Raw genomic sequence first — 72,089 nt, 5'->3', positions numbered from 1 at the left:
ACCGGATGATGCTGGTGCGTTATCGACTTCCTCCATGCTGAGGCAGCATCCTATTCCACTTCTTCTTAGTCATTTTAAACTGCCTTTACACACTCTTCACTTTAGGTTAGATCACAAAACCATTGCCGTTGCTTTCTATCAGCCAAACCTAACTTTGCTCTTGCCTTGTAACTTTCACTAGCTTCTTGCCTGTAGCCACTGCCATTTCACCCTCTTCTTTTTCTTGATGCTTGATTTTCAGGAGACGGTGGCACAGCAGAATTCTGTCCGTTTTAATGTGCGGGTTTGCTTTGAAGCAATTCTCTTTAATATTTTGCTCTCAGTTCCCGTCTTTCTTTTCCTCTTCCCATTTTTGCCTGACACGCTTTTGGTAACATGCTGGTGCGTTTTCTTGCAGTTTTCACCACATCTCTTTCCTCCTTTACCACTCTGGCAAGCACGTGACTCGGTCAAGTCATCAGTGCTTCGTTCTCAAGCTGTGCACACTTCAGTGAAAAAAAGATGCATTTCCTGTGTGACTGGGTTTGCAGGATGTAGATCTAATTTTACAACAGCGGGTCATTTAGTTTTTATTTGCAGGCATTGGTGTGAGAGGGCAGCAGTGACTGATGGTAATGTTTACTTGTGCAGGTCCAGAATGCCTCCGACCTTCTCATCAAACCACTGGAGAAGTTCAGAAAGGAACAAATTGGAGTAACAAAAGTAAGTAATTTGTGTTTGCACTGGAAACACCATTGAGTGGCTTCACACACTGGTTTCTCACAGTGCAGAAAGCTTCAAATCAGCAAACAACTTAATTCATGTGGGTGGATGTTAAGAGCCCGTACACACAGGAAGAATAAAACCACTGACAGGTGACCCAGGTTGTCAGCCACAGAACAACCGTGGTAAAAAAAAATTCTGGGTCATGGGGTTTATGGTGATGGAGTTTGACACTGAGAGTCAAACTTCAGAGAGCATTTTGTCAAAATGCTCTTTGGAACCTGATGCCCGTCTTTACGTCTCTTGAGCTTTTAGTAGAAAATATTTGGATTGTGGTTGATGCCCTACTGTGACCAGTCAGGGTTGATCTGTTTCACTGGTTTTTGTTCCTGTTTACATTGACATGACACAGTTTCTAAGCATTGTTGTTAGGGTTACTCCTTTCAGCTACCTCGTTTTTACTGACTTCTCTCTACGTTTGTGTGTGTAATAGAAATTTAGCTGTACTGCAATGCAAACCTCTGGTCAGCCTAAATATTTTCAGCAGGCATTCTCTTGCGACCCGAGGCAGGTTGTAGCATAGATTGACTCCTGGTTTTTCATTGCGCTCTAAAAGTCACCAGGAAATCTTCGGTGGAAGAACCTCATGACATTTGACTTTATGTTGCGCTCTAGTGAAGATAGGTGGTGTTTTTCCCTCTTTCAGTGTATTTGCTGACCAGGAGCTGTCTTGTACAAGAGGATAAAAAGGCATAATTTACAAAGGGCTTTCTTGTCAAATCAGTGAGGTGACTTTGTAAAAAAGCAAGCAAGCAAGTAAGTTCACTATAATGTAGTCAGAATGCTTTTTGAGCAGTGATATGGTTTTCTGGCACACAGTAACACAATTTACTACAATTTCATTGACACATTTTACTAATTTACAATATTTAAAAGGTTACTTTCAAGACCCTTCTTTTCAAACTTCATGAACATTTTCATCTTACAGAAAAAAGCAGCACCTCTGCTGCTGCCTGTTGTTCTGCTCTTGTTGTTTAAGGGTTCCTTTGGCTTAAAAAAAGATAAAATTCACTCTTACACTTCCTCACTTTGTCTTGCAGGAAAAGAGAAAGAAGTTTGAGAAAGACAGCGAGAAGTATTACTCCCAGGTGGACAAGCACCTGAATCTCTCGGCCAAGAAGAAGGAGAGTCAGCTTCAAGAGGTGAGAGGATCGTCTTGCACCTTCTTCGGTTGCAAAGCCGCGCAGGTGGGCGACTGAAGACTGTTTCCCTCTGCTCCGACTCCAGGCTGATGAGAGTCTGGACAGAGAGCGGGTCAACTTCTACGAGTCGTCAGTGGAGTATGTCTACCAGATCCACCAGGTGCAGGACAGGAAGAAGTTTGACGTGGTGGAACCTGTAAGTGCGACTGGTAGAAGTCAGAGCTCCTCTGCTCGCAAGTCTTCTCTGGGCTAATTCCAAACCTTCTCTTGGCGCTCAGGTGCTGGCGTTCCTCCACAGCGTCCTGACGCTCAACAACCTGACGGTGGAGATGACTCAAGACTTCATGCCTTACAAGCAGGAGCTGCAGCTCAGCTTGCAGAACGTCAGTGGCAACGCGTGTGATGTAATGCCACGCTGGCCGTCCGTTAGCTGCTAATGGGCACCCTGGTTTCTGTCTGCAGACAAGAAACCACTATGAGAGCACTCGGGAGGAGATGGAGGAGCTTAAGAAGAGGATGATGAATCCATCGCAGATCTGTAAGATGCAGAGTCAGCTGCCCATGGCGGGTTATCTGTACTGCCAGGAGAAGTGTAAGTGAACTAAAAATAATCATTACACATTTAATTTCCACATTTGTGGCGAGAGCCCGAAGTTTCATAAACTTTATGAGCTTTACTTTTGCTCTCTTTGTCTCCCTTATTTTTTCATCCCGCGAACAGGGGCTCTGGGGGTGTCATGGGTGAAATATTACTGCAGGTATCACAAGGAGGGCCGGGTGCTCGCCATGGTGCCCTGTGAGCAGAAGCCTGCAACCAAACAGGTACTGAAACGAAGGCGCGAAGCAGCAGGAAGGACAGCTAGCTACGACTTTCAAGATGTAGTTTCAGCAGCACACACCTCCAGCATAAGCACCGGCATGCTGATCGTCGACATTCCTCTCAGAGCCGCTTTATGAGCAGAAACTGAAAGTCAACAAAGTCAAAGTGTGTTTATTCATCATGACCGGAAAAACTTGCAGGAGCTCGTCACCCAACTTCATAAAAACACAACAGTGGAAAAGAACTTGCAGTAATGGCATCAGTAACCATTTTAGCTTTAAACGTTAACATCCACAGTTGCAGGGTGCACTATGCGCTTGGCGCTACTAAAAACCTGTGTCAAAGAACAGCCTAGTTAGCCCTATGTTTACAGCTTCCTTTTTTAGCAAACTGCTACAGCTGATGCTAGAGCATTACAAAGGCCATTACCAGCAGGTGCTCTCTGGGCAGCATTAACACCAGGCGGTGGGACTTATCAGTGCCCACCGTGACATCACAGTGAGCTCCAGCACTGTTTGTTTTAGCACACTTCACTGACAGGCGAGAGACACTTACTATTGTTTGACAATGTTGAGAAAGTGACTTTGTATCATAGAGGACATAATAATAATCATCCCGTATTCTGCAAAACAATATCTGTTGCCATACCTTTAAATACTGCTGCTTATTGGTTTTACGTTTGTGTTTGAATTATGTTTCACTAATTTTGCATTTTATTCTTGTTTTATAATTGTGCATTTGCAGTAATATTGTGTTTTAACTATGCTTTCTTAGCATTGCTTTTATTATGTTTTACTCTGGAAAGCACGTTGTGCACCGTTTGGCTGTTATAAGGTGCTATATAAATAAAATTTGATTGATTGATTTATTAAAATCAAATCAAACCAGTGTGGTGTTTCCTCTGCTGCTGCCACAGTATCACATCCAATGCACCAACTTGTTTCCAACTCTGCTTCCCCGCAGGGCCTCACGCATCTGACGCTCAAGTCCTGCATCCGCCGCAAGACTGAGTCCATAGACAAGCGCTTCTGCTTCGACGTGGAAACTAACGAGAGGTTAGTGTGAAGAAGAAGAGTGGAAAAAAAAACAAAACACATGTGCGAGAGAGGAAACATATGAGCCTCGTGTGTGGGGGAGGGGAGGCGGGTAAACAGGTGAACAGGTGGCTTCCAAGGACAGAGTGTGAGGGCTAAATGGACTGTAGCCCAAACAATCCCTGAGCAACGGGCGCACGGCATCAGCAGATGGCGAAGTGTGTGATTTCATGGGAGGGAGCACAGCAGGCTCATCTTTATATAAACAGGCGGCGCGGTTCCCAACAAGACGTACTTGGAGACGAAGCGTGAGCCAATGAGGCAGCTCACGCTCTCTCTTGAGATCTGTCGCCTGAGCGCTGCTCTTGACGGTTTGAAAGTTTTAACAGCTGCCTGAAAAATGCATCGGGCACTTGTAATTGCCTCTGAATGCATGATGACCACTCAGAAATGAATATGTGCGAACCCAACAACAACAAGCCACTGGAGAGGGGGAAAAGATGAAGGTTGCATTGCTGTTTTAAGCCGACCGCCAACGTGACCATCCCTGAAATGCTCAAGGTGGTGGTGCCTGACCCTGACCTTTGACCTTACATAAAGCCAGCAGACTTCAGCGGATCGTCTTTTGGGACTTTAGAACATCAACAACCTTCATTTTACGCAGTTTGAAGCATTTAATTGGCTTCAAAGCAACTGCAGAGTAGTACTAGTGCTGGCCGTGATTTATTTCAACACTATTGTACATGCACTTGGGAAAAGTTCAATTAAATTTTTTTGTGTTTACAATACCAGGAATAATTATAAAATCATTGTGAAAAATCTAAATGAATAGACATCTAAATGTATTGAAAGCACCAGTGGCAGCATCAACTGGAAACAACATTCACAAGACTTTTTTTTTTTAAACTTCCCACATTTCTCATTGTACTTTGATATATTCCCAACCTCGTGGCAAAGCATGAAAGGACCACGTCACGACGGCTCATTGGGATTCCTTCATGCCAAAGCTGATCAAAGAGTCATTTGACAGGAGTCTCTGAAAGGTTTTTTGAGCTAATTGGCGCCATCTCTCAACTCCTGACGCTTGTTGCCTTTGTTAAATATTGAACCAGCAGCCCCACAAGCTGCAGGATTCGGCACCAGGCTTTGTTGCACGAAGATTGCAACAATCCCATGTCATCATCTCTTCTCGCTTCTCTTATTTATCTCCTTTTGTACCTCCAATCATCATCACCTGGGGTTTAATCTGTTCCTTCCAAGTCCTTCCCGTGATCGATGCTTTGGTTCAAAATACGGCCCGCCCACTGGTTGATTGCTGTGACGTTAATACCTCCCTAAAAGTTTAATGCTTGCCTTTTTCTTTTGTTGAGATGGAATCCTTCTCTGTTTCCACAGAGCTGCTCCCGTCACATTCCAGGCTCTCACGGAGGCGGACAGGAAGTTGTGGATGGAGGCCATGGATGGAAAAGAGCCTGTGAGTTCAGCTCTCGTCTCTGCTTATGACGGAACATTCTGCGCCTGGATCAGACTTTGGTCACAATTTCCTGCACCAGTCTGGTTTGTCTCAGTCTTGCCATTCGCAAATGACGAGTCCTCGTAGCCTTTATCTCTGCCATGAATCACCACAGAGCTTTTTTGGAAAAATTTGCAGGTGTTTCAGAGCGAAGAAGCTAAACTTTGACTCTGAAATTAGAGGTCTGGCACACTGTTTGCAGCTACTCCAGCGTTAGAGTTGACATAAGCAGCAGGATGAGACACCACAGTAATCAATGTAACACTCACAGTCGCCGTCAACAAGGCCACACCTGTCTGGGCTTCGATTCACTACGTTCCCCATTCTTGTATTTCTACAGGAGGAAAAACAAAGTTGAGCCTAATTGGGCATTTCGCACATTGCTTTATGCCGCAGCGCATGGTGCAAGGTATTGCTTCTTCCGCTCGGGTCCTTCACCACAGGATGTGAAAATAACAGCAGGGCCAGCCGCGCTCCCATGCAACTTCCCTTAACGACTCTCTGCATATCGCAGTCTCTTTTTTCCACCTACTTCTCACAGAAATTTCCTCGAGCAAAGAGAGGCTGCACTCGCGCCAGGTCCTGCGGAGCGTCTTGTATGTGGACCAGCTCTGTGATGGTTTTCCATTCTAGTCCGCCCTGCCAAGCCCGCTCTGTTCACTTCATTACACCCTATCGGTTTTCTGAGTATGATAATTAGTCAAAAATGATTAGTACTGCATCCTTCCTTGCCATACATATGACATGTCTGGAAACTTCCTGCACTGTCTTACCATTTTACAAAACTCTTGGCTTGCAAGTATGTTTTACATTGAAAAAAAAGGAAGAAAGAAATTCTCACACATGTTGATGCAGAGCTGAGACACACGTTGAGAAAAGCAATCCCTCTTCTGATTCTCTTTTTGCTTTTTCTTGCTTGACAATAATTTCAGAGGCCTCGCGTCTCTAAAGAAATCAATTCCGCGAGCTCAGCAGGGAGAGCCAGACTGATGATTATGAGGGACTCTGCATGTACTCAGCTGGTCTGTCGCTGTCAATCACCTTATCTCGAGTCACCGTGAATTTCTTATAGTTGTTGTTTTCGTGGTTGTTTTGGCTCAGACAGGATGCGCTATCCACTTAAGCCAACGCCGCAAACACATGAATAGATGTGCAGATAGCGGAATACTGGCACTTCTGCAGCGGAGCGGCGCAGTGGTTCGATGTGCTGTTTGGAAATTTTGGCTTCATCCACTCAAGTAACATCAGATATTTCATCAGCGTGGAGTGCAAAATGCTTTTTATCATCTCTTAAGGTGAACTTGCTGTCGTCGGCGTTGAGTCGAAGAACCTTCCAACAAAGCCGAATGGAGATGTTTGAAACAAATGCAGCCAGTTGCGTCGGCCGAAGAAAGTTTTATGAGCTGGTTGTCTTGGTGTGACTGGTCCGAGTGGTGACTGTAATGACTCACTGGTTTATGCACCTGGTCAATCTGTTGCAGCCATCAACGGAACAAATTGGCCTTGTGTAGTTGAGTCCCTCTGGTTCAACGGCACACATCTTATTCGCCTATTAATTGCAGGGGGACATGATGCTAACTGTCTCACAAAACACAACTGTCAGCACATCCACAGCTTTGGCCCGAGTGCACTTTTAGTGGATGAGGAAAGCTGCGTTCTGGCAAGAGAGATGCATCTGGATGAGGATTTTGTTTTGTTTGACATCCTTCATTTTCCTTTTGCGTTCCAGATTTATCATTCCCCAATCCACAAGCAGGCCGAAAGTAAGTGCCTTCATCACTGCCCACACACGACATCACACCTGCACTTTGTTTGTCAACTTGTCTGTTGTTGTGTTTGTTTGCTCTTAGACCTGCTAATTTTTCCATTCATTTATTTGTATATATATTTTTTTTTTACCTCCACAGTGGAACTGAACGAAATCGGGTTCAAGTTTGTGCGAAAGTGCATCAACTACATTGAAACAAACGGTAAAAAAGACTGACTAGAAACCTCTGTCCACTTCTCTTGGTTTTCCTGTGGGGGGCGTAGTTGAGTCACTGATTGTGCTTTTGATGCCACATCTGCAAAGTAGTGCTCAGGGAGAAAAAGAGAGAGAGAAAGAAACACCGGTCTGTTTCGGATGGAGGGAAGTGCTAACCATCAATCTGGCTTTTCACAAAACTCCAAGTCGGAGCCAGCCAGATTCTTTTCAGTCTGACATCTCTATAAAACATTGTCTCTGTCGTCGCCCATGCCAGAGAAATAAAGGGCGGTATATTAGAGTCGATTACGACCGCCATGAATTCTACCGCTGGGACACGTTTCTCCAATTCCATGACTCACGCTTACTGCCCATAAAATTGCTGTTTGACTCATGACCGCTCCAATCCAAAGGGGCAAGATGAGGCAGGATGGTTTGCATCTTCGGCCCCATTCTGGCAGGCGCCGCGTGGTACATTTCCACACCTCTCTCTTTGTCCAGCTTGTGCTCCCCTTAATCTCCTCTTACTGCCCCCCCACCCCCCCACACACCCCCATTTTCATTTTAGGAGCCACACAAGAAGGAGTGTACCGAACAGTTGGCAGCAACATCCAAGTGCAAAAGCTGTTAAACGCCTTCTTTGGTAAGAAAATAAGCCCATCAATATGTTCTACATCTGTGCAACGGCGCTGTGCAGCTCAGCAGGTTGTGCAACCTCAGCGCAAACACGCTGCCGCCGCTCCGTAAAGCTTCTGCATTCTGCATTCAAGCTCTGCTTCCTTTTTTGCGGCCATGTTTAAAGGTGTGTGGAATTGCATTTATTGTATTGCAGTTTTAACAAATTTGTAAGTGATGCCAGAGGCCGTATAAAGAGTGCCCCGTCCTGGTCACACACCGTGTGGTGGAAGACTGTGGGGCGCCAAGCTGCAGCTCTTAACTGTCATCATTATTGTCCACTTTGCACTGCTAGCAGGCCAGCAGTTTCCCCACCCAGCCATCTGTTTAACTACGTTAGAGAAAAAGCAGTGTTGCAATAATATACAAACATTCCGTATTATACAGCAACAACGTTTTACATATGAAACCTCCAAAATCCAAAAGAATTCTCTGCACTCCCAAAAAGAGAGGTGCGTCGGAGTTGGGCGCCACTCAACATATGAAACCTGGAAATCACAAAAACAACAGTGTGCATTTCAATTTTACAATAAAAAAACAAACAAAGATGTTAATGACGCTCTGTTTATCATTCCACTATATATATATTTTTTGAAATATTTTTTGCTAATTTCCTGTGAGACGCAGACGTCACGCTTTGAATTTCTGATGTACTTTGTTGGATGCTCGCAAGATGCTACAATGTCACAACAACGTGCCTGGTGCAATTAAAGCTAAATGAACAGATTGCAAATGCATTGGGTTGCCGTGCTAAATTTCCGGGACCTGAAACGGAATGGGCAAAGTGGAAGGAATGCGTTTGACCACATTCGTCATTAATCCTCCACGGCGCCTTGTTTGTCATCAGGAAAAGGCCTCCGGTCTTGTTCTTCATGCCTATCTAAAAGCTGTAGAACCCTGCGGAACCGATCGTACTTTGGTTCAAATCAGCAGATAACAGAGTAGAGTTATTCTATTTCCCGTCTTTCCTTGCCTATGCCCTTGGGCCCTTCGCAGATCCGGCGAACCCTGGAGACGTGGACTTCCACAGCAGCGACTGGGACGTTAAAACCATCACGAGTGCCCTGAAGTTTTATCTGAGGTGCGTTTACATGTCTCAAAGCTCTGTCCTGTTCATATCAATTCATATTGTTGCTCTCCTGCGATAACGTTCATATTTGACACGTTTACTCTAATTGCTCGTGCACTGTCTTTGTTTTTTATGACAATGAAAGTCTGCATAGATTGGCGTGCGTTTGCAAAGTATGTGTTTGCGTGTAACATCTACTCGTTCCCGCTTGTAAACCACCAGTGTGATTATCTCTCAAGGAGGCCCCTGACAGCAGGTGGCGCTCCTTGAGTGATTTACACTCTAATCCTGTTTACTGCCATGTATTGCGCCCAGTGATCTCACACCTGCTTTCCTTTTTCCACACGCAGGAGCTTGTCAGAGCCGCTGATGACGTACAATTTACACAGGGAGCTCATGTGTGCTGCAAGTAAGACGTATTTCTCTGGAAATTGAAAGTTTTGAGATGTGATTGTGAGGTGTCATGATGATTCAAACTGTTGCTCGTCTGCATTTGAAGCATCTGTTTTCATTTTTTTTCCCCGACCACACATTTCAAGATAAATGGGCTGTTGACATGCGAAACGACTACTTACACTAACCCTCTTGTCATAATGCGAACCTTTATTACTCAACCACCCCTGGTTGTCTTTACACTTTCTGAACACGGAATCCTGCTCGGGCCATCACGAGGAGACACAAAGCAGGGTGCAGTTTAACTTTGCCCTGCTGATTGAGTGGTACAACTAGCCACGCAACGGCGGTCCTGGGTGGCAGCAGAAATCTCAGCACTCTGTTTATTCACACGCGTCACACAGTATCGCAGAGGAAACAGTGTTGACTCTGAGCTGAGTGTCATAGCGTCAGCCTCATTCTATTTGGACGTGACAACAATACCGTTGGTGGCTGTTTGAACTTTTCCCAGAAGTGTCACCACGCAGCGGGTTGAGCGGGAGTCACGTTCAAGACTCACGCTGTGTGTCGTTTAGGCTTCACGTTCGCTTAAACAAGCATTTCAAGCTTTTTTGAGCACATTTTTTACATAAAGAAAATCCCATGGAACACCACCAACCAGAAATATTAGTAAATGACACTTTTTACCCTGAAAATGATAATATAGTCTCTTCATTAATTTAGACTCACTCAGTGTGAAACCTGGGCCTGCTCAGATGCACACAAAGCTGATATGCTGGAAGGAATTGAGGGAGGAAAATAACCTCACATTCCTTTTAAAGCCACTCATTCAACTCAATCAACAAGGGAATGTTATAATCTTTTAGACCAATTCAATTAAAATGGATACGTTTTCACAGTACACCTGACATTATTTCACGGTGCACTAGTGTGCTGAGGCACAATGGTTGGGAAACACCGTCTTAAACACTCTACATCGACTGAATTGTTGTTATTCAACATGAGTTATTGACTGAATGTCACCCTCTGCCCTCTCTGTGTTGATGATTTGGATGCAAACGTCTCTTCTCCTTTGTGTGCTGCAGAGTCGGACAGCCTGGACTTCCGGCTGAGTGAAATCCACTCCCTCGTTTACAAGCTTTCAGACAAGAACCGGGAGATGCTGGAGACGCTCATCAAACACTTGTTCAAGTACTCGTTACAATTATTAATTTAAAAAAAATGCATTCTTGAATTAAATGACAGCACATGCATGATTCTAATACCAATTAGCATACGTTAAATTTGGAGAGGAAATTTGTTCAAACTGAACAAATGAGTTGAAGTGCTCTCCATGTGGACAGCTTTGATGATTTGATTTGATGACATTGTTCAATCCATTCATAAATATTCTATACCTGCTTCCTCCTGCTCAATTTAGACTTTCCAATTCACCTCACATGCATGTTTTTGGAGTTTATGGAGGAAGCAGAGGAACACGGAGAAAAGCCGTGCAGACAGGCTTTTCTCAGGTTGGGGATTGAACCCACAACCTTCTTGCTGCGAGTGAGTGTTCACACTCGCAGTCAGGTCACTATCTCTCTGGCACACAACAAAGCGTCAGTTAGCAGGACATCCACCCATCCATCCATCCATCCATCCATCCATTATCAATACCTGCTTCCTCCTGCAGTCAGGGTTACGGGGGTCTGCTGGAGCCTCTCCCAGCTGCCACAGGTCAAAGGCAGGATGACACCCTGGACAAGTCGCCAGTTCATCGCAGGGCCACGTATAGACAAACAACCATTTGCACTCACCCTAGCAGGACATTAAAGAGAGGGGTTTTTTTCTGGGTGGGGGGCCGTTGGTAATTCATCACGCAAGGCAGTTCTGGTGAATTCTGAAAACTGTCCCAGTAGAACCTTTGACCAACACGGCAGCTGTCACTGATTCTTTAAAGCCACCTGCCTGGCGTTCTGTGTCTTTTTGCAGCGTGTGCAGCCGCTGCGACGAGAACCGGATGACGGCCTCCAACATGGCGGTGGTGTTCGGGCCCACGCTGATGAGAGCCAAGGAGGAGACGGTGGCGGCGATGTTGGACATCAAGTTCCAAAACATTGTGGTGGAGATTCTCATTGAGGAGAACAAAAAGGTGCGTCCTGCCCCCCCACCAGCCCCTCCCTCCCAAACCTGGCAGCCGCTGAAGCAACAGTCATGATAATTTCTCTCTTTGCGTGTGTTTTTTTTTTTTTATGTGTGTGTGTGTGCGGCGGCAGATCTTCAGTTTTCCCCCGGAGGACAGCGCCGCGCCGCCTGCCCCTCCCCCGCGCGTCACCCCGAGGAAGCGGCAGCCCATCACCATCTCCAAGCGGCCGGCTCGCGTTTATCCACCTCTGAGTCACGACCACTTTCAGCACGCAGAGAGTAATTATCACCCTCCTGTGGCCTGGCTGTCATCTTCATCCTCACAATTATCCCGTCCTGTCTGCGCTGAATGAGCAGGAGATTATTAGTGTTATCATTACTTTTGAGAGAGCGTGCAAGGGAGTTCTTTCGTTGTTGTTTTTGTTGTTGCTGTTTTAAACGTATTGGAAAAAGATTGAGTTAATGGACGCATGGCAGCGGTCTTCCTTTATTATTTACATATTTCAGAACAGTGGAGTCATCACTGCCTCATACGTGAGTCCGTGGGTGCATTTTTTTCATTTGAAGAGCAACTCATCCAATCACCCTTTTTTTTTCTTAATTTCACATTTTTCTTTCCTGTCGATTGCCTCTGGCTAAATCATGTAATTTTCTGTCTGTGGGAACCTGTCATTAAATGGGCGTTTCTCCATCCTCTCCCGCTCGGTGGCGGAGGGACACGGGCCACTTGCTGCATTTCCCTCCCGTCATTGTTGTTGTGTGAGGCTTTAATGAATCAGGGTTTTCTTACTCCATGCCTGGCGACCAGCACCAGGGCTCCAGATCGCTTGGCGGCGTGCTCTGCCGTGAAACGACCGGCTGCGACCGCAGCCGATGGCATCAAAACTATTTTTCGCTGCTCTCAAACAGACGGGGAGGATGAGAGCCCTTTGCCGGACGGAGGAGGAGTGTCGGCCAGCCCCGTCCCGCTGCAGAGGACCAGGCCTGCGCTGCAACCTCCCAGGGAGCCTCCTCCCAGGCAGCCGCTGTCGCACCGGGCGGCCTTCCGACAGCAGGAGGCCGAGGCCGCCAAAGTGGACGACTCCAGGCCGAGGCCGGACCCCCCAGCCGCTGCCAACGGTGACCCCGGGGTCTACGTGAGCAGAGTGCCCTCCTTCCAGAATCGGAGACCGGCTGCCAAAACGGCGGCGGCCAACAGAGAAGGCACGGCCGTCCCTGCTCACCGAGCTGTGAATTTGCCATTTGTGAAGCATTTCCACTTCATTGTTGTTTTTTTTGCCTCATTAATCAGCCTTTCTCTCCTGCAACACGCTCGTCAGACGTTGCGCAGATGTGAAAAAGCAGTTTACCCCCCTCAAAAGTAGGAAAATGTCAGTTGGCTCTTAAGAACTTCATCTGCTTGTTTTCCCCCCTTTTGTTAACGCAGATGCAATAATGGAGCCAGTTGAGTTGCTCTTTGGCCGTCCACCTTCTCAGTTCTTGCTTTTAGCTAGCTATTAGTCATCTGTAATGGGTTTTCCGCCATTTCATTTATTTCTAAACAAATTAAACATTGGAGTGTTGTTCGCAGGATTCAAAAAAAGAAAAAGAAAAAAAAAAAGACTTTTGCGATTGCCAGAAAACTTATGAGAGCGTTTTCTGTGAACGTTGGAGCGGCGGAGCCTCGGCCTTCCTGCCGCCGCCGCCGCCGCCGCCAATCCTCCCGTTTACAGCTGAGGATTCAAACTTTTTTTTATGCCGTTGTCATGAATCTGTTTCTCTGCTTGCAGGGGATTCTGACGGTGCGCCCAAAATGAGGTCAGCAGAGAAAAATCCCATTTGCAGACCCCCAGTCAGGCCCCCGGAACCCCCTTCTAGAATGGCTGCTGCACAAAAGACCCCGAGCGGTGCCAACAGCAGTGAGGCCGAGGCCACGTCCTAGTGAGTGCTTCTCTCTCTCTCTCTCTCTCTCTCACACACACTCACACACACACACACACACAAATGAATGCCAACGCACCTTTTCATCCACACCCTCAGGGATGCAAATACCTTCCAGCGCAATCAAAAAGTGTCAGTTAAAAATCCAACAACTTCTCCTGTTTTTGATCAGAGCAGTAGCTGATACAAATTCAAACAAGGCTGAAATGACGGCGCTGTTGTTTCGGGCTGGGCCGGGCCGGCCCGGCATTTAAAATTCCTCGAGTTTCAACAGTTCTGGCGGGACTTTTCCCTGGCGGGAAAAGTCCGTGAAAATGGCGCAGCTGCAGTTACAGCCGAGGAGGCAAATTTTCAGGAGGCTTCACGTCCTCTCAGCTCAGCACTTTGTGCCCAAATTCAAACCAAATCCTGCTGTGCATTGCAACAGCTGAGCGCTGCATCATGATTGCAGTGTCCGTTTATCGAATTGCGTGACGTGAAGTTGTGCTAACGCTAACCACCTGGAAGACAAAATTGGAACCGAGAGGAAATCGCCAACACATCTGCCTCGTAAGAAATGAACCAAAAACCTGCGCTTTCCACCGCTAACCTTGCGGAGGATTCCATAAACCAATCAGCATCCTGTGAAGAGGAAGACATTTACAGTGATTAAAAACAGGAAGTGGCTGCAGTGAGGAAGATGTTAAAGATTTAGAGGAAACTGCCATTAAGATGCTGCAGTGCTCCGTTGCAGTCTCAGTTTGACCACAAGGGGATTTTATTTTATTGTTTTGCATTTAAACAAGAACAAACAATGGCGCTGATGTTTTTTTGTGTTTGAGAGGGAATTCTTTAAACAGATTTTGGCCAGAGTTCATCCTGTGGTTTTTTGGTGTTGCAATCAGCCACAGGATGCTGAGATGCATCCGATGTCACACTTGTCAGCGGTGCATAAATGACTGGTCTCGGTGCTCTGACTTGCTGAACTCGCCAACTTGTTTCTTCTCTCTTGTTGTCTCTGCAGCGTTGCTTCGAAAACAAAGTTTTTTGAGAACGCATCCAGGCATGTCGGGAGGTACGTGAAATATTTAACTTCTCCTGTTTGACTTTTTCAGCTGTTAACAAACATAACAAAGGGTTAAAAACATTCAAACATAAATGAATGATAAAAACCAATGCAAGAACTGCGACCTATGAACAGAAGAACACAAACAGAGCAGTAACTTTATTAATTAGAGCAAATATTTGCCTATTCATTGCAAGGCCGTGCGCTACGATCAGACACTAGATTTAAGAAGCCGTGACGGCGGCTAGACTTTATCCCTCGGTTCCTCTGTCTTTCAGTTTTGACATTGCTGCCTGCAACCCGAGGCCTCAAGGCAACAGCGACGACCCAACACCCACGCACAGTAGATTTCCGTCGTGAAAAATCTACTGACTGGCTCTTGAAAGGCATCCTTGGTCTTCCATAGGCCTGTTCTGGTTTTGGCTTCTCCTTAAAACTGAGGATGGTTTATGTGTTGGTGGATACACATCTGTTCTTTTATGATCCAGGAGATCTAAGCTCGTGTCCCCATGGCTCTGCCCTCCTCGCTCAGCCAGCAACAAAGGCTGTAAAGTGAAGAATGCCAATGTGTGGAGCATTTGTAGGAATATTTTTTAAGAGTCTCTCTCTTCCTCCCTCTCTCTCTTTCTCTCACTCTTCCTGTCTCTCTCTTCCTCCCTCTCTCTCTCTCTCTCTCTCTCTCTCTCCCACTCTTCCTCCCTCTCTCTCTCGCTCTCTCTCTCTTGATTTTAATTAACTTATATCATTGTCACGCTCAGGCTACAGTAACGCCTCCGATAGGGAGTGCAGGCTAAGTTGAAGGTCTCCTCTGCCGTTTGATTTTGATGCGGTGACTGGAGGAGGTTCAGAGGCCACTGTCAGCAAACAGGTTTTTGGGAGTGAGCGGCGATATAATATTGGCTCGTCACCCGTGTGAAGTTGATTAGAGGTGGTGGCACAGTGTCGCTGATCACAAGGAATAATGGTATTATCCTGCTGTTGATCGCACTGCCTTCGGCCAGGCATTTATTGTACATTTGAACCAGATTGTTGGAGGAGGATTTCTATGAAACAGCCACAGTTTTTTGTTTTTTTACCCTTATTGTATTTTTCAGTCAAAGGATGTCAAAGTGATAAAGTGCTGTAAAAGGTACTGTAATGTTATCGCCTAGTTGGCGGCTAGTTGGCCCCCAGCTCGGCCAACATGCTGTGATCTGGCATTGACTTTTGGGCTTTTTAGTTGTTTACATGTAAGATTTTCAGCTTTTTTAAATAAGTCATAAAAAATAGAGAAGGAGGGGGATTAAAAAAGACACTCAGTTCCTGTCTACTCCAGACAATGCAACCCATTTGGAATGAAACAGATTGTATTATAATGGTAATGGTGAATAGTGAATAGTAAATAAAGAAAGAAAGTCGACCCTTTAAGGCCGACCATGTACGGTTTTAGGCTTGTTGAGTCGTTAACTCTGTTTTTTTCTTTTGATTTAGCCCACCGACATCTCCCCCACCAGTACCAACTGTAAAAAAAGAGGTGAGGCCTTCTATAAATCACTTTCTCTTTAATTTGCATACTTCAAGCTGCCAGATTGTTGTAAATTCAATCGATGGTGACAGTCTCTTATTTGCCTCTGACACTATCCTCTCATTTCTTTTTGTGTTTATCATCTCCGCAGAATTAACATTTTACGTGGCCCAGGCCGAATCATGTGACTGCCACATGTGCAGCTTGGCATGCACATCAAGCCAGAGGGAGTCTGTGGAGCTTATCAGAGAGACTGAAGTCAAGGCTCTACCATCTGAACTGGGGGGTGGATTTGTTTACATTAGGGTTTTATTAGCGAAACTGTGTTGGAGGATGATCTGTAGCAAACTGACTTTTATCCAAGCAAAACTAAAGAGAACAAAATCGCTGTCCAAAGTTGCAACAAAGTAAAAGGTACAGTCTTTTTAGACTTACTGTACTTAAACTTACATGTTGTAAATTGTTGAGTGTTTAAAACGCACACAGACACACAACTAGAATGTTGAATTTAATTGGAGAACTAAATAAACTAGCTGCCCACACAGTTGTGAAGCGTACTTTATATTACTCCAAATGCTTCTTCTTTTTTTAGCATTGTGAAGAGAGGAAAAAATCTTAAAATGTTTTTGAAAATGTGAAATACTAGTCTAGAATGTATATTAACCACTAGTTTTTAAATCTGACTTCTTTTTTCATTAAGCAAAAGCCTAATTTAAACCTCAGCCCCCTAAAGGCATAACTAAAAGTATCCTGTTGTCACTGCGTAGCCATAATGTTATCTAACAAACAGAATGTAAATTGTAAAAGAGGTGTGAAAAGATTTTTCAGTCATAAAAGTGGATTTTTTTTTAATTTTTTTTTTTTACCTGGATTAGTTGCACCCAGCCGGGAACTACAAAAAACACTCCAGTGTAGTTTTTTTTTACTTTGTGAATGAAACGAGTGTGTATTTTAAACTTTGTTTCTCTATTTTGATGTTGCAGCTTGAAAATTGTTTTGTTTTCTGTCTGAAATTGTTTTTCGACAATAAAAATTTATTGGTTGGGATCCATCAATATTTTTTATAATGAGCTGTGCATGCAATTCAAAATGGCTTGAGAGTCTTGCTTCACAATTGGCTTGGCCCTATTATTTGTTTTATTGTGTTAAGGGTCAGAGTAACTCCAGGTTTTCTAGCAGTATTCTGCGTTTCCAATCCGTCGGTGGAAACAAAATGTCTCACACATTAATTTCTGGCTAAGTCTTGCTTGTTTCCTCAAAAATGTTCAAATGTGTTGATCTGTCAGGGGTCGATATTGCAAACAGATGACTGGCCAGGGACCAGACATGTGACGTGTGTCATAAATTCTTTTAACGGTTTTAAAATTGTTTTTTCCTTTATTCACGAAAACCACATCAGTTAAAATAATTGTCAGTGTTTTTCTTCACACTTCAAAAGTGATCTGGATGCGGTGGTGTTTTGAGTCAAGAGATTTATTGCACTACCACTCCCCCAGTGTATTGCCAGACCAATTATTTTTTTTAATTTTTTTTACTGGACTGCTGGAAAAAAATGCTTATACTTTTAGGGTGAAGGGAAACTTTTCTTCTCGAGGAAATTCAAGCGACTTCTGTTTGAAATTTTCTGTCTAAGACCATAAGAGCTTGATTCAATTGAATCACATTGTACGTACGATTCAGTTCTGTTCAGTTCAGTCTATTTCATGTCCCAAAGGGCAAATTGGGTTGCAACTCCCAGGACCCCACCCCCACGGTTTTCTAAATTTGCATACATAGTTTGCCAAGATTAGAATTGCGAGAGAGAAGTAAAGTATAAATGACACAAATCAGAGGGGGGAGGGGAAACGTCTCATCCACATTTATTTTTTCAAATGTGTCTCCAGTCTGTCACATTAACACGCCTCAGTCTAGGAACGTTGAGGGTGAAATAAAACCCCTCTTTGGGCCACTTATCTGTGCATGTTTCTGTGCATTACACTTGCCTATGTTAGATGAATAGATGGAAAAAAAACTATATTTGTAACACAAGCTAGGCCACATCTGTGGATGTTTTACATTTTCATGAGTAGACGGTTTTATTAGTATCAAGGACTGAATTTCCTTGAGCAAGCTGGAGTAAAGAATGAAGATGACGCTTTTCTTAAACAAATACAGATTTAATTGCAGGTGTTGGATGTTGCAATGGGCCTCATCTGCGTCGACAAATGTAGAAAATCAGTCACCCCTCCCCAAATAAACTTTTTGGAGTATTGTTCAGTTGTAATAAAGAAACTGTCAATGACTCATTTGATCAGCCAGCTGATTATTATTTTATTTGCCTATTTGCAACCTTTGAAAGCAAAACCAGATAAAGAAAAAAACTAAACTCAATTAGTCAGTAAAAGAAAAACAAGGTTCTTGGGTTGGTGCCACTGCACAGTCTGCAGCTCTCTAACATGTTTTTGTAAAGGCATCTAACGTTAAGAAAAAAATACAAGCGTGCAAAGACACTTGCCAGACTAGGGAGGACCAAAAATGACATAAGTAAGAATAAATGAATAAATAAATGAATGAATAAATGAATAATTAATTAATTAATTAAGTAAAATTATTTTAGAAAAATGAAAGGTATTTCTTTTTAAGTTTTTGCCTTTATTCATTTTAAATGTATGTATATTTACTTTTATTTATTTATTTATTTTTACATTTATTTTATTCATTTATTTATTCATTTATTTTTACTTTTATTTATTTATTTAATCCCACATTTATTTATTTATTTAATTAATTCCACATTTATTTATTTATGTGTGGTCTCAGACATGTCAGGCGGCAATGTAAATATGCTAATATGGGAGCCGGACCTACGTTCATCTAAAGCTCGATTGGTCACTTCTATGTGAAGGCTCGGCTCTCCTAGTGCTGCCTAGATTTGAATTTTCTTGGCTCCCTTGGTTGTGCCGAAACGCTTCTGTGTTTCAGCTGTTTTCACAATATTTGTCCTTTCTCGTAATAGTTCATCTACGACGTAAATGAACACATCTCTGTCTTGGACCACGTCTAAGACAGAGATGTGTTCAGGTACGCACCGTAAAATTCGCACCTTCCAATTGTCACGGTCTCCAAGCCAACAATCTGCCCCTATGATCTTGATAGCCAACAATCTGCCCCTATGATCTTGGTAGCCAACAATCTTCGCTTTTGATCTGCACTGCCTTTATTACCCAGTCTCCCGTGTTCCCCCGTTGCCAGATTATCTGTTTTGCATTGCACCAGTTGTGGTGTGGTTCAGTCACAAGAAAAGAGCCAGGTGCACTGTTCAGAACTTTACTCCACTTCTGTTTTCAGGCACATACATTTACACTTTTCAGGTCTCTTCTTCTTCTTTCCGTCTTTCTAGCTCAACATCCTAATGGGCCACCCACTGGCCATACCCAGTATTACTACCGTTACCGGTGTCAGTAAACACAACATCTCTCCCGTTACTCAGAAATAATACTTCTCTGTATGAACAATTGTTTTTAGCTGAAGTGACACTAGTAATTCTCTTCTGCCAAGTAACATTACAACATTTTTACATTTGCTGAATCGCTCAATTCTGTCAGGTTCTTCTCAACGATACAACTTCAACAGTGTTAGTGGCAACCGAAATAATAACTTTCTATATAACGTCAGGTGGATGTCAGGTATTCCCGAACTCAAACCAATACTGCATGCATGTAAAGTATCACAGTTAGCAATGAAATACAATCCGACCACATAAGTTTACCCAACCAACATAATTCAGGCATTTCAAATAACCTTGCCTTATAAGAATAACTGAAAATGTGACACAATCAAAATGTAGCAACTGAAATTCACATTACTGTCACTTCATCAACTCAACCTTTGGTTTACAAGATTTGACGCTATTTCAGTATATAGTCTTTTGTCCAAGCTGGTTTCTGTCTGTCTCTCTGAGCAGTTTGTCTTGTAATGATTTTAGCTGGACTAGTGGTGTGTACAGTACCAGCTCTCTGTGCTTCCTCTGTACCCTGTGGGCAGAGAGAAAGGCGAGCTGCGTTCCATTTTTTTCCGTCGCTCAATATGAACGTGCTCAGTCCTGTCTGTTGCTCCACAGACATGGGGTCAGTGTACTGTCTCTCTCCTTTCACCACACGAAAAGGCTTGCAAACCCGGACTTTATCGCCGACTTTGACCTTGGAAGCTTTCGCACCTTGTTTCTTGTCCGTGTAGTGCTTGCTTTTTCCTTGCTGAATGGCAACTCTGACCGCAACATGATCATATTTCCCACTGTCTTTAGGGGGCGGAAGAACATCCAGTTTTGTCCGCATCGGTCGACCTCTCAGGAGTTTGAAAGGGGATTCACCAGTTGTCGCATGAGCTGTTGCTCTGTAGCTCTGTAGTAGTGTAGTGACCTCTGGTTTCCACGGCCGTTGAGCAACCTGAGCAGCTTGAATACAGTCCTTAAGCACTCTGTTAAAGCGTTCGACACACCCATTCGCTTGAGGATGATAAACACTTGTTCTGATGTGCTTGATGTTTCTCCCTTTGAGAAAGTCAGCAAAGGCAGAGGACGTGAATTGTGGGCCATTATCGGTTGTAATGGCACAGGGATTTCCTTCACGTGCGAAGATGGAAGCCAGGAATGTTATGACAGTGTCTGTTGATGCAGATGAAGTAAAGACAACCTCCGGCCATTTACTGAAGTAGTCGATGAGTGTAATGGTAAATCTGCAGTCATAGGTGCCTCGTTCAAACGGACCGACTACCACCTACCACATGCTGGAAGGGGCCCCCTGGAAACTCCACTGGCTGCATTGGGGCCGCAGGACTTTTGGCCGTTTTGTCACATGACTGGCAGATTGTGCAGGATGACAAAGCTTTGTGAACTAAATCATCCATGTGTGGCCAACAGTAAAGTTCCCTGAGGTGTTGTTTCGTGCGAACTACACCCTGGTGCCCTTCATGTGCCAACTGCACTATCTTCTGCTGAAGAGATTTAGGTACCACCAGGCGAGCTCCTCGGAAGATCAGTGGCGCCTCAACAGCAAGTTCATGTCGCACTAGGAAGAATGGCTGCACATCAGTTGGAAGCGACTTTTTCACCTTAGGCCATCCAGACTGAATGACCTGTCTCAGTTTGGTAAGGTCAGGACAGTCCTCACATTCAGCTTTGAAATCCGCAAGTGGTAGTGCCAGTAGGAGAGGAGAAATCTCAGCTATCTCCATCAGTAGCTCTTGCTCAGTTTCGGTAGAACTGTTGGAAGTAGCAAGGGGAACACGTGAAAGGCAGTCTGCCATGACATTCTGTGTACCTGGGCGGTACTGCACATCATATTGAAAACACATCAGTCTCGCTGACCACCGGGCAATTCTCATGCCAGCTCTATTCATGCCTTTGGTGTTGAGAAGAGTAGTCAGAGCTTGATGGTCGGTGTGTGTATCTGTGAATCTGTGCCCCCACACATAAGTACGCCATCGTTCCACAGCCCACACGCAGGTTAGGGCCTCTTTCTCAGTTGTGGCATACTTCCTCTCGGCAGCTGACAGTGTACGGGAAGCAAAGGCAACAATGTGTTCAGTATTGTCTGAATGTAGTTGTGTCAGGACAGCTCCTAACCCATAGTCTGAGGCATCTGTCGTGATGAAGGTTGGAAGCTTTGGGTTATAGATGGCAAGTACTGGACTCTCAAGAAGCATCGTTTTCAGTTTAGCGAAGCTTTCATCCGCTGCTGCATCCCATTGCAATTCAGACTGAGAGTTTGTTCTGAGTAACTGACGCAGTGGTTCAACCAGCGTTGCATAGTTTGGAAGAAACTTGCTGAACCAGGAAGTTAATCCCAGGAAAGAACGTAGCGCTGCCATGTCTTTTGGTGCAGGAGCTTCAGCAATAGCAGTCAGGTGATCTGGACTCGGGCTCAGACCATCCTTGGAAACAACATGTCCGAGGAATGGAATGCTGGTCTGACCAAATGAACTTTTGTCGAAGTTGATCTGGAGCCCAGCGTCTCTCAGGCGCTGCAGAACAGCTTGTAGATGTTGGTCGTGCATTTCCTTTGAGTCACCATAAATGATGATGTCATCCAAGTAGTTTTGAACTCCTGGCAAATCCTTGAGGATTGTCTGCATCATCTTCTGGAAAGCAGACGGCGCTGATGCCAGGCCAAAGGGAACTTGTGTGAATCTGAAAACACCATCATGTGTTATGAACGCCGTGAGATTTCGGCTGTCAGGGTACAAGGGTAGTTGGTGGTAAGCAGAACTCAGGTCAATTTGGCTGTAATGTGTAGCGCCAGCTAACTCTGCAAAGATGTCCTCCATATGAGGAAGAGGATAACAGTCCATTATTACTCTTGTTGGGTTCACGCAAGTCCACACACAGCCGTGGTTTTCCTCCACGTCTCCGTGCCACAACCAGTGGACTCACCCATTCAGATGCATCCACCCGTTCTATGATGTCAGCTTGCAGTAGGCGGTTGAGCTCAACTGACACCTCCTTACGTATGCTCAGTGGTAGGTGTCTCAACTTTTGACGTACTGGCTGCACTTTGTTGTTCACTTGTACTTTGTGAATGAACCCTTTCACACATCCAAACTGCTGTGGTGGAGCCAGATCAACCATTTGCAGTGCTGAGTTCTGTATGTTTTTAGCAGCTATGTTTGAATCAGTCTCTGCACTGTAGTCCACCTTGCCTCCAATGATGTTGACATTTAGGGCTTTAATGAGATCCAGGCCCAGCAGAGGTGATCCAGCTTTGACAATATGGAAGGAGGCTGAAATTCTGCTGTCTTGCTCTACTATGGCTACTGTTGCTGGCAGGCAACCGATAACAGACACCTCACGTTTAGAATAACGCTCCAGTATCCACAACTAACTCAAGGACATGAGAATTTCCTTCAGGAGCTTCAATATTGACTTTGCAGGTAATTTTGTCATAAGTTGCTGCACTCAGTTTAATATTATCCACACACAATACAGCAAGTTCTGGAACAACAACTTCTCTTACTTCACTAACAGCGGACTGACATACTTTGGCGAAATGTCCCTTTTTACCGCATTTATTGCAGTTCACTGAAGCAGCTGGACAGTTTTTGTCATTTGCCAAGTGCTTGTTGGAGCCACATCTGAAGCACTTACGTTGCTGCTGGTTTGTGTTCCACTTTTTACCGCGGTCTGGAGCTGGGACTTTAGTGGGGCGAGCTCCTCTTTGTCCTCGGAAACGCTCCTTTGATGCGCCGACAGCGTGTACCGGCGCAGTCGGGACCGTCTTAGCTGAAGAAAGTAGTGTAGCATTTTTAACCGCTGCCTCCACCTGGCATGCGATCGCGAGGGCTCTCTCCAGCGTGAGATCATCCTCGAGCAGCAACTTGTCTCTCACCGCCGTAAGATAAGAATTAGAAATCAGTTGATCACGTATCATCTCATGCTCCATCTGTCCAAAACCACACTGAGAAGCTAACGCTCTCAAAGCCGCCACGTACCTGACGTTGTCTGAAAGTGTGTCTGCTGGCTACGACATTTACTTTTGGAACAAAGTGCTTCTCGAGGGCGGACATTGTCTCGTCGTAAGTCGTACCTTGTTCTGGCAAAGTGTAGAAAAGACGTTCTTCTGGACCTAAGCAATGGAGTAACACCGCACGCCCTCTTGCATCGGGCCATGCGTCACCTCTGGCATGAATAACGAGCATGTAGTTGTCACGTTTCAAAAGGTATCGGCGGTTCACCCGCATGAGGAAGGAAGGGCGGTGGGCTCGGTACAGAAGCGCTCATCCTCGTCGCCAATTTGTGGTGTGGTTCAGTCACAAAAAAAGAGCCAGGTGCACTGTTCAGAACTTTACTCCACTTCTGTTTTCAGGCACATACATTTACACTTTTCAGGTCTCTTCTTCTTCTTCTTCTTCTTTCCGTCTTTCTAGCTCAACATCCTAATGGGCCACCCACTGGCCATACCCAGTATTACTACCGTTACCGGTGTCAGTAAACACAACACCAGTGATCAAGCGCCTGTCTCCTTGTTGTGCTCCTTCGTTCCCCGGTTGACAACAACCCGCCTCCGACCTTGCCCCCGCCTCGTCCTTGGACCGACTCCCCGGTAACGACCCTGCTCGGCTCTGACTACGTTCCTCGTTTGCCCCGTCTGGATCCTGTCCCTGTTATCGACCTCCGCCCGTCTCCGACGCCGATCTCGCCTGCCTCTCTCACCGCCTGCACTGGTTCTCGACCCTGGACTGCCCGACCTCTCCGATTCAATAAACCTCTTAAACTGCATCAGTGGTTGTCGTGCATTTGAGTCCACCAACACCAGCCAGTATAATCTGGCCATGGACTCAGCCGACAATCCCAACGCTTCTGCAACCACCCTGGAGTTACAGCGACTCGAGGAGCGGCTTCAACAGCACCGCTCGCAGACGGATCACCTGTTCACGGCATTCGGTTCTCAGTTGAACTCACTGTCGACACAGGTACGTGACATGGTGCAACCCATACCTTCCAGCGGCTCCGTTCAACCTCTCGTGCCACTCGCTGCACCTACTCCGTTCTCCGGCGAGGAGAACAACTTCCGAGAGTTCCGTTTACAGTGCGAGCTCCACTTCGAATTACGCTCGTCATGTTTTTCCTCCGAGAGGTCCAAAGTGGCGTACGTCGTCTCCCTCCTTACCGGCTGGGCGGCTGCAGAGTGGGAGAATAGGAGCGTGGCGTGCCAGACCACGACTGACTTTTTTAGTGCTTTGGCCAGCCTGTTTCGTCGCTCACTGGTGGGTCGCGAGGCTGACCAAAAGCTGCTGTGTTTACAGCAAGGCGACCAGTCGGTAACGGACTACGCTATCGCCTTCCGTTCGGCTGCGGCGAATAGCGGGTGGAACGCTGTTGCGTGCTACGACGCTTTTCTTCAGGGACTCTCGCCTGGGATCAAGGCTCATCTGTTGGCTCGTGATCTTCCCACCGCCCTGGACGAGCTAATCGCGCTCGCCATTCGGACCGAACATCGCTCCACAGAATGTAATTGTCTCACCTCGCAAGTCAGCTCTCGGGACACCCCGGGTCCGCCTCCTCGATGCTTTCCACCGTCCCGTCTTCCACCTTCGGTCGCCGCCGCCTGCCGGGCACCCGCTGAGGAGCCGATGCAGCTGGGACGCGCTCGACTTTCGGCGGAGGAGAGGCAGCGAAGATTCCTTCATCGCCTGTGTATTTACTGCGGACAGCCCGGATATCTCATCGCCTCTTGTCCCTCCCGAGGAAAATGTAGTCTCCCGACTCTGAGTCTACACTCCGTTGATTCTAGCTCCCCCAAGGGGAGACCAACATGTTCTGTTTCACTTGTCTCATCGATTTCAGATGCCGGCTCTGGTGGACTCGGGGGGCAGACGCTAATCTGCTCGACAAGGATCTCGCTGGGAGACTGCAGCTGGACCTTAACCCCTTGGACAAGCCCATCAGGGTTCGGTCTTTGGATGGACAGTTGTTAACTCAAATCACGCACGTGTCTCAGCCAGTGCAGGTTACTTTCCCCGACAACCACGCAGAATTAGTCACCTCCCAGTTCATTCATGATCACCCCAGCGTGGACGGCTGCGGCACGTGTTTGAATCCGCACGGTACTTGTCAGTGCCATACACAACATAGTTACTCTGGGCACAGCCCGCTGGACAGTGGACGGTCATCGTGTTGGTAAAAGACTTCAGATCAGCCTTGTGGTCACAGGTGATGACGGAGTCTGGTGAGCAACCCAGCACGTCCAGGCGTAGGCCGGCCTGTCCCCTGGCCTCAAGCGGTAGGATGCGGACGTACTTCGCTGATCCAGGCGTCCCAAGCATCCAGGAGTTCCAAGTGTTTCCGTCCACCTCCAGCCAAACTCGATCACCAAGTCGTCTGCGCCTAGTCAGGAGATGTCGACGGGTATGGATCCGGGCGCGCCAGCCACTCCTTCGGTCAGCGGCCAAGCACAAGGTCTACGCTGATCGTCACCGTGTCCCGGGTCCTGCCTACCGCCCAGGGTCCCGAGTATGGCTCTCCACCAGAAGTCTCAGAGTCCAAGCTCCCTCTCGCAAGTTAGCACCCCGTTTCATTGGTCCATTCCCAATCTCCAGAGTTCTTAATCCTGTGTCCATTCGCCTCAGTCTACCCCGGAGTGTGCGAGCTCACCCGACTTTCCACGTATCCTACCTGAAACCTGCCAAGGAGAGTTCCCTGGTGCCCACATCTAAACCACCAATGCCTCCTCGTTTCCTGGACGATGGCCAAAGGGTTTACACGGTCGGGAAACTCCTGGCCGTTCGCAGAAGAGGGAGGGGGTACCAATACCTGCTGGACTGGGAGGGTTACGGTCCAGAGGAGCGATCCTGGGTGCCATCCACGACCCCTCCGTCATCAGAGACTTCCACAATGCTCACCCTGACCAACCTAGGCCATCAGGAGCCGGCCGTTGGGGGGGGGGGTACTGTCACGGTCTCCAAGCCAACAATCTGCCCCTATGTTCTTGATAGCCAACAATCTGCCCCTATGATCTTGATAGCCAACAATCTTTGCCTTTGATCTGCACTGCCTTTATTACCCAGTCTCCCGTGTTCCCCGTTGCCAGCGCCTGTCTCCTTGTTGTGCTCCTTCGTTCCCCGGTTGACAACAGTCCGCCTCGACCTCGGACAGATTCCCCGGTAACAACCCGGCTCGGCTCTCACTACGTTCCTCGTCTGCCCTGTCTGGATCCTATCGCTGTTATCGACCTCCGCCCGTCCCCGACGCCGATCTCGCCTGCCTCTCTCACCGCCCGCACTGGTTCTCGACAAACACCTTAAACTGCATCAGTGGTTGTCGTGCATTTGAGTCCACCAACACCTGACACCAATATAGGCCTACGCAGTGATTACACAGAAAAATACGTCAATGGCTACATTTAAAATAAAATAAAAATGAGGTATATTGAAGTCAAAACCATAGATTCTTTACATTTTTGAAATGCGTGTTGTTGTTTTTTTTTCAAATTTACCAGGCAACCGTCCGGTTTCATTAGATTTCCTCTATGCTCTATTCAGATGTGTGTAATAATGCAGTTTGGATACCACCATACATCAATGTTGGAATAAATCATGTAGGAAAGTAATATTCAAGCTAATCTATTAATACACAGGTTAATAATCTATTTCAGGGCGCTTTTGTGGAAAATATAAAGTAACTGCTGCCTCAATGTTCCAAATAGCCTTCATGAATTTCAGGCAGAAGCATGGACCATTCCAGGTCAGCAGAGATGGGTATTGAAAAGAATTAATTTGTCTTGAGTTTCAAAGATCTTTAACATATCATGTTTTCTATCATGCAATGATAGTCTCTGAGCCTATCTGGGCAGGTGTTTGAGGAAAGGCCCTGGAGTGGTTCACCACCAACTTTAGTGATAAGTTATGACACTGCCCCACTACAATGCAGGATTCCACAATGTTCAGTGCCCCCCCTGTTTTCCATCTACATGCTTCTACTTGGTCATCTCATCAGCAACCTTCCAAGTGTCTTCTATCAGTGTTACACTGATGACATTCAGCTTAATTTCTCTTTCAGTCCTGAGAACATACAGAGCCTCAGCATCCTGCTGGAATGTCTGGCTGCCATAGAGGGCTGGATGTACAGGAATCTCTTGCAGTTTAGCAGCATTGAGCTCAATGCTGCTAAAACTGAAGTGTTGACCTTTGCTCCTGACAGTGTAACCGCCAGGGTTCAGGAACATCTGGGCCCACTGAAGAATACTGTCTGCCAAAGAGCAGTCAATGTATCTTGACCAACATGTCAAGACTCTAAAATTTTACGTGTTGGGAAGAGTGCTTTATGAATTTAATCTGAAGTTATAAAATGTTTAACACACACAAAAATGTCTAACATTAAGGTTGTCATTTTTATTTTATACACAGGTGTAACAAAGAATATAGAAAACTTCATATGGCTCACTGAATTGCTTTTAATAGATTATTAACACAATTGAGAGAAAGTTTCATTGATTTATGAAATCCCCATCTGCATCTTGAATAATCTTGGTCATCCATATATCTGGAATGTAGTGACGTCCTCATGATCGATACCAGTGTGTATCTCCAACCAGGCCGCATTGTCACATCTGGTGGCTCCAGTGAGCGTGCTGCAAATGCAGCGCAGGATGAGGGAGTGAAAGCTTCAAGGGGAAAGGTCTGATGCTGTGGGGACAACAGCCGAACATCCAACAGTGTCTTTCTTGTAGTAATACTTTTCAGCTTTACAGCAGGTATTGATCCTGAATAAATAAAATTTTTGTTGTGATTATGGACACAACTACAAAATAAATACAAAATTTAATTTTTTACGCATTTTTCATAAAGCCACCCCTTAGAAACCCATGCAAAGATAATTAAAAATCAAGTTTTAATTTCCTTTACCTGGTTCCAGACAATGCATGTTCCTTGCTTCTCACTCCATATGTGCAAGCCTTGGAAACGGTCAGACAGTGCTTTTCCCCTTGGCCTCCATCAAATCTGGAGCTCAGTTAGGAGTGGGAGTCCAGTAAAGGTGGTTTACAAGAGCTGGCCTCTACAGCATCTACTCTTCACAACCCATGTCCTTTGAAGCCACATTTCTAAAGCTTTCCATACATATATTTGAGAAAACAATGAAAAGTTTATAAATACAAAACAAAAAAAGTGACAATAGACAAACCAAACTGAACCATAACCATACATATTGTTGTAATCAGTATTTAATATCATGCATCATTGCATATTGTGCTATTATATTTGTAACATTACATTTATATGTTGGAATTATTACATTGAGTTGAATGTATAAATGTATTGGATGTTACTATATGTAGTGCTTTGGTGTATATTTGATGATCATGATCAGTACCTTGGGGGTGTTGAAAACCTTGTGAGCAAGGACTGTGAAACTCATTAAGTCTCGTAAACAGTGACCTGGGTGACCAGAGAGTGGTCAGCTGAGGAAACTGCATTTGCGACCCCCATAAAGTTTATGACCCATCCAGGCACGGGAACAAGAACTTTTCACCCCAGGAGGTTATGGCAGGGAAGTGTTCCAGCAGACCAGATCGGAAGGAGGATGGATCATTTGGCTCCCTGCCAAATAAGGACCTGTTTATTTTTACTATTATTAACTGGGGGCTGGGATCTGGACACCCAGCAGCCAGTCAAAGGAGGACAATACCGGAGATCATTTGTATGTTTTCATTATGTATGAAAGGACTGGGTCAAGGGACAGATAGCAGTCAGACTTCATGTCCTGACAAAACTTTGTTGTTGCTAGGGTTTTGAACTCGGCCCAGAGCTCTGTATATTTGTATCCTGAATTGTATTGAATTATTTACTAAAGACATATTTAAATTGGCATTCTTCTCCTGAGACTTCATTCAACGAACACGCGGATCAGTAGCACGACACAAGGAAATAATCTGATCCAACAATATGCATAATTGCCCACTGCTACTGCCTAATGCTACTACCTCAACACGGTGGCACCATTTGGCAATCCTAGCAGATTGGCGATGAATCACGACCTCTACTGGCAGAGTATAGATGCTTGCACATGTTCATTTTCGGTTCGTTTTTTTTATTTAGTAAATTACTATACCCAAATTGGCTTTTTTTTTAGCTGGGCAAAATGCACCAAAACTAGCCACCGAAAGTCACTATGCCTCCAACTGATTATGCGCCCTAGCTACTTGGCCAAGGGGATCTCCCTTTGGCCAAATGGTTAAATTGGCTATAACATGTCTATTACCCAGGAGTCTGGGGTTTGAAGCCCGCCCGGGCCCTCTTCGCCCTGCCACACTTATCCGGAAACCATTGGAAACAGCTGGAATCTGTGCAACCAACACAAACGCAATAAACAGCCATATTGATAATCAAAACATTAGATATCCCGAGCTAGCCAGGAAAAACAAACAACTCTGATAACGTACTGAGCTTTGGGCAGCGGCTAGCATGCAACTCTTTCTCGTGAGGTCATATGGTGCGACGTTGAATGGCCGCGATGTAAAAAAAAAAAAGAAAAAAAAAAAGGTCGATCATGGGATCGATTCGGATTGCTTTTGTCTGGTGTGCCGGTTGACCAATCAGGCGTTAGATAAACGTAGGTCCGCCTCCCCTATTAGCATATTTACATTGCTGTCTGACATGTCTGAGACGACACATAAATAAATAAATGTGGAATTAAATAAATAAATAGATAAATAAATAAATAAAGAAAAGAAAAAATAATTGAATAAATAAAAGTATAAGTAAATGAATAAATAAAAGTATAAATAAATAAATGTAAAAATAAATAAATGAATAAATGCAGATATACATACATTTAAAAATAAATAAAGGCAAAAAACAAAAAAAAATACCTTTTGTTTTTCTAAACTCTTTTTTTTTTAATCACGTATTTAATTATTCATTTATTTATTTTTACTTATGTCATTTTTGGTCCTCCATACTCCATACCAGACGACGTATAAAATTTCTATAAATAAATGCTGCATAAATCACCCCGTTACCTAACCTAACAAACCATTACAAAATCAAATCAAGAGGCGGGTGAGTTGATCCCGTGGCTGTCAGCAGTGTTGTAGGTAAGTGACGCCGCCATATTTCTGTCTGGTACGTCTGACGGAAACAATTTTCATCTTCCAGTCACAATGTCTTATTGAGTGGCATTTGCACGTTCCACATGTTGCTAAGAGGGATATTTTCCTCAAAACCCCCAAGCATCCATCCAACCCAACCAACCATCATGCTGGACGAGGGTTTGGGTTAGATTAAAGGTCCAGTGTGTAATTGGCTTGATTAATGATTTTTATATTGGTTAAAGCTTAATAAACTGCCCAATAATACATTACTAAAGGTTTAGGAGTAATTTGGTTTACCTACCATTTGAATAGATCTCATATAGATATGAGAATGTACATATAGCAAAGGTCTTGCTCCCACTTTGCTGCCATCTTGCGCAGCCATAAGCCTGTGTGGACAATCCAGCCTGTCTGATGATTGGTGCATTTTGCAATAAGGGTAACTGTGTCTTCAAATAAACCAACAAAGAAGAAGGTGGACAAGGTATTCAGGTTCGGGTGCACAGGCCACTGTAGTTCACTGGCAAGGCACGGAGGGGGAGAGAATGAAAGATACTGCAATCTGAAATGTAATCACTTGATGTTGCTGTTTCTTCAAACTCTTTAAATATTACTCATTTAACCTTTAAATCTGCTCCCACAGGGGATGGCTCAAATCGGGAGGACAAATTTTGCAACCTTTGGGATGTGACAATCAGTGGGACTTTAAACTTTAACCTTTTAAATGTCCACCTCCCATTCTGCACAGCCCAAGTCCACTTCTGATCCCATCAACTCACACCTCTGCACCCGGTCCACATGCCACCACCAGCCTTCAACTCTCAGCTAACAATATAGCCTCTTTTAGCCACTCCCCCCATCCTGCCTTACAGAGTGCTGTTTGAGTCCAGTGACTCTACAGAAGTCAATTCTACCCAACCATACTTAACTCTTAGTAAACTACAGAAGAAGTGCAATGACAATGGAAATAACCACTGCTACCTTCATGTTTATCAATGAATGTGGGCAGAGGTCTAAAAAGAGAGGAACACAGGAAGCGCACTTGCAGTACTTAACCACTGTATACTTTCCACAAAGGGGATTATTTTCCCTTGGTGGAGCTCCCATCTATAAAGGGAAAAGCAGCAAATCTACCAACACACTCCTTCCCAGTGCCCCATGGTGATAAGTGGTGATCAACCATGTCCCCATTACTTAAACATGTTTTAAATTTTTTTGATTTAAGAGTTGGCCTCCACCTCTGTAACCGCCAAAGAGACAGAGCAATGTTCGAGTTAGCTTACTGTTATTGTGCTGGTGAGAGGGGAAAGTTCCTTCTCTCCAGCATGCCGGTCATCAGGTCTGCTGTTAGTACTCTTGTTTTCTGTAGCAACGGGGATTTTGCACAGCAAAACATGTGGATAGTGGAAAAGTGTGTCAGCTTAAATGGGCACCCAGTTACAAATTTTATGCCCACAGTGTATTCTCGTGAGTCACACACACACACACACACACACACACAACACACAAACACACACACGCATCCATGTGTGCACACAGAGTTACACAGAGAGGGGGAGATTGAACAATGCCTGGCCTTTTTTTTTTTGAACGACTAACAAATGACTGACTGCCTGTAGTCTTTCCGGTAGCGTGGCTAATAATGAAGTGAAATGAAATTTTGCCACTCCAGTGTTGCAAACCTCATTGGGCCATTTGACTTTGATGATCTGATTTTTTTTCATTATTTTTTGGGATGAATCACAAACATTCTTCTGTCTGTAGAATGGATTCCAGCATGGTCTCAAATTCGGCACTTTATTTCTATCTTGTTTACTTAAAGAGGCGATGTAATTCCACAAAATGATGTAGCTTCACCAAAACAAAGCAGCTCCCTGCGTGTCGCCAGCAAATTCTGACACAGTGAGCTCTGAACCTCAATTGAGCAAACAAAGATATAACAGATGTAACTGTCTCACTGTGGATGCTGATGGGTTAATGTGTACAACTATGTATCCCTGAATCTTTTGGCGCCATCTGCAAAATGCCTTCAAACACTGTTTTTCAGTAGCCGCTGTTGCGCTTTCAGCTGCTGGAATTGTAGTTGGCAACTATCAGGGGGTTGTGGAAATTCCCTAAGTAATCCCATGCCAATTCATATGACTTTAAGCGTCTGTTAATTAATAAGGCGCCAAGTGGGAGATTCTCAAAAAGGGAGCTCACATAAGACCAACAGGATGTCTGACCCTTGCTGATGAAAGCAGGGTGTTTGTTGAATGTCAGAGCTGAATTAGACATTTATTTGGTGGTGAAGTCATTTTTTAACTTTTTTGTTTCACTTCCTCCCCTCAAAAACTGAAATGTGACTTAAAGTTGGACCTTTGTATGGCTCAAATTCTATTTAGATGTTTCTTGTATTATACGCATTTCAAGAGTCTTATTTTCCCTGACTCCAATGCGGCAGCTTACTTATATTATTTGCAGATGATTTATAGCTATTGGTAGCAACCAGGTCCAGATATTTTTCCAGGCTCTCATGAGTGCTCATCCACTCATGTCAAGTTCAGCATAAAAACTGCAAGTTGGCCTTGGTCTGACTGAGATCTCATTGTCTATCGTAACTGACTCTGTCTGTTCAATTTACAGCGCACATGAGGTGGCTCTGTTGATTCTAAAGGTTTCAGGCAGATTTGATAGAACCCGGCAACATAAGCTAGCTGAAAATATGATGGGATCAAAACTCTGCCACTGTTTATGACACTGGAAGTAGTGCAACCAATTGACTATAAAAAGTCAATAAAAAGCTTTGAACAGAAGATGAAGTAGATATATATATACATATATGTATGTATATATATATTTATATATATATATATATATATATATATAAATATATATAAGTAGTACATATATATATATATGTACATTATTATTATTATTATTATTATTATTATTATTATTATTATTATTATTATTATTATTTTACATATTTACAAAAAAATGTAGAAGCTTTTCTGAATAGGTTTAGGCCAGCTGAGAAGAAGGCCTTGCTGGCCCTGGCAACCCACCACCACCACCAGAGCGGTCTCCAGTTATGTTACTCTCCATCATTTACACTTCTGCCTGGTAAATTACTTTCTGTTGACAAGGAAAACATTTTGGAATCTACTTGTTTATATTCAGGTTTATGAACAACATGCCAAATCAGCTAAATCTGCTCCATAACTGCTTGATCTTTCAATCTTATAGTCATTTATAAATCACCACCAGCTACCTTTCTGTCGAGCATCTGGTCATAAATTCAGCATGACATTAGGAGGATGTCCTTGGCTAGCCAATTCTATTGATGCTCTAAGAAGGTTTTTTTTTTATTTACTTTAATTGTTTTTGTCCTGGTTTTCTTGTTTCACTTGAGTACCTTAATCTGTTTCCCTTTCCTGCTCATCACAATTGTTCACTGCTGTGCTTTGCGCTCAGGACAACCTACCTATCTTTCTTTCGTTATCCTTTTTTCTCCAAAGTGCCCTCTCTTGCTGACTGGCTCAATTTGTGCTGATAATCGGGTTGACTTAAACACATGCTGTATGATTGAGTGATACTAACAGGAGAGGAATCCAAGGCTTCACTCGCTACAAAATAAATCTTCCTCACATTTGGAAGGGGACATAAGAGACTGACCTCCAGATCTGTATGTAATGAAATGAAGGCAGAAAATGGGACATTTGTCTGTATTCTCTGAAACAAACAAACTCACACACCCACTTTTTGTTTTCGAAATTACTTTAATTGCCTTCAAAAGATGATGCAGCTTCACAGTGTTGAAAAACACACATTGTTTTTTGAAAAAACCTACATGTCACAAAAGGTATAAATCATACAAGAGATGTTTTCAAAAGTCAAGTGCTTGGACACCAAAACAGAACATTGAACAGAGCAATATATATAGTTACTGTAGCATGTACAAGTTAATACGCAGTACACTGGGCTTACACCAGCTATTTTCAATGTACACCAAACACCATGGCCTTCTATAATTACTACATTCATATCGGTTTGTATGTACAGTGGGGCTTTTATTAGATTCTCATTTTGGTGTGTGCTTAACTTGCTGGCTATACTTCCATATGTAAATCATAGGAAAGCTTAAAACAAATACAAGAACAAAAGAAAAACATCAATAATTGCGATTCTGATTGTGGTTATGATTCATTTTCTCAAAATTTGGAAAAAGCTAATGCTTTACAGTTCATAAATCATTGATACTCTACCCTTTAAAGCATCATTCTTGACCCCTCAGCTCTCCTCGGCTCTCATGATTTGTCAACTTTTCTTTTAATGAGCACCTGCCAGATTTGGTCAATGATCACCGCAGCACTCACCACCCACATCCCCACAGTTTGTATGCAAAGCCAAAAATGAAGAGGACATTTGTTTGTGAAGTTCTAGACTCGAAATTCCATTTAATGTGCTGCAGAGGGATCACTGACGAGAGACATAGGGAGCGGACTGTGATAGTGTCACTGTGCACTGTACAACAAAACATAACCATGCCTTCTAAGAGATGTCCCATGCGTTGAACAATGATGATCAGCCAGTATATACTAAACTAAACACTTCAGAGAATTATGGACGTGTATGCGCTACTCTCAGCAGAAGCGAGAGGATCTACAGACGGTTTGCAAAAGTACATACAATCGCACGGGCACGTGTGGCTTGCAGCTACAGGCTTGTCGAAGAAATACAGAACTGTTTAAAAAAAATATGAAGTGTACAAAGTTATAAAACACCGTTGAGAAGTGTTTGTTGGCGTAGAAACAAGACTTGAGGTCTTGCATTATAAAGTTGTGTTTCTGTTGGATTGCGACACCTTGCTACAGCTCCAGTCAGCTCACAGACAGAGCTTGTTTAGGTTCCATCTACACTTGGCATCGTGCGGACCCAAATATGTTTTTATTGCGCCTCAATGATCACGTTTTTTCCCGATGTAACAATATACACCCTGATTTAGTTTTTATTTCTGTTTTTCTTCTCACAAATCTGTCATTAGCTGTATTCAAGGCGTTCCCGAGACTCCCAAAGTTTGCCTTGCCCTCTCTGAGCACTACTGCCCACCTCTGACGCCCTGAATCAAGCACTGCAGCCTACTGCTCACGGCACAACAGTGTTATGCGCCAAACACTGCCTTTTGTTTTTTCTTGTAGAATGAAAAAGAAAATACCTTGAGTGAGTTAAACGCCTGGGGCCTGGTGGTCCTCATAGTCAAATCAAGAGCTCTCCTACTTCATCCATATCAGCTGATCCAGAGCAGCAATTCAGCTGACAGCTCAGCTGCTTCCTCTCCAAGCGTCCACTGGCAAACTGAACATCGGAAGTTTGTCCGACCCCCACCCCCCTGCACTGTGCTGTTCCATTTCACAACCTTCTGTCAGCTTCTCAGTAGTCATTGTTTGCTCCCTCCAATATGGTTTGTGTTCAGTTTGTTTTAATGTTTACCCTGCGACTCGTCCGTTACTTTGATATGTCTAATCCCCTCTTCCTCCTGTCCTGCGTAGCCTCGTGCCCGTGCCCAATTGCACTCATGTTTGGCACCTGGGTGTCATTGTCTTCCCCCCACTCTTCTCTAAAACACCTGTCCCATCCACTCATCCAGTCGGATGTTTCCTACCTCTCATTTTCTGGAGTTTATCAGGAGTTCTCTGTGCGTGACTAATCGCCATTTAATACCTCTGCCTTGCGATTCGCTGTGTGATTTTTTCATCACAAGCTCCGCTTATAATACTCGTCCCTTAACGGCTGAGCAGCAGCATGTCTCCGAACGAATCATTCTAATTTCTGTCCTCACCGATTGCTCCAGGTGCTTGGTCCTGCCTCATGTTTGCCACGTGGGTACATGATTGAGCAGGCGCAAAAGCCAAAAAAATCCCAACTCCCCAAATACAAGTAGTACAGTGTAAACAGGTCTCTGCGTGAAACAGAGTATATAGTGTAAGCCCCTTGAGATTGAAGCTAGTGGTTAAATTGCAGAATCAGTGTAAATTAGTTTAGAATTTTAAAGTTGAAATCGAGGTTTACAGTTTTAGAAACCTTTTGCCCCCTGTTACATATTCATAAGTTAACGCTGTAAATGTAGTGATATCAGGAGCCAGTCTCTGCATAAATCTGCTGATGTGAGGAGAAAAGGTGTGCAGAGCGACACCATTCATGCGTCTCCTCTCCGGAGATATCGTTCCTGTTGCTGTGTTGTCCTGTCAGCCAAGCATTCATAAAAATGTTGAATGTTGAATAATGAATAACAGCCTCTCTCTCATGGACGTTGTATTTTGTGAGAACTTTACAATGGTTCCTGTCTAATGGTTGAAGTAGACTACGGCTGATAGTCACCGGGTGAAGAATACAGAGTGTGAGGTTTTGGTTGTATGGTTGCTACCAAGAGACCAAGAACATCCTCACAGCTGTGCATGTCAAAGACACCGCAGCTGCCATATTTACCTTCGGGATCAAATTGCTGGCTGAGCGACCGGAGAAGGCAGAAAAGTATAACTGAGACTAAGTGACAAATACAAATAATAGTTACGTCATCGTTGGTTATACATAGCCAACGCTCAACTCTGTGTTAATGCAATTTAGGCTCAACGTACATAAAGCAAAAATGTAGCTCATTGGGTTTACAAATAGTATTTGAGCTGCCATAAATGTTTAAACTCATGCAATATACATCAATTAATGTCTGTTTTAATGGTCCCACATTATGCAATATTCACTTTTCCACTTGTGCCTCTATGCTGTCAATGAGCTCCCAAGAAATGAGGAAAAAAAAATCTTTTTACTTCTCTTGCTTGCCACTTTTTCACCTTTTCTTTCAAAGTGCCTGCTAAAATACGTGAATCTCAGAATGACCACTTTCTGATGTCACAAAGGGTACTGTTAGTCAAGTGTTTGTTCTACTTTCCGAGTGTCCTGTTTTTATTCGACTGTCGAACGTGGATAGCATCTAAAATGTCTATCTATTTTTTTTTATTGTTTTAAACAGATGGCTAGACATTATCTTGGCCTGGGCCAAGATGTTCTCCTGGGGCCTGGGATGAGAAATACCAATTTGAAAATTAAATAAAATTAGTTGCATTGACCCATCTTGTCCTGCCTTACAGTGTGTGTTGAAGCTGAAATACTTGCTGTCAGATCCGACTCTACTTCTTATTGTCAAGATTAACACTGCAGGAACTCAGAATTTGACCATTTCTTATGATTTTGAGATCCACCGCCCTGGCTCTAAGGCACTTAAGCATTTAAATGTTGTCTTTAATGTATGTCAGTGCACCTGAAGGGAGCACTTAAACAGAAGTTTGAAGGTGGACGGGAAAATAATAATGTGTTTTTGTTCAGTGATCCACTATTCATCATTGTGCCGTCATTTATTTATTTTTGTTATTTTCTGGCTGTTGTTTGGGGATTTTTGTGAGGTGTATGTATGACATAGATTGTATCTGAAACTTGTTTTCAACCTTGCTACATATATGTTAATGTCACCATGATTCACAGGCTTACTGCATGTGTGTTAAGTAGCTGATTGGCTCAAAACAAATCTCTGCGCTCAGGAGTGGCAAGGCTGTCAGGTGGCGAGTCCATGCAGCACTTCAGGTAAAAGCTTTAATAGTTACGAACAAACTACCTCAATTATGGCCCAGCAGTGAATTAGTAATGAAAAATGATTCCAGGACTCCAGTTGGGCACTCTTAGTTTGAAGATGTAGGGTAAACAGTACCTTTGTTACAGTAATTGGAGGCAGTAAAGATGAATCACTTTTTCTCTCTACTTTTCTTTCACTCCAACCTTTCACTCATGAAACAAGATTGGTTTGGCCAAACCTGTCAGGATCTTTGGTACGTGCACTGAGATTATTTCTCCAATCATTTCAGGGAAGCTGACCTTGGTGGGGAGTGACTGAGCCTGGACAAAAAGGTCAAATGTAAACTGATGGAGCTTCTTCACCGTCTGGAACGAAAGGAAACACACACAATGAAACCAACACTATTTGATACAAGCTGCTTGTACACGTGCAGTTTCAACAGTGACACATGAAACTTGACTCGGGGAAAAACACAAGGTGCACCCTGCGTATGCTAACCCCGTAACCAAGAGGGCATGTTGGAAAAAAAGCAAGGACCGGAGCTCTCAGAATAATAGTTAACTTGTCCATTAGGCTCTCTACCCTCATATTTGTTTTTGAAGCTATCTCATTCTGCTTGAATGCAGCAATTTTCTGTGCACTATTAAAAAACAATGCAGCATTTCCAGCGATTTAATTGGGTCTATTGCCAAGAAATGTTTTAGGCAAATTAGCAGAAGTACAACCCTTTGCTTCCTGCTGCTGTCCCTGCTCGTCTAATTTGACCAAATGGATGCCCATTTTGGTTTATACCGCACTCAAAATTTCTTAATCCCACAGCAGCAAATGTCTAGCAGGTCAGGAAAAACTGTGTGCTAAAATGATGCCAAGACGAGCGCCTCACCACTTGGAGGGTGTCCAAGAGCCGGGTCAGCTGGTAGAACCTCTGAGAACAACTGGCGGCCATTCGATATTTGATGAGTCGATCGAGTTCGTTGATGTAGGTATGACGCAGTTCATCAAAGTACTTTTGGCTCTTCAGACCCTCAACTGGAACTGGTGGAAGCACAGAAATGCACTAGTCAGATCACAGGCAAAGGAAAAGAAGCTACCACTATGACTTTGGAAACGAATGAAAAGCAAAGTTTTGTTTTGCTGCTTTGTGCGTTGGCTATACAGGACCAAAACCCACTGATGCTGAAGAGAAGTAAGGCCTTCATGCAGAGGAACTCTTCCTGAGTGATCTGCAGCAGGAGGAACTCCTGGGAGATGTGTCTCATCCGTAAGCAGTGTTCGTACATTGTGGAGATGTGCATTCGATGTCTGCAGGTTGAGAAAAAGGGGGGTGAATGTGTGATAATAGGGATCTCTAAGTCAGGAAGCAAAAAGACAAATTGCCATTTGTTCTGAAACGAAGAGGACAAGGTGTCAGAGGTCAGAACCCTGCATTAATGGTGCTGGCCGACACTAAATCATTTTTTATCACAAGACAGATATCCACTATGCAACCTTTGGACATCAATAGTGTCACTTCGAAAGGACAATTGATTTAGAATAAAGGAACAGCTTTTTACTTTAACATCAGCAGCACAGCAAGCTTTTATATTGATAGAGGTGATTGGATACTTTGGATTCATCATGCCTGTTTGGTCTTACTTTCTCGAGCAGAGAAAATGAGCTGTAAAAAGTTTGCTGTCCCTATCAGCATGAAACGCACATGGCTGGAATCCTTATGCCTTGTGCATTATGATTCAGACAAATGGACAATTTGTAAGATAGTTTGATGATAAAGGCAGAGATGAGGTATGTAAAAGCAATTGTAAAAGCAATGGAAAAGAGCACGAGAAAAATGGAGTTTAATCCAGTGCAAGAGATTTCAGACGTGACAATATTTAAAAGCATATCAGCATGCAATTCATCATGCTCACTGTTAAACTGTTGCAAAGTTGAAGAGGTGGTGACTGAAGAGGTCTGTTGTCACCCATTTGACTCCTAAGCTCCTGAAGGCTTTTGGTTTGGATGAAGTAAATTTTATCATTATTATTATTATTATTATTATTATTATTATTATTATTATTATTATTTGAAAGTGATAAATAAACAATCACTTTTGCAAAGTAATACAATACATGAAAAGGTCAGATTAACATCTCAGGTGATGACATGGTCGACATTCTTACTGAAGGCTCGATAAGCAGATTCATATAATAATAATAATAATAATAATAATCATAATAATAATAATAATAATAATAATAATAATAAATTATATAATATGAATGTTCACAATCATGTCATTGTGCAACCACGTTTTACATTTGCTGTGTTTGCTTGAAAAAGATGCTCTTAATCTCAATGGGATCTTCCTGTTTGTCCTTGGAGGCTTAAATAAAAAGAAAATGCCCAATTAAATAACAGTGATGCCAATGGCTACTTGGCTACCAAATAGCAAAGTAAACTGGAAATGAAAGCGCTAGCCAGCAAGTCTGTTCAACATTGGAAAGAAAAAGAAAGCGCTATGAAATTTTAAATGGAAGCTCTTTTTAGGGAGCTTTGGAACAAATTGCTGATATCAAGTTTATTTATCATGAACACATGATGGCTCTATCTACATCAGCTACCTGGAAAAGGTTTACAGTAAGTGGCAAAACAGCACGGTTTAGGTATCTAGGTTTAGGCAATTCATGCATGTTGTCGGTTGAAGAAATTTGGTTATGTCTGCAGAAGCCCTTGTTGTTTGTCTAAGAGTTAAAATATTCCACCACTCGTACTTCAAGTGGAACTAAACTTAAGGCTTGAGCAAGAAAACAAAGTGTCACTGACCGCAGGCAGACCTGTATGTGCGAGCAATGTACTAGTCCCATGATGTTTCAATTAGATCAGCGACTTAATTTGTCAACACATCTGGTTACGACAATTGAACTGCAGGCTTCATCATGCAACACTTTTGTAGAGGTCAGGTTTATGAGGAGAGCTGCTTATTTAGTTCACTGGCAAGGACCAGTCATTCCACTCCTCGTGCCAGGCTGCAATTATACTGATGGGGTTTGTACCCCTCTTTAGCAGAAGCCGCAGCTTGGCATGAAAAGGTGGCGCAGCGCATATAAAAGACACTTTAATATCTTGTCTCTCAGGAACTTGAATTATCCTCCTCACTGTAGATCCAACATGTCAACTGCAGCCAAGGATATGCATTTTGCAGCCTAGCAGAGGTTATTTTAAATTTCAGGATATCATTTTCAGTCTTTCCTGTGGTCATAATCACAGACTATTTATTTTTCTATCTATCTATCTATCTATCTATCTATCTATAATAATATAAATAATCTAATATAATAATCTATCTATACATATATGTATATAAATATATACATATATATGTGTATATATATATATATATATATATATATATATATATATATATATATATATATATATATATATAATATATATATATATATAAATATACATATATATATATATATATATATATATATATATATATATATATGTATATATATATATATATATATATATATATATACATATAAGGCATTAGTGTGTGTCAGACAAGTACATAAACACTGAAAAGCTCAGATTCTGATCTAATTTTGAGCCCAGTTTTTAGGCTCAAAATGTTGATATATTAATATATTGTGTTCCAGTTCTGGGCATTAAACGGATATTAGAAGAAAGCTCAGCTTAGATGAAGTCTTTCATTCATCAAACCAATTAAAAGGGGTTTTCATAAAAGTGTATTTTCTTCCTTACAAATATAAATATAAACATACTATGGATTGATAACCTGGCAGTTGAGAAAATGAAACATTTCAAGTAATCTTATGGTGTATGAAATGAGTGTTTTTTATGCGTTATGTCAACTTGTTATGTTTGCCCTTGAGAGCTTTAAGTGTAGTTCCATCCAGTGCGGAAGAGAACTTCATCTTGGAGCTCTGGAACTGCTACCCTCAACATGTCCATTGAGATCCAAATTTTCAGAAAAAGAAAATAACCAGATGACAGACAAAGTGCGCACAGAATCTGGCTAATACAATAGGGGCTATATGTGAGTAACCAAGATTGTAAAATTTGGATAATTAACAAGGACAGAAACCAGAGAGTAACAAACGACGCAACACGCTCATAAACCAAATTCTAAATTGAGTTCTACTAAATTAAATTCTACTAAAGCCTAAGCGCCAATGGTTTTGTGTGCTATTGCTATGGTTGGTTTCCTGCTTAATTGTCCTATTTCCTGAAAATTGTTTTTTCATGAAGCTCTATTTATAAGGAGTTCAAACACTTCTTTCTTTTTGTAAGCATGACTCTGACTCATTCACACATTTATGAGTTATCTTCAGTAAATTTCAAATGAGAAAACGTGATGAAGTAAAGAAGTATGTTTACATTTCCCTTAGTTTTCAATGAGCTCTAAGAAGAGAGATAATCTTTTTCTGAAAAAAGGAAAACATGATGAACAGGTGAAAAGAAGTTTGGAATTAAATGAAGAAGAAAGAGGAGCACTGGAGGCATTTCACCGTAGAAAATCTGTGTATGATGATTAAAATTGATGATTTATCAAAGTCTTCAAAAAACAACACAAAAACAAAATGAACTTGAAATTTGACTTCAACCAATCATAGGCTTTGTAAAAATATATGTCACTTATTTGCATCTACAAATGTGCTCTGTTTATTGTACTTAATAGTTTCGATTAAAAAAGGCATAGCAAGGAGAGTAAAAGATCAGAAAATATCTGCATTTCTTAAACGCTCATTACACTGAGGAAAAACATGTAACCGGCACATTTTTCTTGAATGCCAATAACTTAAAGCGACATTCATAACTTATTTTTTTCCGCTCTCTCAAGAAATACCCACAGATTTAAATACATTATATTCTACTTGAAATCCATGGCGACAAACATTTGATGGAAGAAATCAGCCTATTAATATTCCACTCCATCACTCAGAGACTCCTTGCCGCTGTTGTTGTCTGTGCTGAGTGATATTGAGATCCGAATCAGCCCGGCTCACCACAGCCATGGGAGTTTTAAGGCTGAAAAACTAATGTTCCTCACTTTAATCTCGCACTAACAAAAGAGCACCTAAGGAGGAAATTGGATGAATATGGTTCTAAAAAGCCTCTGGCTATTTCTACTTTACCAAATTTGAGACATGCCTTTGTGTTTATGCATGAGCAGGAAAACAAATGAAGGGATGATGGACAGAGAAAGAGACAGAGGCAGTGAAAGTGGTGTCTGTATTATGTGTGGGAGGCCCCGGCCAACACGTTGGGGGTGATCTCTGTATGAAACAGCAGGCACAACAGACCCAACGAGCCCACCTCTGATAGGATCGCCTCATAATGGAGCTGTACGTACTCATTGAACACAAGGTCCGGGGCAAAGTAAAGCATCCTGCCGTTGACGTTTTTGTAGGACCTCCATCCCAGGCCAAACACCATCACTCCCATCCACGAATGCTGGATGACAGTCATTTGGTCGTCCACGTGGAGGTTTCTGAAACCTGAGCGACATGAATATTATCAGTACACTTGTCACATTTTGTGTCCTTGTAGTTGTTTTTTTACATCATAAATTCCAACTGATTTTAACTCAGACTGGGACCTCATGATTTTTCTTAATGCTCACTCGAAACAAAGTAATGATTATGAGATATTGCTGCTACAACCTGGAGCTGTTAGCAATTATTTCATTTTACACAACCTTTGCACAAGCCTAACACTATCAGATTTTTCAATAATGTGACTAGCCGTGCTGACTGCGTGATCAAGTTTGCTTTTAACAAGGGTAGAATTGTTGTCATCAACACAAACTGTTATCAAAAGAAAAAAGAACATAAAACCAAATCGACAAGTCCTGGTGATTACACTCCCACTATGACTTTGGGACCTGGCCAATTGCATCTCATGTAAATGTCCAAACAAAAAATAAGGGACAAATGGGCACCAACTCCAGCAGACCACACTGCCAAGTCAGAGAGGCCACCCTCACTTTGCAAGGGGACTCTTCACACGGAAGGTTTATGCAAGAACTGCCCTGGAAGTTTTATCCTCCTCAGCCGTTTATTACGGCCCGTTTTTAAAAATTATTATTACGCATTTCTTTTCATTACGGCTTATCTAAATGCTTCTGATCTCTTCAGCTGCTCGGGGCTTGATGAGGTTATTGGTTTGTTCTCAGACCCTCCCAGACCTTCTGGCTCTGTATCTCTACCCTAGTAACCCAGCAATGCAGATGAATCCCTGTGAATACAAGTCTTGCACATCCATCTTGAAAAACTCCAGTCTAAAGCATTTTAGCCAGTGTTGGATTGTGCAACCAAACAGTATGGACTTCAGCTTCCTGTATAAAATGGCATCAAAACACCTGACTGCTATGACTCAGTTGGTATCATTTTGGGGTGGGCATTCCCCCTACCAGACAAAACTAAATGTTTCCTATGGGTTCCTGCCCCAGATGGACATATAACATAAATCCATCTGCTGGTAGCTGTTCCAGCTGTCAGATTATCACCTAAACTCACAGCCACAGTGGCCTGTCTCACCCTGTTCTGTCTTGCAGATGTCAAAGTCAGAGCTCTTGTCCAAAAACTCAAGTCCTGAAGCATTCTTCTTTTCCTGCTCTTTATGTGAAACATCCTGAGATTGTCTGCATCACTTAACAGATACACAGACTGCTGATTCAAAATGGGTATTCTTTTTTTTCCTTTTTTCTTTTCTTTCATTTTTACACAAAATGGATATATCATTTTACAGAAAAGCATTTTTTTTTTTTGACCGTGTGTATGTGTATATGAGGTGTCTGCAGCAAGGGTGCCTTGGGCCAAAATTGAAACATTTTTACATCAGTACAGAAAAAAGAAAATCCAAAGGTTTCTCACTGCGCTCCCTCTTTGTCTGTTAATTTGAAAATTCTCAGCTACGTCTGTTCATACTTGCTGCCTCCCTATGTAAGCGGACACTTTGTTGAACTTCCTTCCATGGTTCACTGTTCATGATGAGCTGGTAACAGAAGCGCGCACGTTTTGTGGTGTAAATGTGATGTGAGATATATATATATATACACATATATATATATATATATATATATATATATATATATATATATGTATATATATATATATATATATATATATATATATACATATATGTATATATATATGTATATATATATATATATATATATATATATACATTGCCAAAGTCAAAAAGAGAAACATAAAGAACAATTTCTTGTGAATTTATGGCCCCCTACCTGGCAACCCTTTGGCCCATTTGACCACTTTGACCAGTTGCCTCTCGCCCAGTTCATTCAGGCTGGTGAGCAGGGTGGCAGCCGAGTCCGGCTGGCAGTAGTCGTGACCTGCATTCACCACTTCTGGCTCAATGGACTCAAGGATGTTGATGAAGACCACCTGGGAGTTGAAACTCGGACCGGGTTTTGGGGAGGCGTTCTGGGCAGATTCGAAATGTTCCTGTGCAGGATGATCCTCCTCTGGGTTTTTTTGTTGTCCGATCTTCTTCAGTTTCCGAGCTGCAGAGAGGGGGATCAACATGGACACTCAATTAAGTTGTCACAGTAAAGGAAAAGGAGGTTCAAAAGTCATTTTGAGCTCTTTCATCAAACATCTGATTGATATTAAAAAGCTTGAGAATCTCATTTCCGTATCAGCATATTTTTTGGGGGGTTTTTGGGTTTTTTTTCATGCAGGACACAAAAATCAGAGGAAGAATTTCAGACTCTAATTTCATCAGTTCAACTTGAGACACCTGACCACATTTTAAAGATTCTTTCTTTCAACACTTGAATTTCCTCTTTATTTCATTTGAACCTGTTACAGATAAACCTTGGACATGGAAACTAAACAAGTGCTGCTCTTTAAATCAAACCTCAAGGTTACGCTTTTGAAATAATGATCACAATCACAGGCAGCCAGACGAAAAAATTATTAAATGCTCTTCACCTATCATTGTGAAACAGTACAATGTGAACGTGGCAAAAATAACTTGTTTATCTGTCTTTTTTTCAACTTTCATGAAAACTAGTAAAATCAGCACAGCTGTGCTTTTGAAATATTGTAATTCTACTTTCCAAATTATTCGCTAGAAATGTCTCAGACTGTAACTGTGGATTTTAAGTAACCATTAATAGGAAATATCAATTTTACCCGACAATACGCAGACCGATCCACTAATAGATTTGAAGAGACTGAATCATGTTCCATTTGAACGAGAGCTCTGCAAGAGATGAGTCTCATCTGGCAGAAAAACCTGCGATCATCATGTGTGAGCATTTATGACAAAAAAACCCTAAAACTTATTTTTTCCCCTTCTGCCTGTCATTCCATGTCAGAAATGGGGAGAAAGAAATTCTGTGTAGAAAAGACATTCCTGAATTTTAAAACGCAACTAAATTAAGTATTATAATAACGGTAATGAACGTGAACACAACTCATACTAGTTGAAACAAAGATGGACAAATAACAATGTAGATTATATAATATGAACCTATGTATTTACACACACACACACACACACACACACACACACACACACACACACACACACACACATATACATGTAAAAAAAAAAATGTCCTTGGAATAAATACCTCCCCATCAATCAAACATAGAAAGCAACAATTTCTGTCCCACAAATGCTGAGATTCCAGAGAAGATAGTTCCCCGATTTGACAACCGGCAGTTACACACCAAATTGCTGCAGCAGCTTTTTGATTTTCTGGAATGGGCTGTACAGTAAGAAGACATGCAATCACAATGGAGTGATTGTATTTAGTCAAGCTGAACTTAAAGCCAAAAAAGGGGGAACCCATAGGAAACATTTAGTTTTGTCTGGTAGGGGGAATGCCCACCCCAAAATGATACCAACTGAGTCATAGCAGTCAGGTGTTTTGATGCCATTTTATACAGGAAGCTGAAGTCCATACTGTTTGGTTGCACAATCCAACACTGGCTAAAATGCTTTAGACTGGAGTTTTTCAAGATGGATGTGCAAGACTTGTATTCACAGGGATTCATCTGCATTGCTGGGTTACTAGGGTAGAGATACAGAGCCAGAAGGTCTGGGAGGGTCTGAGAACAAACCAATAACCTCATCAAGCCCCGAGCAGCTGAAGAGATCAGAAGCATTTAGATAAGCCGTAATGAAAAGAAATGCGTAATAATAATTTTTAAAAACGGGCCGTAATAAACGGCTGAGGAGGATAAAACTTCCAGGGCAGTTCTTGCATAAACCTTCCGTGTGAAGAGTCCCCTTGCAAAGTGAGGGTGGCCTCTCTGACTTGGCAGTGTGGTCTGCTGGAGTTGGTGCCCATTTGTCCCTTATTTTTTGTTTGGACATTTACATGAGATGCAATTGGCCAGGTCCCAAAGTCATAGTGGGAGTGTAATCACCAGGACTTGTCGATTTGGTTTTATGTTCTTTTTTCTTTTGATAACAGTTTGTGTTGATGACAACAATTCTACCCTTGTTAAAAGCAAACTTGATCACGCAGTCAGCACGGCTAGTCACATTATTGAAAAATCTGATAGTGTTAGGCTTGTGCAAAGGTTGTGTAAAATGAAATAATTGCTAACAGCTCCAGGTTGTAGCAGCAATATCTCATAATCATTACTTTGTTTCGAGTGAGCATTAAGAAAAATCATGAGGTCCCAGTCTGAGTTAAAATCAGTTGGAATTTATGATGTAAAAAAACAACTACAAGGACACAAAATGTGACAAGTGTACTGATAATATTCATGTCGCTCAGGTTTCAGAAACATCCACGTGGACGACCAAATGACTGTCATCCAGCATTCGTGGATGGGAGTGATGGTGTTTGGCCTGGGATGGAGGTCCTACAAAAACGTCAACGGCAGGATGCTTTACTTTGCCCCGGACCTTGTGTTCAATGAGTACGTACAGCTCCATTATGAGGCGATCCTATCAGAGGTGGGCTCGTTGGGTCTGTTGTGCCTGCTGTTTCATACAGAGATCACCCCCAACGTGTTGGCCGGGGCCTCCCACACATAATACAGACACCACTTTCACTGCCTCTGTCTCTTTCTCTGTCCATCATCCCTTCATTTGTTTTCCTGCTCATGCATAAACACAAAGGCATGTCTCAAATTTGGTAAAGTAGAAATAGCCAGAGGCTTTTTAGAACCATATTCATCCAATTTCCTCCTTAGGTGCTCTTTTGTTAGTGCGAGATTAAAGTGAGGAACATTAGTTTTTCAGCCTTAAAACTCCCATGGCTGTGGTGAGCCGGGCTGATTCGGATCTCAATATCACTCAGCACAGACAACAACAGCGGCAAGGAGTCTCTGAGTGATGGAGTGGAATATTAATAGGCTGATTTCTTCCATCAAATGTTTGTCGCCATGGATTTCAAGTAGAATATAATGTATTTAAATCTGTGGGTATTTCTTGAGAGAGCGGAAAAAAATAAGTTATGAATGTCGCTTTAAGTTATTGGCATTCAAGAAAAATGTGCCGGTTACATGTTTTTCCTCAGTGTAATGAGCGTTTAAGAAATGCAGATATTTTCTGATCTTTTACTCTCCTTGCTATGCCTTTTTTAATCGAAACTATTAAGTACAATAAACAGAGCACATTTGTAGATGCAAATAAGTGACATATATTTTTACAAAGCCTATGATTGGTTGAAGTCAAATTTCAAGTTCATTTTGTTTTTGTGTTGTTTTTTGAAGACTTTGATAAATCATCAATTTTAATCATCATACACAGATTTTCTACGGTGAAATGCCTCCAGTGCTCCTCTTTCTTCTTCATTTAATTCCAAACTTCTTTTCACCTGTTCATCATGTTTTCCTTTTTTCAGAAAAAGATTATCTCTCTTTTTAGAGCTCATTGAAAACTAAGGGAAATGTAAACATACTTCTTTACTTCATCACGTTTTCTCATTTGAAATTTACTGAAGATAATCTTTAAAATATTTTGGTTTTGGTTTCTAATATATATTTTTTAGTTTCAGGTAAGTCAAAATAAACTCCAAAACCGATTAACCAAGATAATAACTGTGCCTTAATCCATTCCCTATTATTGTTGACCCAAGGTGAAAACAAACTTCCCGCAGCTTCACTCTCATTAAAAACTGCAGCCTGGTTTTTGAGTTCACTTTGATAAATATTGAAACAACACTTTTAGACAGGTCTTAAGTCGTCGGGGTTGAGAGCAAACTGCAAAAATGATATAGGGGGATGAGTCTGTCGCTTCCACGCCTGATCCAATTACAAACACTCCAGATAAAAAAAGTTTAATTAAAAATGGTCTCCCCTGGATTTTCTACAGTCACACAGGCAGCCACATGATCTTTGTGGAGTACAGTGTAAACACGCTGGGTTGAGCCAACCTTGAGATCACAGTTGAAACCAATATAAATAGAGGGGTGCATGGCATTTGTTGCAGCCACAGGTTACAGTAAAGGCAAACAGTTTGGCAGTCACCTACCTGTCTATTTTCCCATCTTGTTCTAACCTCTGTGATTAGCAGTCTTTCTTACTTTCCTAATAAGCCTCTTGGTAAGACATAACCAGCTGATGTTTTTATGTTAACTTTCTGCATCTCTTTCTCTCAAACTCAACTGGTCTGGTCTGGTGAGTTCACTCTAAGGATTTTCTCTAAAAGTACATTGTGCATGTACTTTTCATGTACTTTTCTTATAACAGCTGTCCAAAATACAGAGCAAGTTGCTTTTATTTGGTTGAACAATGTACAATATGGCAAACATTTACTGCAAACAAAGTGTTGGCGCTCACAGCAACAACCTAATTTCCGCCACACACCCACTCCTTATTGTTACCAATGGCTGTGCATTGAGCCACTCCAAACCTTTACAGCACGAGTTAAAATATTTCAAAAAGGGAGATGCATTAAAAAAAAAAAAGGACCCCAAGTAGAAACTTAATATAACTGTGTACAAATGCAGCTCCACATTATCTTTCCACCACATTGAGCACCTGGTGTCTCTAACCTTCAACATGCCCTTTAAAGCCCAAAATTACTGAGATTCTAAACTTGGGTTGTTACAAGTGGCTACATTATAAAAACACTTGTCAGGTCAGCACACTGGTGAATGAAGAAACAAGTAAATGAAAATTCTAACTGAATGGATCTGGATTATCAGTTGAAAAAAATATGACATTATGATATTTTTGCATATATTAGATTACACCACAATCATCGCTGCATTACCGCAATAACTGACAGCTAATTAATTTGCATGCTGACATGATTTGTGATAGCACTTTACATTATGCCACTCGTGTATTGTCAGAAGTAAATATCTTCTGTGTACTTTTTCCTTTTAAGATGACAAATCTTCAGTCGTATGACCAAGTAATGATTCTCTGCAGGCTAAGGGACTTGCCATGTCTTTATATTTAAAGCAGGTGGATCATGTGGCTTTCTTACCAAACAACTAGCTGTAAGAAGGCATCAAGTCAGATGAGGAAGAGATGGTGAAAATTTCCACCCGTCTTGTATAAAAAAACATTTAGAATTTCCCCAACCGAAGAATAAAGGCCTTCAGATTGGAAAGACATGGCAATTGTGTGCAAAATTGATCCTTGACTTGTCCGTTTATCTCTGAGCGACAAATAGTCGGAAGTTGTTCAACAAAAAAATAAAATAACTAAACTAAACTGAGCGTTAAAGACACTGAAAGTGGTCATTTATGAAAAAAGGTTTGATTATAACCTAAAAGACCTAAATGGTCATGCCAGAAGTGTTAATATGTATAAATAAATGACATTGTTCAATGAACTCACCGCCTCTCTGCCATTTCACCCACCAAGAAGTTGGATGTAAAATGGAACTCTTGTAAATTATTAACTCAAGTGAAATGGTAGCTGAAGAAGCATTTGTGTGCACTGCAGGTTACAGGCACAATTTGTTCTGGGAGCTTCATGAGAAAAGTGTCCTGCTCCAAAATGAATGTGGGTTAAGGTTCCAAACTGATAAGTTGAAAGCTGATTGGTCTGATCGCCAGCAGAAGATGAGGAGCTGCAGATGTTGCCTCAAGCCTTCTTTAGGTTGAGGCACATTGAGATGCTACAAGCCAGTTTCATTTCTTAGGGAACGTAATTAACATTCCAAAAACAACAAGGAATTCAAATTATGAATTTGGATTAAAAAAATGACAATCCAGGCATTTATGACAAATGCCAATCTGCAAATACCTGATGAAAAAATAGTTTATCTTTAAAGGGCACCTATGATGCTTTTCCACTTTTCTGAGCTCTAAATACTGTTACAATGTTGAACCCTAGCTTCAAACGATTGTCAAATAATAAGGTTCATGCATTTGGAAGTGAGCCCTGCAAATTGTTGGGCATGGTTCTAAATGCTCTGTTCACGGAGGGTTTTTTTTAACACTGGGAACGCAATGACGTGATTGCGTTCCGGATCTCCTTTCATGGCCAAGCTCCGGCACACTCTCGGACTGGTTCCGCCCTACCCCGCTCTTCCCCGGAAGTGATGTCGCTGCTCCAAGAAATGTTTTTTCGGTGTCAGGGAAATTAAAAAATATAAAATAAAAAATACAGAGCGACTACCGAAGCACCAAGGACCACAACCGTTGGAGTGGAACGAACAGAGAAAATGTTGGAGGTTTGTTCAGCCTAATGCGGATGCGATGGAACAACGGTCTGCAGCCAGACCCCTCTCGTCCGGTCGGCAACGGGAGTGAGACGGGCTCGACTCGGCCCCCTGGTGGACGACGAGAGAATAGTCAGCCACGGCAATATTTGAAAACATGTATGAGGACTGTGAGTGTATTGTGACCTCAAGCAACATTAGTTTTAAGACTACTTGCAACGTACAACCGCTGAATCGTGCTGATGAACTGTTAGCCACCACCGCTAACTCCGTGCTCTGCTTGTTATGTGTGTTGTGTTCGCTAGCAGCGAAACTGAAGAGGCAGCGATTTTGACTCGCAAGTTTCGCTCCTAATAGCGATGTTCACGCTGCCAGCATGGTAACATGGGTTGTATAGAGCTCTTCCTGCTTTGTGCTTGGTGTGGACGTAAGTTGTGCAGATATTCTTGTCTAATAATAAACGACTCTATGACTGAAGTGATCGTTTCAGCGTACATATTTTCTCTGCTACGACAGTGTTTTGATACAAGTCAACAGTATGAAACCAAATCATTCTAAGCCCTATTAAAAAGTCTCTCAAAAATACAAAACAAAAACACGGTCAGTACACAAAGTAAAATATATTTCCGGGGACACGGAGGGCACAAAAAATGCCGTAACTTGTAACTCAGCCCACGCTGGGTCCGTACGAAGCTGGATTAGCCGGTAAACAGCTGCTAAAGGGTGAAGCCTTCACGACGGTAAGTGTTTAAATTGTGCCGGTTTCGTAAAGTTTGCCGTTTACTCTTCACTTCCGCACCGGCAAACTGAGGAAGTGAGGCTCAGCAGCGACGAAGAGTGTGACCAATCACAGCAGAATGGACCGGGCAGGGGCGTACACCGGCAAGGCTGGGGGTGGAGTGAAGTGAAACAGAGCGTTTTCGCGGGATGCAGTAAATACGAGGAAACAAGCAGCGAGATACACAAATCTAAAAAGCTTTCAGCGCGATAAATTGTGTGTTGCTGCTCGGGAAGGGCCGGATATCAAATACAAAAGCCTGAAAAGTAGTATAATAGGTGACCTTTAAAACCTTGGAGTTTGAAATCACGTCAACAACAGCTCCATTAACTTTCATTCAGGTGCCACAATATGGAATCACAGGAGTAAAAATAAAGGAATAAATAAAGAAATAAAGAAATATAAAGAGGAATAAATAAATGAATGAATGAATGATTAAACACAAATATAAAGGTACGTTTTGTCTTTTCCCTTTTGTCATTGTGATAGACATTGAAAAAACAATGTCAAAGGTTTATACCTTTTCCTTTTGCCTTTGCTTTTATCATCTGGCAAAGGCAATCAGATGGCTGTGGTTGTGGCTTTCCGACCAGGATTAGTAGTCGATACCTGATCGCTCCAATGGCTAGCATAGCTAACTCCTTGGGCGCATTTCCACCAGTACTTCTTGGCTTCACGGTACGGCTCAGTACGAGTGCGTTTCCACTGCAACTGTGGTTTGCCGCAGCAAGGCGGACCAAACTTCCCTTAGCGTTTTTTATGTCTTCCGTGTCCCCAGATTAATATGTTTTACTTTTTTGTGTTAACCATCTTTTTTTTCAAAACATTTTTGTAGGGCTTAAAGTTCTTTGTTTAATACTTTTGACTTGTATCAAATCACTGTTCTAGCTGAGATTTATTTATTTGTTTTTATTTATTTATTCCCGCTTCCAGGAGGCCAACTGGCATGTAATGATACTTGGGGTTTAATATTTGGCATAGGCCTTTTTCTCTCCAGTTCAAACACTGAACACTTGGTTTTACAATAGCCCACATCATTAAAGAAATAAAAATCGCTGACTTGCTGTCTCCTTCGAAAGGATACAGTTAGCAAGTTAGTGAAGGAGTCTATCCTAACAATATTAAAAGTAATGGTTTTTGTGAGGCAAAGTGGGGACAGATGATTATAACATGTTGGTACTTTTCAACACAACTTTGCTGAACTTTGCTGAAGCACCCCCAAAATAGGGTGAGCGTCGCCCATGGTTTCCCAACAGCTGTCTCCTGCTCTCAGTCATATCTATCACTTGTATACACATCTTCCTGAAAAAAGTTATGGTATGCTTTTCATTCATTTGCTTTGGCACAAGCCACGGTGACCCAAACAACTAAAAAGGAAACGATCCTGAGATATTTAAGTACATTTTTAGCGGCTGTAACTTTTAATGTAACGATAATTTAGCCATAAACCAGTTAAACTCCAGCCATCAGAAGGAAAATCAAAGTTTCATAAAAGCATTTTGACTAATGACAAATTTTATGCCTCCGCCTCCATAAATGATTGTCGCAAATCATCTCTGTGAAATGCAGAAAATGAATCCCATGCCCGAGATGAACATAAGTGTGAAGAGGCTCCTTTTAGACACAGCCAGAAAAGGTGTACCTTTTTACTTACAATCACAGCATCAGATCGCATCTTCCCTCGATGGGTTTGTCAGTGACTGGTGGCCAAATTGCCAGCATGTCTGCGCCTTTAATTCACATGTCTCATGTCAGCTTTGTGCTTCCAGCACAATTTTCACCGTTCACAGAATAGGAAAATGGAAGAGAGTGAAAATTGAACACAGGACTAAAATTAGTCCACTACATGTCAATCTTTACAGCCTAATATGACGAGCAGGTCTGGGTGACAGTAAGGAGAAGTGAATGGAATGGGCCTAAATTGCATGGCAGCTCAGCGAGGGGTTTGATTATCAGTAACATCCCCTATTGTGATGATGCTGCAATTGAGGGGCGCCAGCCAAGATGTGCAGTGAAGAGAGGATGAAGTACTTCTCTGAGGAAACCACTAATACTTTAACTCTTGGGACTTCACTTTCTTAGCTGTCTTAGCTGTGGTGACTTTTTTTTCCGCACACAGTGCACCAATGGTTTCTTACAACACACACACACTGTGTGTGCGTGCGTGTGTTAGTATATGCATATATATGTGTATTTACACACACAAACACATCTCTCTCTCTCTCTCTCTCTCTCCATATATATGTATATATATATATATATATATATATATATATATATATAAATATATATATATACATGTATACATTGCTTATAAACATTACTTATATGTAAGTGCATCCTCTTTCTAAATAGAATAATAGATAAAATACAGTATTGCTGACAAATAAGTGAGGTGTTTTAAAGCAGCAATATCCCTGGGAAATAAAATTACAAAATCATAGCAGTAATATTCCTTTAAGTGTATCCAGCTCACCTCCGAGTGTCATCCCAGCCTCGAAACACTTCCTCAGACGACAGGATGGGCAATTCTTCCTCCGTAGCTTATCAATAGTGCAGTCATTTTTGCTTGCGCACAGGTATTTCTGTTTACCTGATTGGAAGAAGACAACGTGTCACTTATGACGACATACTTGTCAATTAACTCCTCACAAGAGAGGAAAGTCCATCCTTTCCCTCTTTGGTTTTCTGCTCTTTTTATTTTTTCTGTGTTGTTTTAAAGAGTGTGTTCGCTAAAAAAAACTGTTTTGGTGATGTCACAAAGGCCACAAATACCTCATACCAACAAAGAATATATTTTAACAGGAAAACAGAGGGTTATTGAAGCTGTCTACAAGCTGGTCCTCTGGAGTGGACACAATATTGAAGCTTTAAATGAGTAAAAATGTATTGAATGAAAGTTCACAATTGGAAGATGCCGTGTTCATCTGCCCAAACTAACCTTCTGCGGCTCTCTTGAAGAAAACCTTGCAGCTGCCACAGGTGAGGGCGCCATAATGGCAGCCAGAGGCCTCGTCTGAGCAGATCAGGCAGGTCCTCTGGGGAGGAAAGAAGAACTCCATGGGGAAGGTGTGCTCTCTGTCAGCCTCAAACCTGTGGCCAAAACATAGGAGAAATGTGCATATGAGAGAGCCTCGTCAGGGAAGACACCAACTGTTGAGCCTTTGCTCACTGACAGTGAGCAAGCTTACTTAGACAAATCTGCTGTCACTTATTGTTCCAACATGTTTTTCTGCATTAACCATTGTTACTCTAGATGTGTCACCTTACACCCTTGTAATTTATTACCATAAATTTAAAAATATATTTTTTAATACTGTCCAAACCACTGAGCCATTGCTGTTCATTCCCCAGTTCTGTGCCAAAGCCTCTGAGAGAGTGATTTAAGCGGAACTGGGAGTGTGATGACTGAGCATGGTGTGGGAATGAGCGATGAGCGTCAACATGGCGGCCAACAGGCTGGGAGGTAAGGGTCACAGTGGCCGCCGGGCTTCAGCCTTGAACAGGGGGAGATTGGACGAGTCTCAGACACAACGAGGCCTCAGTGATGTGCAATGCAGACATCAAAGTTTGGAGCAAGAGAATCGAGATGAAGCACAAGTCTGAAGGACAGACTGGGAAGGATTGCAATGTTTATACGTCGACTCTTAATGTATCTCGCCGTGTAAATTATGATAAAAAAAACAAACACTCTGAATGGGCTAAATCACTCGTCTAATTGGTTAAACCCTGAAATTAGGATACAATGAAGGAAATGTCACAGTTGATTTGGCAAGTGGAGAGGTGTAGAGGTGAAGCGGCAGAGAATTCTTCAGTGGTCTGGGATTAATCAACAGTTAATGTGAAGAATATGTGTGCCAGCATTAGTGCCAAAACTCTAGACGCTCAGATCAACAAAGGTAGCTATCAAGATTCCCCAGTGCAGCTGACACCAAACACATTTTTCTAATTTGTCCATTTGCCACAAAGTAGTGAGCTCAGACTAAAATTCCAGGTTCCATTCCAGGCTGCCTGGTAGCAGAGAGTGGTTTGTTCAGAGTGGTATTTATATGGTGAGGATGAAAGTCTAGACAGTTGTGTTTCCTTTAAGTTTCTGAATTTACAGGCATGTTGGGATTAGGTGTTTTGACTGCAAGTTACCTTTATTAAACAAACTCGGCCTCAGTGTGTAGATATAAGAACGCATACAATCTGCGGGCATTTTATGAAGCCAAAATTTGTCCTCGTTACGGCTGTCGGCGTGCAGGAGAAGACAAACGGCTGTGGGCAAATATGTGTGTTCGCCCAACCTTGAAATGCAGCTGGATCTTTGAGATTTCAAATCTCTTCTGTCTATCTTGAAAAGCTCCAATCTAAAGCTACTTAGCCAGTCATAGCGCCGTGTAACCAATCAGTGTCTTTCAAGTTGTGACGAAAGCAGGATGAGACTGCACCAAACTTTAGCTGCTGTCTAAGAGATTAACGTGGATGCTAGTGGCATAGCAACAGTTTTCTTAGAACTGGCTTTTTTCTTCTTCTTTGCATTTTTGCTCAATTTCAAACTTGCTTTCGAAAGGATTTAGATGAGACACTGCATCTATTAATAAAGAATCTTGAGCTCTTGCTAAATGACTCAATAACCATTACAAGATGCCCGCTTTGAGGCTTTCTCAAAAACGTCCTTTTTGAAAGGTCATTCACTTTCCAGGTGTTGTCTATTAGTTTTTAACCAGGTTCCTGTGCTAAATCAATGTATTTCGCAGGACTTGGCAGTACCCCCTCTACCCATACGCCGGATCCCTACTGCTGTGCCAGGAATGACCACATTATGTCACATGGTCGTGCTACGCAGCACTGGGCAAAGATCACATCTGATTACCTGGTAAAGTGGGCACGCTACCATTCAAACACATTGCGGTAAGAGGTCATTTGAGGCATTCACAACACCACCCACAGTATTTCAAGCAAGATAAGAGAATCAACAAGTTTTGGAACAATAGTTGGAGGGTCAGAAAAGCTCAAAGGCCAACATGTGAACGCCTACCTGGTGGTCTTGTATGATCCTTGGCACTGATATTCCCCTGGGCTGCTTTTGAACACATTTGCTGTGCATCTCAGACAAGTGAGCGTGTTACGCTGTTTCAACCATACAAATCTTGCAAAGTTTTGCCACCAGCTTTCCTATGATAAATCAAGACACAAGCCTGCCTACGACCGTCATGAGAGAGCGACGTGGCGATATCTTTGTTCTTCACTCTAAAATGGTGCATGGTTTTACACAATACTTTTTGAGATACGGTTTCAGGAATGGCTGTGGTCAAGATAATGTGTGATTAAAACTTTCTAAGACAGTCTCAGAAATTTGAGATTGACCTCCACTAACTATCTGAGACGCCGATGACGTTTATGCCTTGATAAAGATTCTGGTATTGTTGGAGGATTCACTCCATTTTGCCTTTCAATCTGGCAATCTTCACATAAAAACAAACCCTCACGTTGCGGCCAAGTACGAGAGATCCGTGTCGTGCACTGCAGCTTGCTGTGAGCTTATAGGCTTCTTTCTACAGCCAGGCAGTCTTTGGTCATCCAAAGAGAATTAGGATGGATAGAAGAGTGCGGCACACAGCTCGCCTGCCCTTGGCGCCTCATACTGACTCAGTTGTGACAATTCTGTTTGGCAAATGCAGCAGCATGCAGCCACGTTTTTACAATGCTGAATAACTGATCAAATAAAACCATGGCCTGCTAAGCCTGCTTTGCTTTGCAGTGCAGTGGCGATCTGTCTTGTTGTTGTTGTCGTTGTTGTTTAGTCGCCTCAGTTTTCAGAATGCGGAAACTGATGCATCCTTGAGCGAAATACTTAGATCTGCTTTCACTCATGGGTGACTTAGTGGTATGCAGCTCCTCCTTAGTCAGAAAACATTCAGAGTGATGGAAAAGGAGACCGTGCAGAACTGTGCAGCGATTCCATAGTGCATGTGTATATTACCAGTGAGCAAGTTTCACTGCTTAATCGCTCCGCTGTACATTTCTCTCACTGCACTCACAGTTTGCAGCTAAGTACTCTGCTCCCACTCCACTCTAACTTCACTTGACACACAGATGAGTCAAAACCGGAGGCATGCAAGGTCCACGTTTAACTCTGCTCACTGGTTAAGAGAGAAAAAAATATAACATTTTTCAAAAATCTGGTCGGTCATTAGGGACAAGTCAATCTCTTCTCTCTGTTTGTGTGACAATTAAAATGTAAAAGTACAGCTTGTGCTGCAGTAGCAATCACATGAAAACTCTAGAACAATTGCAGTAAATGGAAGGAGAGCTTCAGAAACGATTGTGTTTTTCGTGCAAGGTGGCAGAAAATAAAAACAGAGACATGTTTTTCCAAATCTCAAAAAAAAAATTGAGAAAATAAGTTCTATAAAATAAGATGAAAAATTAAAAATCTTTCAATGAAAAAAGCTTTACATGAACCAACATTTCTAGTTTAAATTAAAAATGCAAATATGATAGTCCTGCTCTGCCACCAGCGAAGAAGTTTTGATGTCCCAACACACAGATTTGTTCTCCAACGGCATCGCACCCTGTCGTAAACTGTTGACTTTCAACATGTTTAGGCTGAGTGGAGAGCTTTCTTTGCACCGCAATACAATTCAAATTGTCCTGGGCCACATGTTGTTTTAGTTAAGGCTTTGCTCAGCTGCAGAGACACGGGGCAAAGCAACAGGTGTCTGTTCAAGGCAAAGAGAAGGAAAATAAATGTAGTCATTTTGAGAGAGGAAACAGTCCAGCAGACGCGGGCCTGCTGCGGATGTGCAGCAGATCTGTGCAGCTCTCGTGAAGCTACAGGAGAGTGTTTCAAGTAGCAGGCGGCGATGCTCTTTTACAACTGTGCTCTCCTTTCGTCTGGTTAAATTTAAAAAAAAAATCTACAAAATGAACTGCGTTTATTCGATAATGGTTTTGCTAATTTCAAAAGAAAGTCACATGACTCGTCAAAGACTGAAAACATTCAGGCACCGCATTAGTTGAAAATAAGACACACAGCCACATCAAAACAACTGCAATGTACATGTGTAGTGTTGGAGTCGCTCGGTTTAGTAAAGTGCAACGCTTTTCTGTGAAACTTTATTTAGCAAAACCAAACCTTTCTTGGGGAAAGGTGCTGTGGTGATAATAAAATAGAGACGCTTGGATGCCCTTGTCCGTCTGTAGTCTTCTACAAGTGCGCACTTATGGGTGTCCCGCTGAACATGAAAGGGTGAATATCACACAATTAAAGAAACAAACCCCTGAACCCTTCCCCAGGTTTGCCACAGACTCACTTTTTTATCCTCTCTGTCTCGCATGTGTTTCCTCGCATTGCTCACAGCCAAAATATTCAGTGAGGATAAATTCCTGTGCAAGTGAAAACAAAGCCAGCCTCTGCCTTTCTGTGATCAGGCTGCAAGTGAGTTTAATGACTTCTTTGGCAGGTAAAGTCAGGTCATCGAAGAATCTGGAGGTCCATGGTGTTTTGCCTACACGTGTTTTCGTCATTTTAGAGCATTTATAAGCACACTGTGGGCCATTAAGTTGCTGGTTTTAAATAGCCCAACATGACTGATTTGTATGTACTACTTTTATATGTAGGCCCTCTTACATTCAGGGAAAGGAATTTATTTTGTGCTATTAGGCAGGTTTCTGTCTTGCCACATCTGTATGAATTAAGTCCAACCACAGATTCTTTTTTGATTACACACCCATTATGTCAGGAGGAGGAAATAAATATGCCCCTGACATATTTTTTTCCCTCACAAAATGTATTTAAAATATCAATAGAGGCAGCATTGCACTAGTTCATGCACACAGCAATGTCACAGCAAGGACGGCCAGACAAAACACTGAAAGTCTTGATAAAGAACAGACACTGGGAAGAGAAATGTTTCTGAATTGAATATGTGGGTTTGCAGAGGATTCAGTCTCGAATATTATGATGGCTAGTTAGTTGTGATGTGCTTGTAATTGCGTTGCATTTGTGCAGCGGCTTTACTAAGGGGAAATTCCTCGATTTTAAAAGAAAACAGATTATGCACATTGCTTCTAGTCTCATATCCTCGAAAACTTTTTTTTAAATTAGTTAATAATGACAAAACAATAAGTCAGAATAGTGCCCCTCGCTAATGCATCTAAATGTCAACGACAAGCACCACACATTTATAAACTGTTGTAAAAATGCAGGGCCTCGTTTTAATACACTCAGGCTTCCCATTTCATTTATTACTAAGTAGCCTGAAATGAACAGACCTCTGTCTGCACGGTGAATGACTGGATGAAAACGTTTTTCTCCCATCCATTTGTATTATTTGTTAAGTATGACATTTTGTTTTAAAATGAAATGTTTGGTGCAGAGTACATGGATATGTCTCATAAGACTAATATAAAAAAGTAACAGTGAGGAAAAAAAATTAGCAAGTGCAATATTGTACACACCTGGTTAATGTTTTTTTTGTTTTTTTAAATATATATAGCTGTTACTAAACAGTCGTGTATAATATGTCATAGTAAATAATATGCTACTAAAATGAACAGCACAAGTATATGGGTTTAGTGTGGGACCTGACCGTGTCTATGTTGAAGTACTCATTGCACGCAATTCTAACTATTTAAACCAATGTTGTTCAGATTTACTTTTTGCTGTTGCTATAATCGCAATTATTATTATTATTGTTATTATCTTCATCAACAACATCTTTATTATCATGATCATTACCTGTTGTCATTATAGGCGACGTCGAGCCACTCTCCGACCTCTGCCTTCAGGTAAGTGGAGTAGTTGGAGTTGGGGTACGGCGGCCTCAGCATCCCGCCGCCGTACCACTGCTCGGGACGCATGACGCTCCGCTCGTATGGATTGTTAGTGCACAAGGCGCTGTTGGCTGACGCGCTGCGCGGCTCCGAGCACTGCCTCGAAGCCCACAACTGCGAATTATTACACTTGTCTTGAAAGGCGTAGCTGTTGCCCCACAGCGCCCTGGAGCACCCGGGCTCCTCGGACTTGATGCGGACGCCGTACGGCTCCGGCAAGTAGCGGGCGAACTTGCTCTCCATCGCCTCCCCGAAGTCCCTCGCCTCGTCGGCGGGGGACTTGTAGAGTCGACACGACCTCTCTGCAGCGGGTGCGCCCGCCGCGGACTGGCCGTAGGTGCAGCACTCGGCGTGCGTCGCAGGATCCAGATGATGCCGCTCCTCCGCAGTTGTTACGTCCTCCGCCTCGCACAGCGCGAAGCTCTGCTCGCCAACCGACGTCCGAGCGTGGCTGAAGTCTTGCAGGCGGCCCGCCGAACTTCTGAACATCTCCACCAGTTGCTCCTGGCCGGCCACGGGCCGCTCGTCCCGCTCGGAGGGGCACTTGTACGCGCCGGCGACGACCACCGGAGCTCCGTCGCTGCTCGGGGCTTCAACTCCTAACAGGAACTCTCCTCTGGTGTGGTCGCCGTGTGAACACGGTCGGAGGGAAACGTCCGTGTCACTGGTGTCCACGGACTCCATGGTCAGTCCCAGCGACACAGACACGGCTTTGCACAGCTCGCGGGCTGTTTCCGAGATTGTGGCGCAAGCGGAAAAGGAGCGACTGTCGCCCACTCGGCAGCCAGTGTTGAACAACTCCTCGTGAGGAGCACCAGCTGTCTGACAGCACTGTTTTTCCATGTCACGCGCTAGCCGGTTCGTGCGTCCCTCTCCGCGGTGGCTCGCTTCGGTATTGTCGGTGCTTGCCAGGCTGCTGCTGCCGCCGCCGCCGCTCCCCGCAACATTTTGGCCGTAGTAGACGCGACTTTCTTCTGTGTTTTGCGCCATGCTGGGAGCGCTCGAGACGATGCCTGCCTTTATTTTCTCAGCCCGCGTCCAAATTTTGTTGCAAGATAACTCGCGGCCGATTTGACTCAACTCCCGGAAAGTGTTTACTCGACCAGTTGGCTGGAACTTTGCATGAAAAGCGCGTCTGCAAGTCCGTCGGTAGCCCTAATTGTCGCTGCTTAGCCCAACTCTCACGTTGTGAAAAACGTTTCGGTAAAGGTCCGAGGAGAGCGTAAGAGTCACAAACTCCTCCTAAACGGAGATATTCAGGCTCACAGGCGATCGTCTTTTTTTCCTTTTTTTTTTTTTTTTTTTTTTTTTTCTCAGTTGATTCAGGAAAAAAAAGGGGAGTTTTCCATTCTGCTGTGACCCGCAACTGAAATAATTGAATTTGCCAAACACGGAATTTCGAATTAGAATCCACTTTTATCTCCCACCAAATCTTATTCATGAAGATAACACATCTGATTTACGTGGTATTCCGTTCTGTCACGTATGAATGATTATTTAGTTAATGAACTTTTCATTTATTTGGGAGTTTAGATTCCTGCTATTTGCAGTTTTCAGGCATTTATTTTTCATCTGAGCTATCCCTTCGCACAAAAAATTTAAAAAATCAAAATCAAAAACACACCAGTCCCAGACCGTTTCATTTAGCTCTCTGTTTACAGCCTACTGCCAGGACTGACTCTTTGTTGGACCTGCCACATATTTGCATGGAGGGGGAAAAAAAACAACAAGAAGCCAGTTGGATTAGTCTGTGAGAACTTCGGCTGGGGTTGTTGTCGCGAGCTTGGGACAACTCGAGACCCAAAGCCGTATGGTGTTGGGCATCCCTTCGTTGCAGTGGAACTATCCAGTGACAGAGTTCCACAACATTATACATTAAATACATTGAATACATATTTCATGTGAACTAAACACACTCTTCAAAATAATAAAATTAAGGCTAAAAGTAAGGCTTCTTCTTTCCCTAAATGTTTGTTTTGCTTTGTTTTTACTGACCGCACAAATCTGTTTCCATAGATTCACCACAAGGCGGCTTCGAATCTTCCACGTTATAACGCCTGTTGTTTAGTTTAATACAGACAGAGATTATTGCAGCAATTCAAATACCAGATTCAAACTCTTCTACAAACAATAGAAGAGTCAAATCAAATAGACCTTTGGTAATCACAATGAATTGTGAATTGTGTGGATAATTTATAATAACATGACGGAGCTCAGCTGTTCCCATCAATTCAGTGCCCTTATGTGACCACATAAAGATGATGTCTTAATAGCGGAGCAAGTAAAAGTAAAGGCTGGGCTGTTTTCTTTTCATTTTGTTTCATTCACATGCTATTGCTATAAAAACATCGGTAAAGCTGTAAACTGCACAATGTGGAACCTTTAAAATGGATCAAGCAGTGTTAAGTTCTGCCAGTGTTGGCAACGGTGATAACTACAACCACACAGCAGGTTCCATACACTGCACATACTGTTTAATAAATTGCCAATGAACTGGAATTATTTGAAATATGTATTTAAAGCATCAAATCATGTTGTGAAATCCACATTAATACAGATTTAACAAATAATTGGTTTACAACTTGTTTTACATAAATTGCATTTTTACAATTGCTTTGATGCAGCGGGATAGTAGTTTTGATTCTACTCTTAATACGTTTTATAGTGACATGCTTTTTTCTTCTTCTTCTTCTTTTTTTTTAAAAGCTACCCAGATTGTTTTATTTAAAAACAGAATACAAGTTCCTGGACCCCTCCACTCTGGATGGGCTCTGGTGCCTGTACCTTGGTTGGAAATACAGAAACCAGACAGACAGACAGAGCATAATATAGTCACCATAAAAGGAATTACCATTGTGTGTCTCTGTGCAAATGTCAATGAGGCTGTTGAATCTTGAGCCATGGATGTGGCATATCCATGGTGTTAGTGGAATTACCTCAACTTTCAGCACGTTTTTTCATAATAAAGTTTAAACGGGCTTGAGAAAAATCTTGATCATATGCCTCAACTTTTTTTTTTCTCAAAGTTTCTCAGTGCTTTTTATTTCACTGCTCCAGCCCCTGTGGGCCAAGATATGTGATACTTTATGACCCTAACCGCCAAGCAGTTTTGACTGGGAATAATTCTTTGGCATGACAGATTCAACTCTTGAAATATTTAACTTTTTTTTTTTCAAAAAACAATATAAATTAAATGTATTGCGTTGAGATGACAGTGCCAAACCAAGGAAGCAGGAAAACTGTTTGAATTTGTCATGCATTGAATAAAACTCACCCCCATATAGTGGCTGTCAGCAACTTTTTGTTTAAAATGATATCAAAGTTTAATAAGACGTAAATAAGAGTAAACTAAATCATTAATTAACAAGTTCAATGCCTTTTAAAACTTTTGTTATATTTCAAGAATGTTATGGTGAGGTGTTTTTTCAGAGATAATAGGTCCTGAATAATTCCTCTGCTGTGTCTTGCATCACCTCTTTGTCTGAACATGAAGCTGGAAGGCCAGTGTTAAAGTTTCAGATCATCATCTGTGGTAAAGAAAAACATTTGTGAGGATTGTGTTTGAAGGCAGTACAGGGGACATTGTAAAAATATTATTTTGCCGTTACATCACACCAGAAATTGGACAACCAAATGCCACATGCACAGATGGAATATTGAGGTAAGAATCAGGTCTTAAGTGCAGTTTGAAAGAAGTGACGTAAGGACTAAGTAAGAAAACACAATATGTGGCTTGTGAATAAAAGAGGTTAAAGGTTTGTCAGAATAAATTAATTAACGATCTCAACCAATTATGAAGAAGCCATTGATCAAAAGTATTTGATTTTACATTCACATTCAGCAAATATATAGTTCTTTGCCAAATTAGCTAATTTTTGTTCTGCATTGTTTACATTTTAAATGTGCGATTAAAATATATATACATACATATATATAAAGATTAATTTATAAAAACAAATGTCAATCTGCTACCAACAAACTTGCGATTGTGTCTAATTGTGGTGAGTACTGCCTTTGTAATGATAACATGTTCAGATACACAAGTCGAGCGTAATTAATTAACCTTACATGCAGTTTTAATTGTTAGTGAAGTGAAACCACAATTATTGGTGAGGCCAGATGTCAGATATCCACTGGCTGTTGAACTGACTTTATAGGAGAGTTGGGCAGCTTGTAAATAGAGCAGTCATTTTGAATTACTTTACCTCCAAGTGACATGTGGAAAATGAATGCTTTATCACCACCACAGTCATACTTCAGGATAAACCCAAATAAAGACTGTAGAGTGAGCACAGAGGAGCTTCCCCAACACCCTATCAGGCCCTGAGACTGTTTCTAAACAAGCTCAACAAGACTGTCTTCATCCCGATGCTTAAATCCCACAAGAATTGCTGCTGTGTCAAACTCTACATGCAGGCAACTGCTGTCTAAAGACAGATTTATTCTCACAGAACCTTTTCTGTATTATCCGTGATAACAGTCCGCCTGTGTTATGGCGTGATTCACGGCGAGTGAATTTAAGTGTGCCCTTGTGCAACGTAGGAGAAATTGCTCGTCTGCCGCTCTTGGCAGCCCAACACGTCCATTCAATCCAGCCCCGATACAAGCCTTTGGGCCAGAACCACACACAGACAGACGAGCTGCTAGACTACATTCCATACACAAGGACAAACTTCAGGATGAAGCGCCAGCGTCTTACAAATATATAGTCCTGCACTCCAAATGTCTTAAAGGGGAAGATGTATCTAATTTTGGCCTGAGAGTTTTGGAGTCACACAGTCGGGTTCGCAAACAGAAAGTGGGGAATTCACGGCTTATTCAGACCAGCTGCGACATCGAGGACTGTGTTTGTGGAGGTGGGGTAGAATATAAAGGAAATTTCCCACTGGCTACAGAGGACAACAAAGAGGTGTAGCAGAGGAGAAATAGTTGAACCTGAATATGACATTTCAAATCTTGCACGGTGCACTGAACATTTGCACCACATGGCAGACAAGTCTGACTTTGGGAGGCAGCTGAGCTTCTGAAATAGAAGTTGAACCTTTTGTAGACTAATTTTTGGAAATCTGCAACCTAGTTTGTTTTCAAATATGAATGTGCCAATCCACTTTGTTTGAAGAAAAATGTTCTATTACCTGACAGACCCATTTTCTATATCTTTTCTTCAACCCATATGTAAACATTGCCTGTGTTGCCCATTTATTCCCTAAAATGACTTTGCATTTGTAACCCAGACAGACAAACCAGGTGATCCGTGCTAATGAATATGGTGGTACATTAAATAAAAGATGTTGGGGGGAAAAAAACAAAAAACATTAAGACTGTTTTCATTTACATTCCACTATTTATTAAGGGAAATAACATCAAACAGGATTTTATTTTCCTGTGCCAGATGTGTTGCACAACAATTTAAAATAATTCTAAAAGAAGTTAGGTAACTTGGCAGCTCAAACTAAGTTCTAGGAGAGTCTGCCAGGCTCACCAGCAGAAAGGAAGGAATTTTCGAAAAGACTTGGATGAATTTATAGCTGCTGCTTTTCCGGAAGCTGATTAATAAGCAGGTAAGGATAGAAGACGAAGCAACTGAACTGACTGCCTATTTTAAGACATATTGACGCATTGTCAGCGTAATATTGAAGAGCAGAGCCCAGAATAGGCGGTCTGTGATCAGCTGTGAGACAGGAGGCTGCAAATTTTAAAATCTTCTTAAAAAGATCCCTCAATCAAACTCCAGTCCCCCTTTTTTCCATGCAGCCTGAATGGCTGGCACGTTGTCACACTGTTATTACCTCAGCAAATAAATCAAGAAATGATTTCCCATCCTTTGTTTCGCAGCATGCTTCCCTGTGTCATGTCATGCTCAGTGTGATAGCTCAGAGTTACCTGCATTGATCAAAAGATGGCAGAGTTGACCCCCTGATCCCAGCCGTCCACATTCTGGACTACCTGGAGTAGCTGAAGAATTAAGTGGTGTCTTTTTTGCCAATCATGGGTTCCCCACAGTGCTCCTGCCATTCCTCAACTGATTTCCTCATGTTTAGTCCAGCTGCTGACAAGAGAAAGATACACTCCCAAAGACTGATGCAAATGATTTAGACCCTTGAGTCAAACTGAGGAAAGAGTTTTTTATGATTAACTTGAGATATAGCAATATCAAAGTCTTGCGTACTGATGGTACCTTTGTAAGAAAAAAAAAAAAAAAAAGAAGAAGTCTATGGTTTGTTATTTATTGTGTTACTGTTGTTTTTTGATTTTTTTTTTTTTTTAATGGTTTCTACTCTGTCTTACTGCCTTTTCTGCTCGTCCCCTTTTCCGCCCTCTCGTTCCTTGACCTCTGGAAAACCAGGTTTAAAATTGACTCGAGTATCGGTAATTACGTGGTGTTCATTGCCCACTTTTCGCTCCTTTACTATTCTGTCTGAGCAGGGTGGAGCACAAAGTATGTTTACTGCGCCTTGGCCAGTAGTGACTTCTCTGCTCCGTGCACTTTTAATTTGGACGACCTCTCTTTTGAAAAATGGATGATGCCATTTGCTCCAGGTGTTTAGTTTGTCCTAAAAGCTGCAGACTCACACTGCAAAATTAGGATTTATAAATCCACATTCTGGGATCAATTTCAACACGTTTTAATCACGTGGCCTTGTTATCCAACACCAATGAGACGTGGCCTCTGGCCACTTTGTCATCAACTCAGCTTTCCAAATGTTGTAATGACCAGAATTATTTTTCGCAGGTTTTTCTTCCCAACTGGATTCCTTCTGTTTTATTGGACCTCTACAGCAATGCTTGTCATGTACACATAATAAACACTACTCTTGCTAAGGGCTCTATGCAGGTGCAGGGGAACTGGGAACAGTCTTGCTTTAGATTTCAGATCGACTGGTTTAATTGGGTGTCACCGCGGCTGTTGAAATGAATGTAAAGCTATTGACGGAAATAAATAAGCAAAATATAGAGTTGTTGTTGGATTTGAATTTGATTTATACATTTTAAAAAGTACATATCAAATGAAGGGCTGAACAGATTTATATATGACATGATTTAGTTATTTCCCTGTGAATCTGGTTTGCCACCTAATTCAAATTAAAGTGAAGCTCAATATAAAGGTTTCTGGAAGAGTGGCCTTCTCAGTGCTGTTTTCTTTTCTTAATACCTTCTTTATCAGACCATTTCAGTCATTGGTAGCTGTGGTAAGATGATTTGGTGTGGGAGGGAACCTTCCTTCTCTCTGACGCTGTGGTGGTTCTTGATGAAGTACAAGCGCTAGGCCTCCGAATTGATGCAGTTTCTCTCTTAAAATATGCTGGCATTTGTCCCACAGCTCTTCCTGAAAATGTCAAGGCTTCTCTTCGCTGGTGGACCCTTAAAATGGCACACAGCACCAAAACTGCCCTGTTTCCCCCAACATTAATGGAATAGTAAAGTGAATTCACCATGGAGGAGCATTTCCAGACGCCCCACCACTCCTTTTTTAAACTAAATCAGAAAAATGTGTTGCTTTGTTGTTTTGTTGACATGGCATTTTCTGGCTAAACAGTTTGCATACTGAGTGGCCCTAAAGCCAGCTCTTGACTACTGACTTTGAATTTGGCGGGGCTTTTCAATTAAAGTCCAAGACCTTTTTTCCAGATGGACATATGAAATCATGCATATCTCATGGATGTGTAAAAAATTTCATCCGGTGGCTCAAGATACAAATTATTTCCCCAGATGAGAAACATCGGATGCCCTTCAACCCCTGCCCAGATTCCTAAAAATAAAGCCTGAAAAGTGCTCCTGTCCTTTGTTAAAACCCATTGTCCAGATGTTTCCTGCGGCTGACTGTTTTCATCTAATAATGCAATAAACCCAATTAACCCTTCCCTTAAGTGCACTGAACTCACGCCAGTGCACATTAACTCACGCTGGTGGAAAACAAAGAACAGGACAAGAAGGCCTCCATTTTCAAATCCAGGTCCAATCCTAAACCAAACTATATGAGCCAGTTTGATGGTTTGGCCTTATATTACTCTCCTATTTCTCCAGAATCTCATAATGGAACATGAGGAGTCATTTATTTGTAATTGTGAGCAATGGCCACAGTCTTGCTCTGCTGCAGCATACAAAATTGTGCTGTCAAGATTGAGAGATTTTTTAGGACAGGAGCTAGTGTGTCTTTGTGCACTGTGCAAGGGGGACAGAAGAATCAAAAGCACTTTAAAACAAGTAGAAGGAAGCATTTTTCTCTTTATAAAAACTACATTTGAAGTCACAGGTCATTTATTAGATAATTTATCTGGATTGTAATCCCAATCGTCATACTTTCTGTATTATAAAAAATAAAAAGTAGAATATTCCTGGGCTTTCCTGCTCACGGCAGTTCAGAGTGCTGAACGTGCTGTGCATTACCTCCAACCCTTCATATACTCCACAGTTGGTGAGAAGGTGGTCTGAGGTCTCAGCCTTGGCAGAAGCTCTGCTCTCACTCACTCTCTCTCTCTCTCTCTCTCTCTCTCTCTCTCTCTCTCTCTCTCTCCCTCTCTCTCTCTCTCTCTCTCTCCTTCACTCTCCCACACATTCCTGACTTTATGGCTCCTTCTTCCAGTTTGAGTGTTGAGATAATTTTAGGTTGCTGGACTTCCAACTTTAATCAGATAAATGCATAAATGACATTGAACACTCTAAATTCCTGCTGATTAGTCATCACATGTTTTCTGTCAGCCTGTTTTTGCTGTAACATGTTCCAGTCTTTTAAGAAAAGGGTGGACTAAAAGAGATGAAAAGCCCCAGCGGGAGAAGGCCAGCTGTGTGTGAAGCTTGTGAGAGATTGTTTAGGGCACAGCTGTGAGTCTGTGCCAAAGCAAACCACAGCTATACTTTACCAAGGGGTTTCCTTTGCCTGTTAGCTTACACCACTTCTTCAACAGATCTATTATCTGATTGTCTGTGCTAAGCTAAACCAGAAATATCAGCATACGACTGCACATACTTGTTGTTATCATCAGCTTATCAGATCAATGAGACACACTGGTGACTAGTGCAGTGTATCCCACGCTGCGTTTCCTGGTTTTGCAAAATATGATTGCTCGAAAATGATTGGTTTCCCTTTGCACAGCTGCTTTTGATATCTTTTCACTTTCCTCCACATTTCTGTTTCAAAAAGTTATTCTCCCCTGAGAATATATCCTAAAAGCTGCTAAATGTGATCTACAGCTGTGACCCCAGATGAAAGTTGGTCGTCACGAGAGAAACATGCTGATATCTTTGGTCTTTGCTCGAAGACCCGCAGTGAAACAGGTTCAAGGACGGTCTTTGTCATGGTCTTGTGACCAAAGATAGCGCTGATAAAATACTAAGTGAAAAATGTGGACTAGAACCTCACAGTGAGACAGCATGCTATTCTTACACCAACCAACCAAAAAATTTAAATAAAGCGGATGGCGTTGCCTCACAGCAGCAGGCTGCCATTCAGTTTGTGATTTCATGGTTATAAGTCTGCACTTAAAGGTGCAGTCAGTGAAATTTGGCATGATTTATTGATTAAAGCTTAATATTCCACTCAGAAATATATTTTATGTGTAATTATTGTCAAATGAAAGTAGTTTTCCTACCCCAGGATGCTTCTTTTATATATGCATATCTAGCTGACCAGCAAATTTACCTAATTTTGCACGACTCTTGAGCTGCACACAGGAGTACTTAAAGCAGGGGAGGGGAGAACTCAGACCTATTTAACTTTCAGACAATTTCTTTGTTTAATTTGCTTAAATCATGTGTCACTATTTTATCTTAAGCAAGAGGGGCAGATTGGAGGGCAACAGGAATGTAAAAGCCTGTAATTAGGTATTTGGTCATGTGTCTTGAGTTTGGATGAGGGTCTTTGACCCACACAGAACAGAGCAAAATCCACTGGAAACAGGTCAGAATAAAGAATCCCTCTATTCCTTTTATTTGTTTATAGAGAACACATGACTACAACTTCAATGAGCCTTGTCCAAACCCAAATTTGCCCTCTAGTTTATCTCAGCAGAGTTTTCTGATCTCTAGTTTTTGGAAATTTAGATGTCTTACATCTTAATCTGGCTCACCAGCTGGAGCACTCAATCGAGTTTGTTTTAGAAACAGTTTGGGCTTGAAAAATATGTCCTTTTCAAAATAAAAAACATAAAAATACACCAACTAAATGGACCTTATGTCCAATTATTAAAAAATAAAAAAGAAATTAATAATATAAATACTGTACACATATTTTTTAGAAGTATATATTTTACAAAGGGTAACATTAGACATGTTAACAAACCTGTACCCAGCTGTTATGTGCCAGGAGGGACGTGGAAACTCGTAGACAACTATTAAAAGCGCTCTTGTTCCATGTCCCTCTTTTAATGTGAAAATGCCAGCTACTTTTGATAAAACAGCCACTACTGCAGCTTCCGTCCTAATCTCTTTAGCATGTGTTTCTGCTTTGTCTTCTTCTGGGGTCAGCTTGAAGCTGATTGATTCAGGCCAATACATATAGAGGCTATTCTGATCAGGCAAAAACAAAAAATAAATAAATAAATAGAAGTCCATCATTTGGAGCAACGAGGCACCAGGGAAAAGCACAATTTCCTTCAAGATTTTAGTTAAAATATTTTCTCTTCAAGCTTGGGATACCTCAGAAACTGAAATATTGCCAGATTAACTGGGTGATCCTCATTTTGATGGCCAACCCCTGTCCCCCAGAAAATTGCTTTTAAAAACCCTAAAATGCTC

The 72,089-nt window shown here is 42.3% G+C and overlaps 2 protein-coding genes across 3 annotated transcripts in view; one reads left to right on the top strand and one right to left on the bottom strand.

The window, feature by feature from the left end:
• ophn1 (oligophrenin 1) overlaps positions 1-17,454 on the top strand; it is a 19,795-nt gene extending 2,341 nt beyond the window's left edge. Inside the window, exons 3-24 of one of the 2 annotated variants that reach the window (XM_076020344.1) lie at positions 1-14; positions 631-702; positions 1,803-1,904; positions 1,990-2,100; positions 2,183-2,287; positions 2,367-2,496; positions 2,626-2,726; positions 3,688-3,779; positions 5,154-5,232; positions 7,001-7,034; positions 7,179-7,241; positions 7,803-7,877; positions 8,906-8,990; positions 9,329-9,387; positions 10,457-10,562; positions 11,343-11,502; positions 11,627-11,774; positions 12,405-12,698; positions 13,265-13,415; positions 14,419-14,469; positions 15,931-15,973; positions 16,116-17,454. The exon at positions 1-14 is cut by the window's left edge and continues 48 nt beyond it. In XM_076020344.1, coding sequence (XP_075876459.1) covers positions 1-14; positions 631-702; positions 1,803-1,904; positions 1,990-2,100; positions 2,183-2,287; positions 2,367-2,496; positions 2,626-2,726; positions 3,688-3,779; positions 5,154-5,232; positions 7,001-7,034; positions 7,179-7,241; positions 7,803-7,877; positions 8,906-8,990; positions 9,329-9,387; positions 10,457-10,562; positions 11,343-11,502; positions 11,627-11,774; positions 12,405-12,698; positions 13,265-13,415; positions 14,419-14,469; positions 15,931-15,973; positions 16,116-16,121 — 2,081 coding nt within the window. In that variant the 3' untranslated portion in view covers positions 16,122-17,454. The remainder of the gene's footprint in view (positions 15-630; positions 703-1,802; positions 1,905-1,989; positions 2,101-2,182; positions 2,288-2,366; positions 2,497-2,625; positions 2,727-3,687; positions 3,780-5,153; positions 5,233-7,000; positions 7,035-7,178; positions 7,242-7,802; positions 7,878-8,905; positions 8,991-9,328; positions 9,388-10,456; positions 10,563-11,342; positions 11,503-11,626; positions 11,775-12,404; positions 12,699-13,264; positions 13,416-14,418; positions 14,470-15,930; positions 15,974-16,115) is intronic. The other variant, XM_076020345.1, reaches the window with a different exon arrangement.
• A 16,812-nt stretch (positions 17,455-34,266) lies between these two features.
• On the bottom strand, positions 34,267-62,610 carry LOC142884590 (androgen receptor-like). Its single transcript, XM_076020342.1, has 8 exons — positions 61,261-62,610; positions 55,474-55,625; positions 55,009-55,125; positions 45,390-45,668; positions 43,494-43,638; positions 39,303-39,433; positions 39,015-39,166; positions 34,267-38,496 (listed from the first exon to the last, which is right to left on the bottom strand). The coding sequence occupies exons 1-8, from the start codon at positions 62,343-62,345 to the stop codon at positions 38,338-38,340; spliced, it is 2,220 nt and encodes a 739-aa protein (XP_075876457.1). The 5' UTR covers positions 62,346-62,610; the 3' UTR covers positions 34,267-38,337.
• Between the last annotated feature and the right edge of the window lie 9,479 nt (positions 62,611-72,089).

Source organism: Nelusetta ayraudi, unplaced genomic scaffold (assembly GCF_046127955.1).
Source record: "Nelusetta ayraudi isolate G7.1 ecotype Tasmania unplaced genomic scaffold, CSIRO-AGI_Nayr_v1 ptg000011l, whole genome shotgun sequence".
NCBI classification, from domain to species: Eukaryota; Metazoa; Chordata; class Actinopteri; order Tetraodontiformes; family Monacanthidae; genus Nelusetta; species Nelusetta ayraudi.
This window is presented reverse-complemented; position numbering and strand designations above follow the sequence as displayed.

Bases quoted from the DNA above. Each gene is read 5' to 3' on its own strand.
- LOC142884590 (XM_076020342.1), bottom strand. From the start codon at position 62,345: ATGGCGCAAAACACAGAAGAAAGTCGCGTCTACTACGGCCAAAATGTT. The intron at 43,639-45,389 runs GTAGGGGGCCAT...CATGTCGCTCAG, and splicing joins ATGGGCCAAAGGGTTGCCAG to GTTTCAGAAACCTCCACGTG. The intron at 39,167-39,302 runs GTGGGTTTTGGT...TGCTTCCACCAG, and splicing joins CTTACTTCTCTTCAGCATCA to TTCCAGTTGAGGGTCTGAAG.